The sequence below is a fragment of the Micrasema longulum genome, unplaced genomic scaffold (genome assembly GCF_059751315.1).
Source record: "Micrasema longulum isolate JH-2025_06_02 unplaced genomic scaffold, ASM5975131v1 h1tg001258l, whole genome shotgun sequence".
NCBI classification, from domain to species: Eukaryota; Metazoa; Arthropoda; class Insecta; order Trichoptera; family Brachycentridae; genus Micrasema; species Micrasema longulum.
In genome coordinates this window covers 215,092-287,180 of record NW_028278445.1, presented here as the reverse complement: position 1 = coordinate 287,180, position 72,089 = coordinate 215,092, and the positions used below count along the sequence as shown (strand labels likewise).

General features: G+C 32.9%; 1 protein-coding gene across 2 annotated transcripts; it reads right to left on the bottom strand.

Moving 5' to 3' along the window:
• Nucleotides 1-35,210: 35,210 nt before the first annotated feature.
• Nucleotides 35,211-66,803, bottom strand: LOC148276227 (tudor domain-containing protein 6-like). Of its 2 annotated transcripts, none has more exons than XM_088234552.1 (19): nt 66,532-66,803; nt 66,162-66,289; nt 64,152-64,269; nt 63,414-63,767; nt 62,070-62,193; nt 60,316-60,451; nt 59,988-60,122; nt 58,167-58,270; nt 56,031-56,149; nt 54,861-54,978; nt 51,170-51,305; nt 49,320-49,451; nt 48,007-48,110; nt 46,987-47,309; nt 45,416-45,580; nt 41,293-41,445; nt 38,692-38,894; nt 37,144-37,349; nt 35,211-35,622 (listed from the first exon to the last, which is right to left on the bottom strand). In XM_088234552.1, exons 2-19 carry the CDS (start codon nt 66,282-66,284, stop codon nt 35,394-35,396), a joined length of 2,982 nt encoding a protein of 993 aa, XP_088090678.1. In that variant the 5' UTR covers nt 66,285-66,289; nt 66,532-66,803; the 3' UTR covers nt 35,211-35,393. The 2 variants fall into 2 exon arrangements, with proteins under 2 accessions (XP_088090678.1, XP_088090679.1); XM_088234553.1 differs by lacking the exon at nt 35,211-35,622 and adding an exon at nt 36,610-36,746.
• Nucleotides 66,804-72,089: the final 5,286 nt, after the last annotated feature.

The following is a 72,089-nucleotide window of genomic DNA, read 5'->3' as shown; positions in this document are numbered from 1 at the left end:
GGTAACTGTTCCTGTGGGATGCTCATTCAGTTGGGACTGTGCTTCTTTCCGAGCGGAACGCACACGTTCTTTTGTTTTGTTCTCTCCTTACGGGGGTGGTATTCGAATCCTCTGCCTCTGACCACCCAGGGAGTCCTTCTTTATTCAAAGCCGTTCTCTCATTGTAAATATCCGTGTTTTTACTTATGTTTGTTGTGTTAGTTATGTTTGTTGTGCTACTATGGTTTTAAGAAATTGTTTTTGTATATTTGGATACGTTTATTTATGTAAATTGTTTGTGTATAAACATATTTTTTGAATAAAAAAACAGAGGCATTGGGGGGATCCTGAGGAGTGGGGACGATTTTTTTTTTGTTGTCGTCTGTCCATACATCTTCCTCCTCTTTCCTTAATCTGCATAGAATTTGTATTCCTTAGGAATATTTATAATAACTTTCCTCTATGCGCAGCTGACAGAGAGTCCCCCAAGACTCTATAACAGCTGCGGGTGGATGGTGGGCTTAAGGATCTCCCCTCAATGCAATATCTCATTGTTAATGTGCTGACGCCTGAAGCGTAAAACTGATCACCTTACCTTCGATGATCAAGTTGCACTTGTGTACCTGACCCCCCTAGCATAACGTGCCTTCGTTAAGTAAGTTCGTTCTCGATATAAGTCTAGTTTCCGCTACACGCAAACGATCACTCTGACTATTGTTAAATGTTTTTTTTTGCACCACATCAGGCAAGGCCCACTTACAGTAAAAAACTATAGCCAGAACACACAGGCTTGATAAAAATGTTTGTTCTCATCGGGAATCGAACCCGGAACCTTCCGTGAGTGAGCCATGCGTTTTAACCACGACATCATGGAGGCCGCCAACTACAGCTAACTAAACTGAAATATATATATATAAATTACCTACAATAGGTTTTATAAAAACAAATAATAATTTTAGAATACTTTATTTTAATTAATGTTTCGGGTAATCGATCCCGAGACCTAACCATTAAACTACAAGGCGATTATTATGTAAATACAAGTACATATGTATTATTCCATTATCCCCTTCAGTGGCCGTTTAGATTAGGTTGCATCCGATAATTACCAAACTGGACACTCCCCCAAACACTACCATCCCCTATAGAGGGAAAACAGAATTATCTGCATTACAAGCCTTAAGGGTGGCTCCCGAACTACCACATAAAAGGATAGATTTATCGACTTTAGGAAGCGGGCTAGTTAATATCACTTCAAAGGAATGTGTAGGGAAATAATAAGATTTTTCAAATTGTTCTTATATTGTATACATTACTATACGTACATAAAAATTATAATATTGATATAAAATTACCGTGACTCTCCAACTAATTATGTTATGTAACCTTTTTCTAAGTCAGTCAGTCAAAAAAATATTATTTTACTAGCCAAAAGCACAATAACTTATGTTTTTAATTAAAAATTAAAAAACAACGTTTCAAGAAAATATTGGTTTTGAAATAAAAATAATAAAAAACTTGAAAAATACGAATAAAATATTACAATTCAAACAAAAACATGTGTTGGCCATCTATCAGCTATCGTTAACCTCTTTTTTTCAATTCAATAAAATTAATTTATTTTAAATATAACATATTCATTACAAACATTTACTAAATACGTACATGTAATAAAAAAGAAAAAAAATACACGAAAGAGACTCATAATGTCAAAGTAGTAGGAGAATCCTGCTCCGGAAAACCCCCTCGGATACATGGAATAGATCAATATCCAGAGCTATGTTGTTCAGCATAGCGGTAGCCCTTCCAACAGGCATACCCATAGGCAGGTTGTTCCTGAATATCGGAACATGAAACACTCTATGCTGACGCTGTCTTAGGTAATTATCAGGAACATACAAACCAATTCTCATCATAATCTCAGAATTATCGATCATACTACGCAATAATCGATAAAAATGTGTAATCAAATACACATTCCTTCTAGTCTCTAAACTGTTGTAGCCAAGCATACCCTGGACAAACTCGGTCGGGTAGAGCCAAGAATAATACCCGACTCTCTCATGTAGAGATATCTCAGTAACTTCTTTTGGATTTTCTCTATCATAAGAGAGTACTTCAGTTCATGTGGCCCCCAAATCATCGAGTCACTCTCGAGTCTACTTCGCACCAAGGAGTTGTAAAGAGTTCTCAGTACGCGGGTATTTTCGAAAACCCTGGCAGTACGCAGAACAAATCCTAACATCTTGAATGCATTACCACTGATTGTCTCTATGTGTTCATGAAATGTCAGAGTACTCACAAATCTAACGTCCAGATCCTCAACGTTCGATGTTCGTATCAGATTCTGGTCATTCATTTTGTAGCGAAAAAAAGAGTTATTTGGGCCCTAGTGAAGGACGTGACCGAACACTTGGAAATATTAAATTTAAGTTTGTTTCGCCTTCCCCATTCAGATATATTAGATTAGACTCTCCGCGACCAATTTCACCCCTTTAGCTTGAGACTCTTGCAATATTTTCACGGTTCTGGCTTTTTTTGCACCACAACAGGCCAGGAGGCCCAATTACAGTGAGAGGCTTGAGAAAAATCACATTTAATCATTGTGTTATGTATATATTTTATCTGCGCAAAATAAGTATTTTTAAATATTTTTAATTATTATTATTTTAAAAAACCCGTTAGGGCTATACAGGTGTTCTTTAAACCCTGTCACATCCGAAACCACGATGATCAGTATGGGCAAGAAGACATATTAGCATATTAAAAAATATATTTAGAACCAAAAATGTTTTTAAAAATAAAATATTGAAAAAAACAAATGGTTGCGTACTTCCGCAGAGGAGAAGTGAGGGGAGCGCGGCGCAGTATCAGATTCCCCACTCCCCCTCCTCGTTTCTTCCCTACAGAAGTAACCAACCATTTGCTTTTTTTGATATTTTATTTTTTTTCATTTTATTTGTTCTAAAAAAATATTTTAATGCGCCAATATGTCTTCTTGCTCATACTGATCATCGTGGTTTCGGATGTGACAGGGTTTAATGAACACCCTGTATAATAAATATTATATGGTCTGGTCATGGTATGTCTCATCTGGTAAGGGTTCATCATGTGCTTTTTCAGGTTCATTTTTAATTTTTCTCTAGTGTAATTTTTCAAATCGTAAAGTAATGCATTGTAATGTTTAAGTTCATTGTTTAGTATTTTTGACTGTCCTATGATTGTTTTTGATTTTTTAATGTGGTAATGTTATGGTTGTCTGGTATTATATTTATGTATATCGGCATTTTTCTTTAAAGTTATGTCATCGTTTTGTATGTTTCCCTGTACGATTTTGTATACAATTTTTATCGTCTCAATTTTCGTAAGTATTTTATGTCAAATAGGTGTGTTTTATCGTGCAGTTTAGTCGTAGGGGTCAGGTAGGGTAAATTGTATGTTGGTTGAATTATTTTATTTTGTTGTCTTTGTATCCTTGTTACGTCTGTCTTGTTACCGGTTCCCTAGAAGGCGATCATGTATCTCAATTTGCTGTTCATAAGCTTTGTACATCATGATTTTTCCTTTTTTGGTATGATGTATGTAATGATGCTATTACTTTGGTGAGTCCATCTATGTATTTCGTTCATTTTAATTGTCTGTCCATGGTGAGTCCTAGGTATGTTGCGTTATGTTCTAACCATTTGTCAAGCAATCAGATCGTTACTGAAACTCCAAATCCTCCACCCGGATGCCGCAAAAACAATGAAAAATTAATACAACTTTCGGTCAAAGAGAATTGGCTTACTACACGGTTAAAGTGAACAATCTCCTTTCATTATCTATAAGAACAATTAATAAGTACTCACTATATAAAATTGCCATTAAGAAATGGATAGTGGAGGTGGGTTGCGCACGGATCGATGAGTGGATCAAGCCAAATAGGTAAAAAATGATGTGCTGTTTATGAAAATTGGTCTACAGGTTTATGTAAATTGGTTATGTTTTTTCTGATTATTTTAGTTTATATTGCCTATTATATTAATGATAATAAGGTTAATTAGATTAATTACGTTTTTATTTTATTACTACGTAAAATTTGTTGAATAACTCATTTAAGGCATGTTTTACATAGTGTAAAATGTTTCCCTCGGCACGGGACACCCCAGTGAGGGAACATTATTCTGTATAAAAAAAAAATACAAACATTGTCAAAGTATAATTAAATAAATATAATGACACTAAACTGATGGAAGTACGTCATTTGACACATAAAGGTGATTTTCACAATAACAGCCAAATTTTATCGCCAGAAAGTCTCTAGGAAGCAAGGAACATCCGCACATTTAGAAAACCATTTTGAAATTGGATAAACAATTGATGAGAACATGTGAATATTTAATATCTCATACCTACTAGTTTTTATCTTCATTATCATTCCATATCTGCTCCCTAGTCGGAGCTTGTGGCGTCCACAAAGAGCCTCCAGGCCACTTTGTCAGCTGCCAACTCCTGTGCATACTCATAAGTCAGGTTAGCGTCCCATAGTTCTGACATGAACCCCCGACGTACAGTGAGCAGTGAACGTCGAAAACCTAGAAAGAAAACATAGTGCAAGGGAAAAATGTAATAAATAATTATTTTTGCAAGGGTAAACAAACTATACGAAAATACATAGGTTTTTTATTTAAAATCTGACTGTGTATGCTTCTGTGTCAAGTCAATTCCCATAGTTTAAAAGTGAACTGTCAACGATCTGTCAGCCGTTGGCGTCCAGGACAACGAGAACCCGTTGCCTTGTAAAGTAGACAAGCGTGGTTAAGGCCCTCAGGGGGCTTCTGCAGTTGGCCAACCCAACTGTATCGCCTTCATTTCGCTTGATAACAGTTGTCACCGGATGTTGCCGCAACCTTTCTCTCATTTCTTCATTCCCAACAAACTCAAACTAGATAAGTAATAAAAATTATTTTTCGGCTAAATAATGAATCTATACAATGACTGTTTATTGTTTCGGCGTTTAGTTTGTAAAATGACATTATAAAAATTGCAAAATAAAACATAAGTTTATTTTCCGATAATACCTACATTTTGTATACAAAATAAACAAAAATAAATTATTTAACAACTGTTTTTTTATTCAGCAGAAGTTTTCCGACTTTTGTTGGATGGTCTTTCTCGGTCTTCCTCGTTTTCTGCATTCATCAACATTCACATCCTACGAGATTTGATAATAGAATATACGGAATATCTAAATTTCCAATTTAAATCATAATGAGGAATTCCACTGTTTTCTAATTTATTTATTCTCTATTCGCGTACTATTTAACTAAGCAAAAATATATTTATATTTTTTTTGTGCGTTATTTACAAAGATATGATTTTTTAAAGTTACATTTATCAAATACCGCGCCAAATGACTGTAATCAGTAAGTCACTTTTCAGTAGTGACGTCATGAAACGGTTGGCGTTCATACTTTCACTGACCTGACAAGAATCTATGGAATATTGCTTTGATTACTTCATTCAGTTGATCGTAATTTGCTCATTTCTATGTTATGGTTGTTTTTACGAACTTTTCGATTTAGAAAAACCTAGAAAGTTGACATAATCTCTGGATGAAATGTCAAATTAGACAAATTATACTCTTTTTTTCTATGGTCAAAACGTTCAAGGGCTTTAAAGCGGAAACCGAAAATACTACACGTAGATGTAAGGAGTGACGTCATTATTTACGATTTTAAAATGAATACTATTTTTTTTTTTAAATATTTATTATTGCGTGCGTTTTTGAGATATTTCATCCTACTCCAAATTTTTTTAATATTCACGTGTACACGAAAACATTTTTAAAATTTAATTCCGGGTTGGGCTGGAATTCCTCATTGTAAAAGTTTATGTTAGGCACACATGTTTACAATCAATCTGCCAATTATAGCATTTTGGACGCGGAGCTAGTTTTTGACAGACAAACCGAAAACTGAAAAGTCGATGAAATATTTGAGAGTAACGTTGGACTGTCAACTGAAATGGACTAATCATATTGAAGAAATTGTTAGCAAATTAAGATATATGTCCTATGTTTTCAAACGTTTAACTAGTTTTGTTCATCCAAACACAACAAAATATATCCTACTGTATTGTATAGGACTCGTCCCACATTATTCATTCGATGTGTATCAGTTAAATTTAAAAAATAAAATGCTTTTTTTTTCTTCAGAATACGGTTTTGAAATTTAACATACTTAAAAAAAAAAAAAAAAAACAATTTATATCATTTCGTCATTTGAATTTTAACAAAAAGGTTTCTAACTTTTTACTAAGCTCTTTATTGTACCATTTTTAATACAATTTACAAGTTTAAAGCAAATATATTATTTTCATACTTACGCACCCATACAAACGCACCCTCTCCCTCTTTCATTCCCACACGCACATGTATCCTCTCCCTCATTCATTCACGCATACACACATTCACATACACATGAATACAAACGTCACACAAATACAATTACTAAACTTCTTTTCTTATATAATATTATGTGTCATTATATTTACAGTGGATTTTTTTAATTGGCTTTAGTATTTTTAAGATTTTTCTAATTATTTTGTTTATGTAATAGCTGTAAAAATCCCAAATAAAATGAAATAAATAAAATGGTTTATCGTGCTCTTTTACAGTCCTCTCTATCTTATGGAATAATCGGATGGGGAAGAGCCTATAATAATCGAAGTAAGCGTTTAGAAACCTTACAAAAACTAATGATTAAAATTATACTTCTTAAAAATTCGACTTTTCTGTCTGACCAGTTATTTCAGGAAGTCAAACTTTTGAAGCTTCAAGAAATTTATTGACAGTAATGTCCAAAATATGTTTTTATGCGCCAACATTTATTTCCTAAAAATTTTAAAGAATCTATTCAAAAATTGAACAGTTCACTTGAAATCCCTTCTTAATCCAGACTTGGGCAAAGTCATATCATATCATATCTCCAAAAGTTTTCAGTGCACTTCATAAGGATAATATGACAGAAATTATTTAAATATGTTTCGATTTCAATTTTTGCTGAAATTATGGATAAAAAAAACTTAAAAAGAGGTTTTTAAATAGCTTCTCTTTTTAATGAATAGAATAGACTTTTATAATAATTTTCTCATTTTTATTAACAGAATTTTGAAAAACAGTAAGGGTATCGACACATAAAATAATATACTGATACACTTTCTAAAATAAAAATGGTTCAGTTTTGAGGTGCGGAAAACTGGACAGCAAAGCGTCAATTTTGTCGATTTTAGTTACGCATAATTAGTCGGAGGTGCAGTTGTCTTTTTCGTACAGTATCGGGGAGGAATTTGCGAGAGAGCGGCAGAAAAACTATGCTCAAATACCTATTCATCAAAATTCTCAGCCATCGACTATCCTCTTGACATCTTGTCTTTGTGTAATATAACAAGCTATTATGCTACGATTAATGTCGTAGTTCTGTTCATATCTAACTGTAAATGGATTTGGTTTTTTTAAACAATAATTTATTGTCACACCAGCTAATTCCTAGATCAAATCTCAACGTTATCTCCATTCCCGTTAGACGTCGCTTTTTCAATCTCGATTCAAAAATAGAATAGAACCACAAAATCCGATCCAATTTTAAAAAAAGTGTTCTAGAACAAAACAATTTGAGAGCTCCGAACAACTAATCCACCCATTAGCATTTAGATGGAGCAATTTGAGATTCGGGGGTAGCGATCTCTCTCGCACCAACCCCCCGGAAATGCGCGGGAGAGAGGGAGCAGGCCATATGGATAAAGCTGATTGTTGAAAATTATTGTTTAACGGTGATAGGGTGAAGTTATGCTGATTCCAAAAGTGGGAAATGTTTCTGTAAATGTTTATTTTGTGGCTAAATGTATTCTGTAATTATTTTCTCTTTTTTTTACGCTTATTTACATATAATCCTTGTTTCGTTTTTTTTTCAGTTCAGATCGGCGTCACATAGTGGCTAAATATAAAACAAATTTATCAAAATTATAGATATCCATAATATTAATCAATAAAATATGTATATACGAGGTGTGGCAGAAAAGCAATGAGACAGATTTTTTATTTACAAAAGTTTTTTTTTCAAACATCAATTTTATCCCCTTCAAAGTAGTTCCCTTGGGCAACTACACACTGATGGAGACGTTGTTCCTACTGTTGGTAGCAGCGCTGGAAGTCTTCAGCCGGTATGGTCTTTAGCATGTCTGTTACACTCTTTTGAATATTTTCTCAAGTCCCGAAATGACGTCCTTTGAGGACATTTTTTAGTTTAGGGAAAAGGAGTCACAGGGACTAAGGTCAGGTGAGTAGGGAGGCTGAAGAACCACAGGAATACCTTTAGAGGTCAAAAATTCTGTTTTTCGGCACCGTCTTGGCACAGATCTTTCTCATGTGCAAATGTTCAGTCAAAATTTGATGAACTGTAAAACAGTTTAAATTTAATTGTTCATTCAACATTCTAAATGTTAATCGACGGTCTGATCTCACAAGAGTGTTAACACGTTTGATGTTTTCGTCGGTTTTCGAAGTTGAAGGCCTCCCTGAACGATGTTTGTCTTCAACGTGTTCTCTGCCTTCCGAAAATGATTTGTGCCACCGAAAACCTGTGCTCGGGATAAAGAATGTTCCCCATGCCTATGGGAACAGGCCTCTGTTTTAACTTTTCAAACGTCACACTTGCCGATTCTTCAAGCTTAACACAAAATTTAATGGCACAACGCTGCCCCGATTTCCGCTGTTCCATTTTGCGTGACACACAACCAAAACACAACTTCACTAATAGCAGCCACAAAATCACGTGGTTAATGTAAGGAGTTGAAATTCGCAACTCACTGGGCTATGGAAGGTTACTGATACCCGTGCTCTATAAAGGGCAACAACGCAGTGTTGCCAGATCGCTTGCAGTGTTGCCAGTCTCATTACTTTTCTGCCACACCTCGTATGTACATTTTGCAAGATATATAGTCGCAATATTTGTATTATATATTTTCACTACTAGGATTAACGCTTTTTTTTCTTCTTGTTCCGGTTATTTATTGCATACAAAGCTTTTTTCCCTAATATGTATATATTTTACAATGGTTTTATTTTTACGGGTCGGGGTCCGTTTCATCATTATTTTTTTTATTACTAAAGTCTTCAGAAAGTTAATGTATTTTTCCGCAATGGCTTCATTATTTTATACTTCCTCTGGGTTTTCAAAAATTTGGCCGTATTTGCACATTAGTTTGCAGTTTAACCTCCCGGCGTCAAACATAGAACATTCGCGCAATATATGGAGGACGTCCTGAGAGATAAGTCCATCCCAAGGGTAGCGATCATTTTTTCTTTTTTGAATAAATGAAAATATTTACGGAAAGCACCATGACCTGAAAGCATTTGAGTTAGCTCGTAAGTCCGCCCAAAAGTATCCAATATCTCGGCATCGTTTAATTTTTTGAAAAACAATTTAGCTGTTTTGCCTGTATCACAAGTGATATCAAGATAAATATCTTTTGTTCCCAAGTATACGTAATTTATTTTTTTTACTATTTGTTTAATGTATGACATGAGAATATGGTCATAGGTAAGGAGAGTTCTCATTTGGAAGCTTTTTTCACAAATTCATCCGCTCGCTCATTTCTCACGTTACCATTGTGTACTTTAATCAATATCATTGCCTTTCTCTTTAATTCTAACTTTTTAATTTCAAAAATGATTGGATCTGTTGACTTTGGATCATTCAATCCTTGGAAGCTTGACATGCTATCACTGTGTAACACAATTTTAGATTTTTTGTCATTTTTATTGACCACTTCATGGATTCTACTATAGCCCCTAGTTTACTTTGGAAGACAGTACACTCATTTGCCAATTTTATTACTCTTTAAGCAGTTCAACTTTACTTTAAAAAATTAAAAATGCTGCTCCAACTCGTCCTTCCATTTTACTGCCATGTTTATTTAGTACAAATTGCTTGTGATGTCTGCATCAAACGTCACGTTTATTATTGATGCAGACATTATAGGATAACAATTTAGCTACAAAATAAAAATAAACTCTAATAGCAGTTTACCCTACTTTGCCCGCACACAGGGGCAAAGCGGTGAAATAGATGCAGCAGTGTTAAGTATCTTTCGGAAATCAAATACGGTGGTCATTTCTTTAATCAAATATTTTTTAATAACTAAAATAGAAAGTACACAATGTTGACTGCAATAGCAAAACTTAACCGTCATGTTACATTGCACACAAATGGGTGGCTTCATCGTCCTCGTCGACTTCTCCAGCATACGAGCAGATTTTATCCATCCTTCATTAGACTGAGACCACGGGTAGCCGAAACAAATGTGTGGCAACACTATAGACGTCACACGCACTTCGCGCGCCAGATCAGAGCGGCGCATACGAGAGAAGCTTTTTGGCTGTGTTCGGTGACACACGTTCTTTAGTCAAAAACTTGATTTAATTTTGATTGTTACGATTTCATGCTTTTTCTTAACTGCTTTATTTTGCATTTAACAAATTAGATTTCTTGCGTTATTTTTAAGTATTTCATATTATTTCATTCTCTATTATATTAAGTTTAGTTAAGTTTATATATTGTATTTTTTGTATTTATGAAAGATAATAAAACTGTTAGTATAATCTTTTACTCTATCTGTGCATTACGCATACCATGTTAGTCTGAAGATTTATCCAAAACGAGCGTGAAATAAAAAACGTTCTCACGAGACGATTTTTACGGAACGATATCAACGCGGATAAATATTCAGCACTTAATTATTTTATGAATAAAAATATCTACATTATATTTAATTTGCTGCTTTACTGTGAGCAAGCCATTTTCTTTGGGCATTCTTCCTACATTAGAATACATATTTATTTTAAGTATAATCCTCGTCGCCTTTTTTTGAAGAATTTTTATATTTTAAATTTCCCCTCCATTACATAAAAAAATAATGGAAGAACAGTAACTTATGTGTGGAATGGACATATGATTGTTTTATAGATAAGAACACTATTCTTTGTATGTATTTCATATGTTACCGATGCTAATTATATCCCTAGGTAAGGTTGCGGATCGTAAATTCTAAGGTTAGGAAATGGTAATTTATTTATTTATTTATTTAATATACGGCCAACGCCAATTACAACAGCTATATGAAGAAACATGTGTACAAGAAACTGAACAAAAAGAACATTAAACTTTGTAGCAATGACAAAAAAGGCAATAAAATAATGATATATAAATATATTTAAAAACACGATCAACATATAAGACTTCGAACTAACCTATGCCAATCTTCAGGGTGTTCTTCAAACCCTATCACACCCAAAACCACGATGATCAGTATGAGCAAGAAGACATATTGGCACATTCAAATAATATTTTAGAACGACTACAATCTTAAAAAATAAAATATAGAAAAAAAACAAATGTTTGCTTACTTCTGCAGAGGAGAAACGAGGAGGAGGGAGAAGGGAGATCTCCTCGCTAATTTTGTACATGTTTTTTTACTACAGTTGTTTTTTTATGAATTAATTTCTAAAATTAAAATACTTTATCTACTTTAACTCTTGTGTGGCTGCGTCCTATGTCGATTAGTGTGACATCGCTGTCACACTAATCGACATAGGACACAAGACATGATATATCTCTCTTATTTTCTTAAATGATAAACTCGTATTTTTTTAAATCTTCAAATTGACATTTTCTCACCGGATTTGGAAATAAAGTTGGTTTAACTATGCTGGATGTTCGTACAAAAAATATTTATCCTTGCTACGCGAAGAATGAATGTCCGCTAATTCAACAACACATCTCATCTGTATAAGAGAGAGAGCACGAATAACTCAAAACAAGGAAGGCATAGACGGTGTCCTGTGGCGGGTATTGTGTAAAACAGATTCAGTATTCAGTCATTTGATGTCAGTGATGGGGGACGCACGCGCGTAACATGAGCGGTGTATTTATGATTTCAAATTGATTTTGCCATATTAGGGCTAAAGTATATGTTTATTTGCATTAATTAAAGAAAAATAATTATTAAACAGTACGTCTCCATGGTTTTATTTTTTTGCAAATGTCCGAACTTTAGAATATTTTATCTCCTACTAGTGGTAACATGATGTTTCATCACCGCGTGCAAAGGGATTATTTACCACAGTCTTTTAAGAGTTAATATATTATAGAGAACTAGATTTCTGTGCATGTATCGAGACTGTATCTTACCTCGGTATGTTCTACCTACTTGTCATATACAGAAACAAGCCAATGGAATGACCGCAAATAATTATTCCGCGTTACTTACGTCATTAACATTTAAAATGGTTCTCATTTATATTTTAAATAGGCTTCTGTAATAAAGTGCTCACTTCAAAGCGATCATAAACTCCTATAAATCCCAATTCAAGCAAAAAATGCCTGCTTGAACATGAATTTTGCATGACTTTTGGAAATCACCAAAACGGTACGCTTAACATCGTCTGTATGTATGTACCAATCGACTACAAAGCCGGCTCCTATAACGTCTCAATACATACACTCAGAAAAGATAGTAAAACAGATGGAAAAAATATAATAACTAAATTATTTTTTTAGAGTGGTAACTTTCTGACGAATGTAATCTGTGTCTGACGTCTAGATACTCTTATTCGTTAATAGGAGAGAACCTAGCGATATTACTTCCACATCTAGGCGTTCGTTTTATATTTAAAGTGACAGTTATGTCGGAATTCAATTCGACTTACTCGACTAAACTTACTTATTTCTCTCTCATATTTTTTAAAGGCTTTTAAGAAAAACAGTTTTAACCTCAAAACAATTTAAAATTTGAATAAATCATAATTAAAGGAAAATTTTCTCGGTGGAGCGAAATTTTTGACACTCTTAATGCTTAGATAAGCGTATCGAGGGGTTCTAGACCCGTCGGTATAAAATGATGTACTTACATCAAAATTGATGGTATCGGTACTATACCTTTGTAGTCGTTCGGGAGAATTTTATCTTCAACTATGACGTCATACTGAAGCTATGTCATTGTAGAGCGTAGATATGTGTACCGTGACGTACGCTTCCCCTTGATTCATATCGATGTACCTACCCAAAACATGAAGGGGGGGGGGGGGTCGGTAGTATATCTTTATTATCACTAGAGGGAATTTGTCTTCAACTATACCGTCAAGGTGAAGGTATGAAGTCTTTATCTTCCCATCATAATCGAGGCCCAGGAGGCATTAATCTTTCAATCAGCATATATATCGTAAGATTCTAGTGCTGTAAGTGTTTTCTGCAAATTGAGAAATGCCAGTTTTGTGATCAACACTATTTTCACAAGGTGATAATTATATTTTTTTGTCAAAAATAGGCCTGGCTATTTTTAGCAGAACATAGTTACTCTGTCAGATTTAAAATTTACACTAAAAATGTGTACATATTATGTAACTAAGTAGACATTATAATAATAAATATGTACATCTCCCCTCCCCTCCTTATCCTCTCTTCAAGCATTTTTGTCTTTATCCCGCCCAATTTACAGTAACTTAATGTTCTTAAAATAAATATTTAAAAAATCTTTGATTATTGAGTACATGAAAATAACATTTTGATATGTATAAATTGTATGTATTTATTTGATATGTAATATATTTTCTTTACTAACTTTGTATACTATGTGGAAATCTGTTATTAGTTCTGAGTTTATACACTATATCTGTTTGTTTACTAAAAATATGTATGTAGAACTGTTGATTTCCCTAATAAAATAAAATAAAATAAAATAGAATCGACCTAACTGCACCCGATGCCAACAATATCTCATTTTTTTCAAAATAGGGGACTGGCTGCTTTCTGCATAACTACGTTCAATTTCAAACCTGTGATAGTCATCGAGTCGAAAACACACGTTCATGTTCCGGTTCTATAACACACACAGAACTGTATTCTTCATCTTTCAATTATTTTTTTAGTCATAACAGATCAACGCCCGCATTATGACTATTAATGACGTCATTAAACCAAGACCCTCAACCAGCCTATCACCCCATTTCGATCTTTACCGATTACTAGATGCGGTTCGGATAATATTCAAACGCACTCTGCATTCGGTCGGCGAGAGATAAAAAGAATTATCGTATTAATTGTCCTGGAGAGAGGTGACAGATTACACTCGTAATGCGCGCCAATATGTTACGATTTCGAATTTCGAATTTGGAACGAGGGTCCCGAATAAGGGGGAAAAGAGATAAAACAATGTTAGGTACATTGAATGTTTTAATTTTCAACAAAAATGTATTTACTATTCTTTTTTGTAAAACACTTTATTTTCAGTGTTTTTGTGAATTGATTTGTAGTTTCAACAGTATTGCTTTTTTGAAAAAAGAACTGGGTCCCGTGGCTAGTGTCTCGGACCAGAGGTTCTACCACTACTTGATTTCCATTTTCTGATAGTAAATCACCTCACAACTCAGCTCCGGAACATCTAAGAGAACTATGCATTCCAGATGAACTAGCTGAGAGGCGTCTTACGCTTAGATCAGCTACATCTACGGCGAGAGAAAGGGTTATTATACCTCTACGCAAACAGCGCACTAAGTTCGGTGAACGCGTATTTGCGGTCGCAGGCCCTATGGCATGGAACGCTCTCCCAGCAGAGGTGTGAGGCTGTGAGAGTGAAATGATATTTCGGAAAAAACTTAAAACCCTCTTGTTCTCTATATCATTTGAATAAATCCGTTGCATCAACAAAATATATTGTTTTAACTAAATTACAAATTTAAAAGCTTAAATTAAATTTATTTATCTATTTAATCACTTTTGAAAGCGTCCTTGAGGTATTATATTACAAAATGGCGCTATATAAGTAATCCATTATAATAAGTTACTGAAAATGGCTCTCAAAATTTAAATATTTGGGTAAATCATAAGAAAGCAAATACTTTTTTTTTTTTTTCAAAAAATAAAATACTAACATTGTGGAAACGTTAAAAATAAAAATAATGATTAGTATTACGCTCAAGGTTCAGCAGCACAATCACAGTGGCCACACTTGTCGTACACAATCGACGTGATATACATCGTAATAAACATTTGTGATTGAGCATCGGGAGCTATTGTAGTGTAAAACCACCATCAAATAAATATTTTACGTCCATCCTAAAGGGAATCGAACCTAGAACCTCAAGCACGATACTTGTCAACCACTACACCACGCGGCGGACTTATTTCCACTCGATTTCCTTTTTTGAGCAGCATCAAAAGTATTACATACATTCTGACATAGAACATGTTTACCATGCAACAGGGGCGAACCGTGCATAGAAGATAGATTATTCCAGATTATTTCTTCATACAAACAATCATACTATATTTTGAACATCTTAAATCCGGTGGCGGTTTTTTTCTCCTGGAGTAAACTTGCAGATTACAAAAATTATTTGAAGATTCTCGATTTGGAAAACATTATTTCTTAGGGGCTATTTTTCTCTGAGATGATACTTTTGACATATGACCATAATTACTATCATGCGTCATATCGCAGGACATGTGGTTCTCGACGCGGCTGTTTTTGGCATTATTCATTTCAAGAACAAATCGGCCAGTTGACATTTCAATCGTAATGGGAATACCTACTACCTACTAAATTCATTGTTCTATTTTTGATTTTATAGATGAGAGTTGTTGTATCACACTGAACCACAAAAAAAAAGATTTTTTTTTAGCATACATTAACCCAGGGTTTCCTAGGACAGCGGTGCCCGTATCTTAACGGCCGTAGTGAACGGTGGTGCGGTGGACAGCCGTCGTCACGGTGACTAGAGAGTGGTTTCCTAGGAAAACGGTGTTAATGTCGTAGGAAACCCTAACTTTTTCTTATATTATGTATGTACTACATAGGTACAAATATTTGATTTTTTATAGTTTGCCTGCAAATAAAACACCGTTCGCCACTGCCAATGCAAGACGATATTGATTTTTAGAAAGAAAAAAACACATTAGGTAAAAAAAACTATATTAATTAGGAAGTTGTTTTTTAAAAAAATATTTTCTTTTTTTAATAAACTATCAAGCTAAGAATTTTTTTTATGTAGCATAATATCAGGCCTATAATTTTTTAAAGCTTTGTAATTTTGAAATTACTTCGCTCGTGACATCACAAGTTTAGTCGGAGAATCTTGCTGATTAGTGAGTTGACTTCCCGGAAATTATAAATCTATCACAACACTCTATAGTTGGTCTATTGGAGTAGTTCATTTTTATTACTTTTTTCGTACGTAGGCGTAGCGAGAAACGCCACACAATTAAATGTTCTATTTTTACCGCGTGTAAAAAAAAACATTTTTATATCCAATTTCCCGTAGCACTGAACTTCCTTACTGTATAGGTACATGTTTTGAGTATGTTTAAATCTTTGTAACCGAATAAAAGGCACGTAAATAACAACACACACGAATAACATTATTGAGAAGAGATTATAATATTTTAGGCATTTACGGGACTGTCATTGACTGATTTGAGTGATTACTTTACGCGCTGTTACATACACCATTCTATCTATGTCACAACATTCCTATTTTTTCAACATATGGATGGATTTAAGAAATATGGATCTTCGAACATGGGCAGAAAGATTAATCTTACACAGTGCGTAAAGTGATAATTGAACATGGCCACATCAGGGCCCGTATCACAATAAGAAGTTAACATGTTTAACTTTGTAGTCAATTTTAATTAATATATTTTTTTTGGGATACCAACAGTTCTACATACATATTTATAGTAAACAAACAGATATAGTGTATAAACTTAGAACTAATAACAGATTTCCACAAAGTATACAAAGTTAGCAAAGAAAAAATATTTCATATTAAATAAATACATAAAAGTTTATACATATAAAAATTTTATTTTCATGTACTAATAATTCTTTTCAATTTTTTTTAAGAACAGAAAGTTATTGTAACTTGGGCGGGATTAGGACAAGGATGCTTGAAGAAAGGATAAGGAGGGGAAGGAAGATGTACATATTAATTATTATTATGTCTACCAAGTTACATAATGCATTTTTAGTGTAAATTTTAAATCTGACAGAGTGATGTTTGTGTAATCTATGTATAAAAAAGATTTAAGCATGTTAAAATACAGGTCACCGATGAAGTTTTCATACAAATATACACATTTTCGTACATAAATATCGAGTTTACTTTATACCGTCTCAAAATGAGATGATGAATTTAGCGTTTGTAATCGCGGCCCTGGTCACAAGCTCTGTAAATGCCTCTACTTCCGTATTTCCTTCTCAAAAATGTTTTTTTTTTTTTTTAATTTGAAAATTTATTTATAAACCCTTACGGATTATAACATTCATTTTACATAAAATAATATATACATTTTTCATTTATACTCTGTTATTCAAAATAATATTTTTTACATCTTTTGTAAAGTTTGTCTGAGTCTTTTGTTTAGTTTTGTCTGGTAGTTTATTGTATAATTTCAGTCCCTGGTTCATTAGTCTTGATTGTCCTTGTCTTGTTTTAGAAAGTTGTATATGGTATTTGTCTGATATTCTCGTATTATGTCCATGTTGACTACAATTTTTTATTAGTTTTAGTTCTTCGTCTACAATTACATTAGTGGCTAATTTATGGATAAATTTTAATGATTCTAGTTGAAAGAGTTCAGTTATATTTAATTGCTTAGTTTGTTTAAAAAGTTCTCTAGTTGCAGTTAAATAGGGAAGGTCATATACTAACTTTAATATTTTATTTTGTTGTCTTTGTAGTCTGTTTATGTCATTTTGATATCCTGCTCCCCATAATAGTTGCGTATAACATATTTTAGTTTTTACATAGGCTTCATACATTAGAATTTTTTCCGTTTTAGGAACAAAGTTTTTGATTTTTAAAAAAAGACTCGATAATGTCGCCACTTTGCTAATTAAATTGTTGATATGAATTGTCCATGTTAATTGTCTGTCTATTGTTAGTCCTAAGTATTTAACATGTTCAATTTCAGTAAGTCGTTCATTATTTATGTAAGCATCTACTTTCTACCGTTCTCCGTCTCTATTGTAATGATTGTCAAATGATTAGTAAGTGTTTTTTTAATTGATTCCAAACAAATTATTACCCAAAACATTCTATTAAAAGTTGAACATTGCGCTTAATGAACAGTCTCATTGTATTTGGGGTGGGTAGCGAGGGCGGTAGCGGGGGCCGGTGACTAACGTTGTTTATGGCCCCCGCGGGACCCTTCGCCCTCGGGGGGCGGGGACCCCAGAAACCGCCCGCGGAATGACGTGATTCCTGCTGTCGATGCAGTAATCGGCAGAGGGGCGCAGAATAGAATGAAATGAGAGATAATGCAATGTGCTCTTGAGACATAAACTCTTTTATTTCGTTCTTGAGGGACGACCAAATCAACGAAACATAAATTTTTATCGCGTTTATCTGGTCAAATGAAGTGTCGTACATATAAACAGAATAATTTATTAATGTATTACAACAGACTTAAAGAACACTGACAGGCGCCGTGGCGCAGTATGTAAGACAGCTAACTGCGAAACTAGTGTCGCGGGTTCGATTGCCGCCAGTTCCAAGAAAAAAATCCAAGAAAGATTTTTTCTTAATTGGTCTGTGTGTTGTGGTATATTTTTCATAACTTCCTTCCATATCCTATTTCCCACCTGCTGATAAGCCTTTAAAAGAAGAGGCTTAGCGGGTTATTCCCTTAAAAAAAATAAAGAAGGGAATATAGAAGTCTAGGCATTTACAAGGCTTATGACACCTGTCATTGGCTGTATTTTTTTTTCAGTAATAAAAATAAATATTTACGTTTTCCTGGTCAATTTCCGTTTTCCTTTCAATTTTGGGGCCATTTTCAACGAATTGCGAATGACAGAAAATGGAAATCAAGTTGGGGTAGAGTGGGGTTTGAACCTCGGTCCTCTGATCTGTGAGTTCGCAACAATAGCCACGGGACGACATCCCGATTATGTTTAAGTGGCCACTTTACCTACTGTGTGACATTTACCATTCTACCTATGTTTGAAAATCCATATTCCTTTCATTCTTCGAAACGGATGCGTTTATCTGTCCAAATATTTGTAGACAAGAATTGGATTCAACGCCCTTGGGAGTAATTGATAGAAAAATAAATAATATATCAACAATATTTTGAGTTTGTCAAAGTTTTTTGAATTTAGAAATTGAAAAAAATAAATAATTCAGGCATTCCTTAGTATGTAGGTGAAATAATTCAATTATATGAATCTCACCCGCATAAATAAAGGTTTCAGCTCTTTAACTTCACTAACATCAACAGATGAAAGAATTGAAGGAATATAGATGTTCAAATATGGGCAGAATGGTGAATGTTACACAGTGCCTAAAGTGGCCACTTAAACCAGCCAATGACAGGTCATAAGCCCGTGAAGACTTCTATATTAGGTTCTATAAAATGTTCTTCATCTCTGTTGTAATAATTTAATATATGTTTTGATTTATTTTACCTGTGTATATTCAAATGCAATTATTGACACAATTGTAACACCTTTATATAACCAAATGCATGTCACTAAAATGTATGACCAAATGAATGTGTCACTCCTATGTATAACCAAATGAATGAGTCACTCTTATGTATAACCAAATGAATGTGTCACTTCTATGTATAACCAAATTAATGTGTCATACCTATGTATAACCAAATGAACGTGTCTCATGTAATCACGTACAATAAAATAGACACATTACAAGCGCAAAACTATCGCATTTATTCAAAATTATCACCTAATAAATTAATTTCCTTTCGTTCTTTCCAGACGCAGGAATTTTTATTTTCAAGATACCTAATTTATGAAAACTACATCATAAGGGTTCTTGTTTATTAATTATTTTCATAATTAGATAATCTAAAATAACCTGCAATAATAATCCACCCTCCGTGGGTACGCTAAATCAGGGGTCGTCAAACTATTTTTAGAATGTGCCAGGTTTAAAAAAAAACCGGTCCATAAAGCAAACCCAAGTACGCATATTTAAGTCATATTTATATTTTGTCTTTATTTATTCGTTTTGTTAATAAGACATAATTCTATATTAAAATACATACTTTGAACCTGTTTATAAATTTAGGTAATTTTTCGCGTGGTGCAAAATTAATAACATAATAAGCTCAATTGAATTATTCCCTTCCGCGCCTAATGTTGCATAGGGAACTCTATTGACACACCATTCACATCGTATCTTGAGCAGTAGTGCATGGAGTCCCCAAAAAAATAAAAAATTTGGGGCCCTTTTCAACGATTTATAAATCTGACTAATTTTAAACCGGTGGTTCTGTGTCACGGACGCACGGATCAAAGGTCCGAAGATCGAACCCCGCTTTACCACAACTTAATTTCCATTTTCTTATTGTGAGTTATTTACAACTTGTTGAAAATGGCCGCAAAATTGAAATATTTTAGTAAATAATGAGAACGCAAATATTTCCTAAAATTAAAGGAAAATAAATTATCACTGCATATGTCCCAATCATGGAAATACGTGATTTTTAGGATAGCACATAAACCAGTATGGTTTTATTTTAGTGAATTTGTTAAAACTTTATTTTAAATATCATAAGAGAAGCAACTTCAAATATTGTATCTATTAATACAGGCATCAGCTTAAACTTAAGTGCATAAATTTAAACAAATTGTTCCAACAAAAAATAGTTTTTTCCGCAAAAAACTTAAAATAAGTCTAGCTTGCTTCACTGCCGGCAAAGAACTGTGATATGTAGGTAAGTCCGTTTATTATCACGGTGCTGATAGTATATTTAAAAAAATATTTCTTGAGACCGTAGTTTGGACTGGGAGACGATTGTTCAATTCATGGGCAATTTTCCCTAATATCATGTTGTGTTAAATAAACGATTATAACCTAAGATTGAGTGCGGGCCGGAGTTTAGCGACCCCTGCAGTAAATGATCACAGCCTACCATACATCTGGTTCGTTCCCGAATAGTCACATCTGTGAGGGATCACTTCTGCCTCCCAGTTCCTAACTCCTGACTCCTGACTGACGAAGCTTCTGATTAGGGATGAAGTCCCAGGGGATCCCACACATATTACAACGGGTAAATAAATACACATCGATCGTGTAGTTCATTTGACAGACATCTTCAAATTACAAGTTCAGATGTTATAAGATAGCGATTATTTTATTCATAATATTGGCGTACTATTTTTTTTGTGTTATTATTAAAAAAATAACTCTACATACCTACTTGTTTATATATTTTTTATCATTTATTTTATCCTGCTTGTTATGTTTAATTTTTACTATTTTCAGTATATGTGTATGTATTTATATATTATTCAATGAGGAACTTCAGCCCTACGAGAAATTGGATACAAAAATATTTTCTTGCGTGGGGTTAAAATTAGAGCATTAAATTTTAGAGCAAAGTTTCTTGAAAATGTACGAAAAAAATAATAAAAAACATTTAATTAAAAACGCACTATTTTCAATGACGTCACTGGTACATATGAATCAACCTTTTTTTATTTACTTTTTTAATTACAAAAAAAAATCCATATTATCTTTTACAGAATACTTTATTTTTTCTTTCTTATGAACTTTCTTATTTTCGAACAAAATCATTATAACTGTCCAATTTTTACTTTAGGAGCAAAAATTCTTTAACATTCTCTTGTATACCCACGAACAGGCCATGCCTTTGTGGGATTTTTTAGTTTACTATTTTTCTATTAATATGTACTTCATTGATTTGTAACTATGCTTTATTTTTTTAATACTCTGTTTTATTATCATGTTCATGGTAAAAAAACACAAAAAATTTCATTAAAAAATTTAAAAAACCTATGATATGAGAGCTTTGGAAGATTTCCGGTCTGCTTGCCGTTTCTGGGCCAATGGGAAGAACTGAATGAGAATAAGCGGAAATGAACCTATGACGTCACACGCGGAGCTATTTCAGAAATACAAAACTTTCAAAAATCGTAGCGCCGATAATACGATGTATAAAAACTGAAAAAAAAAATTGCTTAGTCTGTTAACAAATAAAAAAGTAAAATAAATCACTGAACTTCTTTATTAGATTGTTATTTTTTTATATTTAAAAAAAAATCTACAATTAAATATAAATTTGTTTTTTATTTCACCTACCTATACGCATGTTTAAAGATATACTTATCCATTCTTTCGTTTATTTGTTTTAACTTATATATATATATATTTATTGCGCTGGCTTGGACATGTAGAACGAATGGACAGCGAAAGAACGGCTAAGAATATTTACAATGCGAATGTTGATGGATGCAGAAATAGAGGTAGACCGAGAAAGACATGGCATGACCAAATACAACAAATACTTGAAGATGGACATGTCAAAAGTCGGAATAATCGGCGCGCGTGCATGAGAAGATGTATGAATGTAGAAGAAGCGAGATCTGTGTGCAAAGATAGAGTGATGTGGCGTTCTATCCTCTCTGCCTATCCTTAAGGGGAAACGGCGTGATGGTTTGTTGTTGTATATATTATGAATATGTTTATTTTTAAAATTATTACTTACTATGTTTGTACTTACCTGTATATTTTTTGTAAATGCCCCTTGGGCGTATTGTAAAATTAAATAAATAAAATAAAAATAAAAACAAATATATATATATATATTGTGACTCTTAAAATTTAAATTAATTGCAACACAGAGAGAAAACTTTTTTGAATAGGGAGTTTAGAATTCTAGGCGTTTAAAGAGCTTACGATATGTCATTTGACTGGTTTTAGTAACCACTTTACACGCTGTGTAACATTCATTCTACCTATGTTTCAAAATCAACTTTTCTTCAACTCTTTAATCTGTTGACTTACGCGAAGTAAAAGGGCTGAAAACTTTATTGGTATTTTTTTATAGATGACTACATTCCTAGAATGTCACCCCCCGGCAATTTGATAAAATCCACTTAATATCCAGAGTGTTCCGGTATCCTATTGAGGCGGAAGTAGAGCACTCCGAGCCTTAATGGATGACATCACTCTACCAGGACAGTGACTATTATGTACCGTACACTGTAAGGTAAAGTGGCATTATATACTAATATTTGACACAGGGATTATTTCCAGCAGATCATCTTCCTGTCACTGAACTCCCCTCTGATATCAATAATTAGTCAAGATCATTTATTTTATTTTATTTTCCTAAGAATAATAGAAATTGCGTTTTTATATAAACTAATATTTTTCATTGTAGAATAGCGGCGGATGTGCGAAAAACGAAACATTTCTTTTAAATTTGATCTCAAAAAGGTTTTATAAAGGCTTTTTATTCCAAGTTTTAATAAAATAAAATATACATAACTTACCCGAGTATCAAAGGACATAACTTTCAAACTTATTGAGCTGTGACATGTGTCAAAAAACGAATAAAACCGCTCTCATTTAAAATTGACGAAAATCACATGCGTCATTGTTTTACGATCATGACGACATACTAATTTATAAATATTCATTATTACAATAAACATAATACTTAACTTATGACCTGTCATTGATTGTTTTAAGTGGCCATTTTATACACTGTGTAACATATATCATTCTGCCTATATTAGAACACCTATATTGCTTCAATTCTTCCATCTGTTGATTTATTTGGGATAATTTACATAGTGCCATTTTTGTGAAAATCACCACAAGACCCTCAAGGGCGCTGTACAATAAACATCCCTAAACCTCTTGCAGCTACCGAGCGCGTGAGTGGTTAGGATTCTAGTTCCCCGTTTCGTATTGATTTTAATTTTAACAATTATCTAGGAGTTGGCTTACAACACATCTTGCAGCTACAGATCACACAGACGTTTAGAAATCTTCCCCTCATTTACACTGCACAAAAAAATACTGATAAGTATTTTAAAGGTTGTAAACGGTTGTCAAATTATTATTTACTGGACGGACATCGATCCCGCCAAAGGAATCAATCATTCCATTTATTTAAATATTATTTGTTGAGAAATTAAAAAAAAATATCTGAAATCCAAATATAGGTACATGTTTGTGAAACCAGCCAATGACAGATCATAAGCCCTGTAGAAGCCCGGACTTCTATATTTTCTTCTCTAAAACATTCTTCATCTCTGTTGTTTTTTTTTTTAAGAGTGCTTGAGTTTTTTTTATTTTCAGACCATTTCCTAAAAGTCGTAAATAACTTTTGCTGGAAAAATGGAAATCGAGTTGCAGCCGAGTGGGATTTAAACCTCGGACCTTAGGACCGTAATATGTTAAATAATTCAGTGATTAATAATAATGGTGGATTGGTGGCTGAGTATTTAAATTATCTAAGGCTTTAGTCATAATTAATTTTAACTACATTGATCAAGTTTTCCTGACTATTCTCTAGACTAGACCCATATATATGTATATTTAGGTATTAGCACCTTAATAACCAATGTTTTTTCAGGTTAACTATGTTAATTCTCAATCGAAAATTGGATCAGCAAAAAAGAATTATGGTTATAATGATATCGGTGGTGGCGCCACTTACCCCTTACCGGCGTCACATCCGGCGCGGCCATTACAGGCCATTTGGCGCCATTTCCCATTCACTTCCGGAATCACTTACCCCGCCATCTATTGTCAACAGACGTACACTCGCCGAAACGGAAATGCCCAGAAACGCTCGAAGTGCTTCTGTTTTCGACGAGTTTATTTAATATCACATAACGACACAACCCTTCAAACCCGACACTTGAGCCTTGCCTACTTTGAGCCGATGCTGCAACTTTACAAAGTGATGCCCCTAGAACTGACCCCCTAATTTATTGCCATAAAAAAATAAAAAATAAAATGCACATACTTCCAACAAAAAGTGTCCTTCCTAAACCAAGGAAATTCCTAGCTAGTTGGACTCTGAAACAAAGAACCTCATATGTACATTGTAAAAACAGATAAATAAATAAATTCATGGATATCTTGTTTTTTTTAAATCTTGATGTCTTTAATAAAAATGTAATTGAACATGTTTAAAATTAAAAATCATTACTCGTAAAAACGAGTAATGTACAAAAGTACTGAAAATTAAACATTCTTATAAATTATTATCCTTTAATTAATTTATAGGTTACCGACTAATATTCTTATAATTTTATTTTTAACACACGCATTTTCTGAAGATAAGTATTTATTTTCAATGGTAATTTTTCAAATGACTTCTCAGCGTAATAAAAATTCAAAAAAACAGTCCTGTTATCCACGCGTTTCAAACAAATTAAATAAGTAATAACGAATACAAAATGTGATTACTGATTTACTGCAGACAGTAATAATTTTCTTGCTAACGATTCAGACAAACTTTTTTCATTATTGGGGAGTGATAAAAATATTAGAATCGGAGCCTGTAACACACACACGAAGCCTTCAAGTAACGGGCGGTTTTAATATTCATAAATGATTAACGAAAAAAAAATTTTTTTAAACTTATTTCTTTTATCAAAACAAACATTTTGTAATACAATAAATAAAAACATAAAATATATTACATAATATGTTATTACTTAATGGCTTGTCGATGGAGACCCTTTTAAATAAAATATATAATTACCCTATTCATATAGATAAAGTATTCATATTAGTACGAGGGCTGCCTTTAAAGTATTTACGTAGAAAACGAAGGAATTTTTGTTCTTACAAATCGTTTTATTACTTTATATTTTATTACTTTATAATCTTCTTCCATTATCCACAAGGACAATTGGCAAGTATTTACAATATAATATAGCTATTAAGAAATGGATAGTGGAGGTGGGTTGCGCACGGATCGATGAGTGGATCAAGCCAAATAGGTAAAATGTGTGTCCTGTTTATGAAGTTTGTTCTATCGGTCTATATAAATTGGTAATGTTTTTTTTGACTAATTTAGTTTTTATTGTTAACTACGTTAATAATAATTAGGTTAATTGGATTAATTACGTTTTTTTAAAAATTATTATTTTGTTAACTTTGTTAAACAACTAATTTAAGGCGTGTTTCACATTTTGTAAAATGTTTCCCTCGGCACGGACACACCCAGTGAGGGAACATTATTCTGTTTTAAAAAAAGAATACAAACAATGTAAAAGTATAAATAAATCAATATAATATTCGCTTTAGAGTTTTATACACTTTCGCATTATGAAAATTGGTTTAAATGAGGAATTTAGGTGTTTTTTTTTTATATTTATTTATTTATAATAGACTATCAAACCAAGCCAAAAAAATATAAACAATTTATGTGTCGTATTATCAGCGCTATGCTTTTTTAAAGTTTTACTATTTTGTAATTACTCCGCCTGTGACGTCACAAGTTCTCTACGGAGCTGATTGCTAATTGGCTTTCCGTAAACCAGAAATCTATAACAACACTATCATTTGTTGATTCACAACAACTTATTTTAAGTAGATCATTTTTATGAATTTTGTCGTACATTTTCAAGAAACTTCGCGAAACAATGAAATGCTCTAATTTTTACCGCGTTTAAGAAATTTGTTTTTTAATCCTATTTCCGGTAGCGCTGAATTTCCTGATTTTTTAAAAATATTTCATAGTTCCTGGACTGACAACTAAGGCGTCAGACTGGCATCTTCGTGTAACAAAAAATATTTATGTTCACCGCAGTTGGTGTACCAATAATTGGTATTCATCCCTTTGCACCATTGGGTGCGGACAGGTAGAAGTTTATCAACTATCGTGATGAAGTAAGTTTCTATACTTCGATTGTTAATTTCCTAAATCCATAATAAGTGGGTAATAATTTCATATTGTTTCCTCGCAAATGCTATTTTGAGAAGTCACGGTGAGCGGAGGGCGGGTATACCCAAAAGGCTCGTGTTATTTGTTTTTAGAGGGAAACTTTTGTCATTACAAGACCTATTCACATGTATTACAGCAGTCAAATATTCGTCATACACCGTAACTGGTACACCTACCCTTCTGTAAAAGAGTGAAATTAATATTTCTACAATAAATTTGCAACAAAAATTCGATAAGTTTGTGGGTATTTTATGTCATAGTAAGGCACACATATAACAAATTTTTAATACAGACGCATATTTAAAAATATATATGTTAAAACGCGAAAGTACCTAAATTTTGCTATTTAGAACACTACACCCATAATTAATAAACTACAACAGTGCTACTAAAAGTGAACTGACATTTATTGATGACTACATAATATTTCAAATATTTGCCTTCTAATAACATACAAAATGATAAATCAAACCACTCATACACGCGTTTGTGTAATATTCATGTAAAAGGGGGAATTGAACAGTAATGTTGCGTCTCAAAAAACGAAATAATACGGACCAAAATGGACACCAAGTCGTTGGAACAAAAGTCATAAAAGTACTACACACGTGCGTTTCCAGGAATTATCTAGCAGCCAGTGGGCCACATGGCGACGGTATCTACCTACTGTCTACAAAAGCTTCTCTTCGGACATCTATCTCCCTTTGTTAACCATGAAGTTGAAACAGTGTTTGATTTATTTAGTTTTTTATTGCTTACTTCTTGGCATGAACACTTGACCAATTTACTACTATGCTCTATTTTTTATAATTTTTTTGATATTGTTTTAACTTTGCTGGAATTACACTCGTCCGTGCGCTTTGTAGCTGCACGATGATTGGTTATCTAGCTTTCATATATCAACTTTAAAATACCAAAATTTTGTAAATGGGGTCTAGAATTCAAATCGTCTATGCGCTTAGTAGCTGCAAGACGTGTTGTAATCTTACTCATTTTTATTATTCATACATTTTTTTTTTTAAATATCATTAATACACTAAATTTAATTGTCAATTTTTAAAATGTGTAAATAGGGGCTTAATTTCTAACTGTCTATGCGCTCTGTAGCTGCAAGACGTCCTGTAATCTAGCTCCTATCTGTTATAATTTTTTATTGATCGTAATTGAAAACGAGGAAGTAGAATCCCAACCGTCCATGCGCCCTGTAGCTGCAAGACATACTGGGATATTTATTAATTGTACAGCGCCCTTGAGGTGATTTTCGCAAAAATGGCGCTATATAAATTATCCAACCATATATACATATATATATATATATTTATATATATATATATATATATATATATATATATATATATATATATAAAACCCTAGAGTTTGTGGAGAAACGAGTATGAAAGCCTCTAATGTTAAAAATGACAATCTACAAAACATTAACAGAGATGTTCAAAGAGAATGCAGAAAATATAAAAATAAGATGCCTTGTGAAGTAGGCAAGCGTGGTTAAGGCTCTCAGGAGGCATCCGCAGCACATGGCCAAGCCAATCGTATCGCCTCCGCTTGACGACAGTTGTCACTGGAGTTCGCTGCGTCCGTTCTCTTATTACTTCGTTCCTCGCAAAATCAAACCACCGCACACCCAATATTCTTCTGAGTCACCTATTCTCAAAACTAAGAATTTTGCTGCTTTTGGCCCTAGTGCGGTGCCACGATTCGCATCCGTAGAGGAGAACAGGTGTTGTGCAGGCGTTATATAGGCGGCATTTGGTTTTCGCCGAGTAAATATCCGATCTCCAGGCAGCCTTCATACTATTGAATGTGGCGCCCGCTATTCCTAGCCGCACTCCCAGTTCTTTTTGAAAGCTGCCATTTTCCGTAACATATACTCCCAGATATTTGAAACTCTCGACCCTTTTGATGACTTGGTTTGACAGAGTCAGGGGATTTTGGGCATCGAGGCATGAAGTGTTACAGAGTACATGGGTTTTTGCAATATTGATTTTTAAACCCATGCATGCGGAGTACCTATCTTTATATATATAATTCCTCTGTACGTGTGATGTCGCCGTACTCCTCCTAAACGGCTTAACCGATTTACGTGCGGTTTTCTGAGAAATATAGATCTTTGCGTTGTGCGTGTTCGTAAATATTAAAATCTTCAATCGAATGAGTAAAAAAAAAAGTAAGGAGTATACATGTTTTATTCGTCGATCTACCAGGGTTGCATTCGAGGAGAATTCATTTGCAAAAAAAATAAAAGATGTTGTTTTTTGTGTATAAAAAAGTTTGTTTTTGAATGTTTACAAACAGCATTTGTTTTTTGTGGATCTCAATTAGATTCTTTCCTTAAATTCCTTATAATTTCTACCCATTTATTTATTTTTATTAGATTTTTGGTAACACTTTATACACCACTTTTGTACACTACTTTATTGGTGAGACGACCGGAGTTTGACGTTTGCAAAAAGAATGCCATATTAGAAAAAATATTCATTTTATGTTTTGGAATTCAACTAACCTTCACGTACCTACTAATTTAATATTTTTTTATATCAACAATTTTTAGTTTTGGAATTTAATCACAAACAAGTACCTAGATGAAAAGTATTTTTCCAAGATGATAGCAGGCAAGCCAACGTTCGGGCAGGACGTCTGTCGGGTCCGCTAGTTTAGTATATAATGATATAATTGATGACAGCAAAATTTAGATTCATAACTAGCCAATTCAAACCAAAAACATGGACAATCGAAGATAAACATGGATGTAGGCACATTTAGAGAAATTAAGAGCTTTACGGAAGTCTAGAAAAAATATTGCCAATCACTGTTTACTAAGCGGTCCAACCACAATTGATTTGATAAATATTGGTGAACGCGAACCAGTCTTACTAGAAACAGAAATATAAGCGGCTATCCATTACATTAAACCAGGAAAGGCTCTTGGTGCCCCATAAAGATCATTAAACAAATAAGAGACTACGGTGTGGATATGTTTTGAACAATATGCGGCCAGAGCTCCAGGTAGATCCATACCATAGGCATAGGTTCGAGTCTTCAAGTGCCACAAAGAACAAGACACTTGATTGAAAGGGAGTGGAGAATAATATACACGCATTAATTTACAAACGTGTAAATTCCCGCCCCTTTTCAGTGAGTGACTTAGATCCGGCACCGTTTGCAGCCATAGATATGGAAGACAGAAAAATGGCCAAAGGATTGGTGTCATTTTATTGAAAAGGCCCTACAAAAAAGCGTTCAAACTGCAGGTAACCCCGCCTCTCCCCCCAATCAATTAAGATGCACAAATGTTGAGATCCGTACATTATGCAAGGCTGAGATAAGCACTCAGGTTTGGACATGTAGAGCGAATGGACAGCGAAAGAACGGCTAAAAATATTGACGATGCAAATGTTGATGGATACAGAAATAGAGGAAGACCGATAAAGACGTGGCTTGACCAAATCCAACAAATACTTGAAGATGGACATGTTAAAAGGAATAATCGGCGCGTGATCTGTATGCAAAGATGGAGTGATGTGGCGCTCTATCCCCTCTGCCTACCCTTACGAGGAAACGGCGCGATGGTTTGTTTGTTTGATTGAATTTTTAAAAAAGCCAGGAGAAGTTGTTTTAAAGCAAGCAATGGTGGGTTTGATCGGTTTAAATGACGATCAAACTTCCATTGCCTTAAAATGATGATAAAAGGCATAAAATCAGCTAAAAAATATCTCAGAGTCCCGTGAAAAATCCCCCCGTTGATCGCGTAATTCCGCTTATTGCGGCCATGTCCAGAACAGCCCCCGCGATCAACGGGGGTGGTTACTTGTAAAAACTTTTTTCACTAATTTCTCATGGAAGCAAAATACTTCTCCATATTTTTAATGAACGATTGAAAGCATCGCTTTCAGAACAGATAGCTGAAGATCAAGAGGAATTTGTTAGACATCAGGGTACTTGAGAGCGAATCTTTATATTATGACAGGTTATCGAAAAAGCAAGAGTTGAATCTCACGGCTATGCATTTGCAAAGTATATTATGTTATGTGGACTTTTTTAAGAAGGCTTTGGACTCGGTGAAATGGAAAAACATATGGCCCGTTTCAAATGGAATGTGAGCACCTAATCGTCTTGTTTTCCTGTTAAGAAGTCTTTATGAAGATAACTCCGCTGCAGTGAGACTGGACGGCGCTGACTGAGATGCATTTGAAACTTGTGCTGGAGTTCGTCGGGGATGTATCTTGTCACCCTTAATTCAATATTTATAGTGATGAGAATAGTATTGGAGGACTGGAACAATAGCATTTCTATTCATGGAAGACGAATATAGAATTTGAGATACATTAGCATACTTCTCTCTTGCCTGGAAAATAGGAGAATTAATTTTGGCCTAGATGTCAATGTGCTTTCTTACAAATGGGACCTCAGATATAGTAGGCAAACACGCTAACCAGTAGACCACAATGCGGACTAATTGCCGCGCCGTTTTCCTTTTTCGGGACTTTTTTTTCGGTTCGTTTTCGCACGCAGATCTGCATTCTTCATCACAGACAGAACTCTTCTTGTGTGGTTAGATTATTTGTTACGCTGATGTTACAGGTAAATTTGCAATAAATATTTTAATATATATTAACGTTTTTTGAATCCGGAGAACGGTTACTTTACATTTTATTTAAAATATACGGTATGAATACTAAGCGTATAAGGCAAGAATGTTTTTTTCTCATCGTGCTCATCTGGAATGGATTACCAAAAATTATCGCCAACAGGTTTTGGACTGCGGGCCATAGTTTAGAGATTTCTGAACTGGACAAGCAAAATAAAAATTGGTAACAACTAGTGCTATCTATGTATTAAAATAGAAACAACAATAGTTACTGCCATCTATAATTTAGTAGCCAAAGCTTGTTCATTACTGCCACCCGTATTTCAATAGTAACACTACTCGTCTTCTCACAAGGACTTATCATTATTATTGAATACAGCTTTTACAAACTAATGCAAGAGTCTCCAAACTTTTTAGCCTAAGGGCCAACTGACTCCTCCACTATGCCCTTGGCCGAGCCCTAGTTAATTCATCGAACCAACATACTGTAATTTAAAGATATTAAAAAAATATATATATTTATAGTAAAGGAGGAAAAAAAAATGTTTTCACGAAAATAAATTACATTGTTTAAAAAAAACAAAAACTAAATCACTAAGCGCAGAACTATTTTTTTTTTTAATGGGGTCGCCGACTGTACTAAGCTACTATTTTTAAAACGTCTTCACAAACCAGCTTAATTTGTGAAACGGTAACTGTTATTGTTACTTTTATAAAAAAAAATGAAACACCCCATCTCTAATTTATGGTCTTTTACTCGCAAGGTTTGATCAGTGGCATAAATTAGCTCGTTTTTTCCATTGCAAAAATATATTTACAGATCCAAGTCAACTGATGAGCATTTAAAATCGCTGCAGAAATTTCCACTAATAAACTTGACCAACAACCGCAAACAATTTTAAGGGGAAAGTTACAGCTATATAAATTTACCAATCATAATTACATATAATGTTTAAAATCATTATGCAAATCACCTATGTATTTAATTATTTTTTTTAGGATAAATTTCATATCATTAAGTATAGTTCAAATTTTCCGCTTAATTATGTATTAACAAATTACAACAGGGATGGAGAAAACCTTAAATAAGGGAATATGGAAGTCGAGGCATTTACAGGGCTTATGACCTGTCATTGGCTGGTTTAAGTGGCCACTTTACACACTGTGTAACATTCACCATTTTGCCCATGTTTGAACATCCATATTTCTTCAATTGTTCCATTTGTTGATTTTAGTGAAGTTAAAGAGCTGAAACCTTTATTGTTGTGAAGAGATTCATCTCACTGAACTATTTCACATACTAGGCAAAGCCTGAAAACAACTTTTCAATTTTTAAACTTCTTCTTGGACCAGTCGGTTTCATTACAATATTTGAGTTGGACAATTATGTATGTCGCTTATTGTTTCTTGACCAATCAATGATCAATCGTAAAATAAAAACGTCTGATTATTATTTTGTATGATTTACCTACATTTTAAATATTGCAGCGTAATTCAAATAAACTGTGGCCCCTGCATTTAAGGTGCTTTAAATGCCTGAGGTTTCAGAAAAATGCCTGCCTTAGGGAAAAAGGCATTAAAAAACAAACAAATGAGCATTTGATTTGAGAAATGAATACAATACGTACGAAAAAAATTAGATGATTACTTCATTAGCTTTTTTCGGGTGACAATTTTTTTTAAGCGTTTAAAAATTTAACACAGTAAAAATTTTCACAAGAAATTTTATTTTGTCGCCAAATGGCGATAAATGCATAAATATGTGCCAAAATTAAAAGTACAAACTACAATCTTTGGTAATTTAATCATGTCACTATGCACATCCCTACTTTTAAGTAAATTGCACCATTGCCCAATGGTTCCCCCCACACTAAGATGAATTTTTAAATAATATTAATTAAATATATCCCTAGGGTTTAAATCCAGATTTGTCTGAAAACACTCAATATATTTTTGATATAACTAGGTATTTAAATAAATAAATAAACTTTATAATATCAGCATATTTATTTGCATTAAACAAAACAATAAGTTTTAAAAATCATGAAATTTTATATAAAAATTGTGTGCAATTTGTAAAAACACATAATGAGATCCCAGAGTAATAATTCGCAATCTGCATCTAGAGAAGCCCTTTCGCTCTATTGCATAGAACAAGTGTTGCAAATGTTCAGTTTTACAAACGTATAACGAACGGTTCATTGCTACGCTTACGGCGTAGGCCGTAGAGCCCGTTGTTTTTCTGTAAGCTGTAGCTAACTTCGTGATTGATAATCCTAGAATGGCTTTTGTCCGAATCGGCATCTCGATAAACGGGGTGTGAATTATTATTACTCCTACTCCTAGATGAGAATATTGCAAAACAAAATAGGAATGCATGACTAATTTATTTTACAAAATTTTATTTACATTATAAGTACCTAAAAGACAAATTATTATAGGCTATACAAAAAAAATTACGTATCTTAATTTATTCAAAGAAATATATATATGCGCGTTATGAATATTTACAGAGTAGCATATGAAATATTTAAAGTAATTTTTTCGAACATTAATATATAGTATATTGGGCAGAATATTTCAAAGTTCCTGGACTGGCACCTGAAGTGTAAGACTGATAATCTTACCTTCATGTAATAAAAATGATTGATTTACGATAAAGTGCAGAAAGGGGATGATGATGATGATGATGATGATATCAGGCAGAGCTATTTCCTTGTACATTCTCATACAAATATTCCCCCAATTAAAGTTTTTTACATTTTTCATCACCCCAGTTAAAGTTTAAAAATTTTCAGGGTCATTTGATGTGTCAAAAAAGCAAAAATTATGTCGTAATTATAATGCCGCGGCCCGCGCGCGATCGCGTGTGCCGCGCGAATGAAGAATAAAAACAGGTAAACAACTTATTAGGATATCAACTTATAGGATCCTTTATTAAGGATAAATTATATTCTTAACCTAAATTCAAGGCAGGTGCAGTGTAATTGACATTTTTGTTTAAGTGTCTTCCTTTAGGGTTAGTCTTAGTTTTCCTTTGAACAAAGACGTAATATTTACTTGTACAAATCAGGATACGCAGTTGACAAACGTTTGGAAACAATAAAGTTTTAATATCATCAAATTACGATGTTTAAAACATAACAATAGCAATATTTAAAGTTATAAAAAAGATGGTTTAAAAAGTTGTTATAAAAGTAGAAACAATTTTGCCGCAATCTATATGACAGTTGTTTTTAGTGATGCCATAGAAAAAAAGTGATAAAGTATGAAAAAAAAACCAAACCCAACATTTAGGAAAAAAAATATTGTATGTTATTTTATACAAATTCAAAAATTCTATTTTCGTTTTTTTTTATTTACACATAAAATAATTTTAAAATGCTGTTTTTAAATCAAATAAAAAACAGATAACATAATATTGTTTGAAAAAATATAAAAATATTTTTAGTGAAATCATTGAAAATAGGTAAAAAAAAAAAGCATTGACAATTTCAACTTTTATAAGTTTTTTTCCGTTCCGTTTTTCCGTTTTTACAATTTTTCTGGAAGTATATTTACACTATATTTTTTTTTTTTTTTTTAATTTATTTTTAAATTTTAAATTTATTTTTGCACCACAACAGGCCAGGAGGCCCAAATACAGTGGTGAATTACATCACAGAACACCCAGGCTTGAGAAAATACACATTTTAATTTTTGTGTTCTCACCGGGAATCGAACCCGGAACCTTTCGTGTGTGAGTCAAGCGTCTTGACCACTACACCACGGAGGCCGCCAACTTGTATATGCCATATTGTAACAAATCAATTTTATTTTTATGTAATTCCTATTTTTTCCATACATTTTTCGTTTCCTCACTTTGGTGTTTTCCTCAGTTTTACACTTTTTTTTCTTGCTTTTTTGAAAAACGTTAAAAGGGGGTTTTACGTACATCCAAGAAAATCCAAGTCCAAGAAAACCGGGCACATCTGTGGCATCTGTAATTTTTTACACGGGGTATCACATGTTATAAAACCGGTAAATTTTCATCCAGGATATAACCCCATAAATTGTGTGCCATACAAGATAGCCTCCTGCGACATGTCTGTTTGGCGCACCAAGCTGTTTAGTCTCCGAGCTTCCTCAGTAACAATTCTGTTATTGATGACTTTAGATTCCTTGTGGTCCACTAAATTCATGTTAGCCATTAGTGATCCAACATCATCACCATTCTGGTCAAACAGGATTACATATACATCGTCGATTTCTACAGACCTGGAAAAATAAAACAATTTAGGTAAATAGTCCAGTTATTAGTGAGACAACTCCAAGCATCCGAGAATCTGTTAGCGCATGTTTGAGTGATTACGCAACATTTATCGTAATGCTATTTACATAAATTATTAAATAATAAAGTAGACTCTTTTAACCTACTCTCCAAAATTAATCTTAAAGTCCCCTTTCGCGTGACAAGAAATAAGTATTTATTCCATCTGCCAGTCTGTAGCACTAACTATGCACAACACTCTTTCCTCTATCATTCTTGTTATAACTATAATGTTTTTTTTCATCTATTGATATATTTTACATACCCCTTAATTTATTTTAAAATAAATTAAGACTTATTATTTCTGGCTGCGATATGATCCCACTTACTATTTAATGATGCACACTTCTGAACACTTACTCCCACACTAATACACATAAACACACATTTACACTTACTCTCATACAAATACACATAAACACATCCTTTTGTTGTAACACAATTTAATAATATGTATGATTTTTATTTAGAAACTTTGCTGGTCTGTCTTTAAACTGTATTTTTTTAAAAATGTTATTATTTCATTGTCGACTGTTTGTTTCTTTAAAATAAATAAATATTTAAGTTATTTCGTTCACTAGAAACATAAATAAAATTATTTTCAATTATGAAGTTAACGGTAATTGTCTTGTACGGAAAAACGAGCTGAGAGATTTAGGTGTGATTATGGATGAAAAACTCTTATTTGATTACCATATTCAGGCGTCTATAAATAAAGCCTACAGAAATCTGGGCTTTATTATACGCACCACTCAACCATTCAAATCAACCGCATCCCTCAAAATCTTATATGATGCATACGTTTGCAGCCATCTTGAGTTGGCATCTGTTGTTTGGAATCCTCGATATACAATTTATATATCACAACAAGATAGAATACAGAATAGATTCCTTAAACTTCTGGATTGTAAATCTCTTACATATTTTGACTCGTATGAAGACTCTTCTTCTTTTCATAGTTTAACTTCCCTTACTAAACGTAGAAACATTTCTGATCTGTCTTTCCTCTTCAAAATTATAAACAATTTTATCGATAGTCCATATCTCTCGGAGAGTATTTCAATCAATCGTCCTGTAAAGTCAACACGACAAGTTTATTTTTTTTATAATTCATTGCCCAAAAAAAATTATGTTTAAAACTCATTTATTTATCGTAGCTGCTCCAAATTTAATTTACTTTGTATATATATCGCCGGTGATACTGCAATACCGCATAACTAGCAATAGATTTTTTCGGCAGGGGAACCGAGCGTTCTGTTAATATATTACTTACAAATTTATTCAACCAAAAATACCAATAAGGTATCAGAAAAACTATCATTATTTAGACTATCGGCTCTCAGTCCCTATAATGAATTTATGGCGGCTAAACATTTACGTAAAAAAAACAGGTATTGCTGTATCACTGAAGCTATATTCTTTAGGCATTTCCCATTTTAGAAAAATTTCAATAAATAATAATGACTTACATCACTACAGCGTGCAACTGTAGATCTACCACAAGGCTGAAAAGAGCTTTCATAGCATCTTCAGCCTTGGGAGAATTGAGAGGCAAAGAGATATTGTCGACAACAAAACGGACAGCTTGCTGGGGGATCTGCGCAAACACCAAGTCCAACCTTCCGACCTGAGAATGTTGTATGGTAGCCTGATTCCCAAAGTCTATATACAGCACCTGAAGCATTCAAATTGATTAAAAGATTAGTAAAAAGCATCAAAAATGGCCTAACCTGACCCCAAGGTACAGTATATATCATATAACTTTACGTTAGGGCTTTAGAATGACTATGATTAAATACATATATGTCGTTTGATAAAAAAATATATGGAATTTATGTACATTTTAAAAACCCTTACTTTTTCCTCGATGTTAATGTTGTCCCCGTTAATATATATACGAGGATAGGTCTAAAAGTTTGCAGAATGAAAGGTTCCCAGGGGGTGGGGGGTACTTATATACATAAATATATAAACTTATTGAAAAAGTTAAAAACCTTATATTAGAGATTGATTGATGAAATAACTTGAACAAGCTGTCCAGGTTCGAGGTCGTCTTCAATTGACTTTTTGCCATCTCTAAACAGATTAAACCATTTAAAAATCATGGTTTTCCCAGGACAAGAGTTCCCGTAAACTGCTGACATTACTTTCAAAATGAACATCATTTTGGTATGTCGAAGGTCAGTGCAAGATGGATGCTGAGAATGCCTATCCTGCTTCAAAAGCGACAGGAGTTGAGAGGTCCCGTGACTTTTTAAATCTCTGCAGAGACAATAAAAATAATGTTTTTGATCGGATTGTTGCTGTAAATGATAAAGGGGTTTGTAAAAAAAAACACAGTATGAGCCTGAATTGAAACCATATTCCCTGCAGTGACATAAAAAGGCCACACTACCCCCTAAGAAGTTAATGCTATCGCAATCGGCCGCAAAGGACATGGCTACTCTTTTTAAGGATGCAGATGGTATCCGGTAGATTGACAACAAAAAAAATGGTGTCACTAAAACCGTTACATACTACTCTAATCTACTAAAGTAGTAAAAAGAAGCTCTGAAGAAAAAAATTAGAGGAAAATTGACCAAAGGCATCTTGCTTCTCCAGGACAACGCACCCGTACATAAGAGCAATGTTGCATTGACTGCTCTTCACAAATGTAGGTTCCGAATACTAAACCACCCTGTCTGCAGGCAAAAAATTGGACCCGGCTAATTACTTATTCTCAAATTAAAAAAAAATAAAATTTACGGGTGATGAAGAAGTCAAGTCAGCAATATCAGCCTATTTTTAAGACAAATACTAAAAATATTTTTTTAAGGGTATAAATAAAGAAATTTAAAAATCTGAAAAAATTATACATGTTAAAGGATAATATACTAAAAACTAAAAATATTACCATCTTTCTATTTACCCCCTTCCCCTTTATTCTGTGCATTTTTAAACCTCCCCTCATACGATATACATACTTAATGGGATATGATTATATTTGAGCCCGGAACACCAATCTCAAGATATCTTACATCTATTTCATTGTCTCCGACTTCAATGACCCGTCCTCTGTACCAAAGTCCATCTTCGGGATAGAAGGCGGCGACCAGCTCCCCGATACCGGGAAGCTCGTCCTGAGTATCGAAAGTCTTCAGGGACTTCAAGGCCGCGGCACAATTCATCTTCTGCGACAGTTCCTTCAGTTCTTTAGGCACTCTGAGGGGATCAGCAGATTCTAAAAATAATAATTGAAAATTAGACCAGGCACAATGACAAATATATTTTATATCGTCTACCATATTTTTTATGTTTGCCCAGCACTATGTTCAAACGTTTGTAGATAAGAATTAGATTGATTGACAGATGGTAAATAACAGTGATGAATAACTCTCTTCTTCTTCTTCTTTCTGTGCCATATCAGGTCTCCCCGACGTTGGCGATCACTCTAGAGTAGGCATTCCGGTCCTGCGCCAACTGGAACAGCGCCTCAACTCCGCGCACTCCCGTCCAGTCGCGGATGTTTCTCAGCCAGGACATCAACTCTCTCCGCTGTTGAATAAAGGCCTCTTCTAAATGTCTCCATTATTTTCTATCGAGGCAATGTCATCGACCCATCTTTTCTGTGGCTTTCCAACACTCTTCTGTTTACCCATGGTCTCCACTTTATTATTCTGAGTGTCCACCTGCCATCATTTTGCTTCGCCAAGTGTCCTGCCCACTGGCATTTTAATTTTGCTGTACGATCCATAATATCTACGACTCCGGTTCGGCACCTAATTTCTTCATTTCTTATTCTGTCTCATAGACATACACCGAGCATGTCTTTCCATGGATCATTTGCGTGCATTTTAGTTTCTGGCTACTTTTCTGTGTTAAAGACACAGTTTCTAGTTCATATGTCATCAACTGGTAATATACACGATTCATAGACTTTTCTTTTTAAGCATACTGGGACTTATTTATTTCCGAAAATGTACTTTATTTACTTCTTTATTTACATTTAAGTCGAGATTGAAATGTCACTATCTAAATATTTAAATGTTATTTTATCCTTCTTCTTTCCTTCCCATCCCCTCTCCTCTCTTCATAGTGTAGTGTTCATTTTTTTAAATATATATATATTTATTTTTGTTAATCTTTTTTTTTAATGTTTGTATAAAATTGTAAGATTCAATATGTCCATGTATTTATAATTTTCTCAAACTGAACGGTTTGGGTAGGTAGGAAGAAATTGCCTTAAGGCAATATATACTTTTTTATATACTTATTTTTGCACCACAACAGGCCAGGAGGCCCAATTACAGTGGTGAATTACATCATAGAACACCCAGGCTTGAGAAAAATCACATTTTAATTTTTGTGTTCTCACCGGGAATCAAACCCGGAACCTTCCGTGCGTGAGTCAAGCGTCTTGACCACTACACCACGGAGGTCGCCATAATATGCCCGCCCTTATGTGTATATATATTGTATATGTATATAAAGTGTCAAATAAATAAATACTTTAGCTTGTTGAAAGCAGCCCAACATAGCCCGATTCTTCTTGTTAACTCCGCTGTCTGGTTATCTTTACCAAGTTTGACTTTGTGTCCTAGGTATATGTATTCATCAACCACTTTGATTTTATTATTGTTAATGAGAATGTCTTTCCTCATTGGACGCATAAATCTTAGATTTATTAACCTTTTTTTCACTAAGCATCCAAAAATTACACATGATCCGAACGGGGAATCAAACGACCCCAGCGCCTACTTGTATATAGCGTCACGAGAATAAAAAGTTGGAAGTGTTTATGATCGTGCAATAATTTATTTATGTTTTCACGTTCACATATTTTACTTATTCTTGTATTTTATTCATTTTTGTTAGTTTGCTGAATGCTAGAGTACATAAAGTGAAATCGAGCCTTGTATTATTTATGTCCTTTTTTTGTTTTAATATTAAACGATCTGAAAATTCAAAAACAAAAACAGGAAAATTCTTATTTCTATTATTTTCACGATTACCAAAAATAGAGGGCAAATAGCTGTAATAATAATTGAGTTATCGAATTAAAATCTCGGTCCTTCTTCGGTCCGGCTAGGTTAGTATTCATTTCCAAACCAATCCTTTTTGAAGCCTCGTGTTATTCCATAATCATTACGGGGATTACGACCTAATAAAACACTGACATAATTAGTCCACATGTAACATTTTCACTAGAAACTTGAAGCCTCTAATGTATAAGACAAAACCTTGAAATTGCCGGAATCAATGAGACAGATGTTGGAAAAAGTAGAGAGAAATTTTCGTAAACGGCAACAAAAATGGACATCCAATTTAATTTTTCATCATCGAAAATTGTCATTACTCGAATAGTGTACTTTTTCATGCATAAAACACAGTTTTAGGCATGTTATATTCTTAATGACGGCGGTCAGTGCTAAATAAGCTCCTGACACCACTCCAATCTGTATATCTATTGTGACAGAGGAATGTTATAAAATTTCTATGTAGGTTTACTAAAAAATATTTTTTAACGCGAAATTGGCAGAGTACTGTTTTTTTGTTTAAATTCCCACCTTCCACGCCGGACCCTGTAAATATAAATGTTATTAATCTCCTTAATAAGATATTTTTTATTATTTTCTTACCGGTCGACTCTCCGTTGGGTAGTATATGTCCAAAGAAAGAACAATAAGATTTCACAATGGTCATCCCAACGCGAACACATGAATCCGGAACAGGTAAAACCATTTGCTGAGTTGTGTTAACTATTACAGGAATCTTCTTTATTGTCCAACCATCTGAAAAAATTTATAAACTGAAGTTATAAAAACGAATGTACAAACAAGGTACGCAGAGAGGATAGAACGCCATATCACTCTATCTTGGCATACAGACCTCGCTTCCTCTACATTCATTTATCTTCTCACGCACGCATGCCGATTATTCCTACTTTTGACATGTCCATGAAAGAGAAAAAAGTCCATATTTAACCAAATAATATTTTCCTTCCGTTGAAGCATGCTCAGGGGCATAAAATAAAAAACATTTTAATCAATTTCCTTTAGAAATAAAAAGTATTGAATGTATAAAAGTATTCAACAACAAAAACAATAAATCATAACGCCGTTTCCCCGTAGGGGTAGGTAGAGAGGATAGAACGCCATAACACTATCTTGGCATACAGACCTCGCTTCCTCTACATTCATACATCTTCTCATGCACGCACGCCGGTTATTCCTACTTTAGACATGTCCATCTTCAAGTATCTGATGGACTTGATCGTGCCATGTCTTTCTCGGTCTTCCTCGTTTTCTGCATCCATCAACATTCGCATCGTAGATCCTTTTAGCCATTCTTTCGCTGTCCATTCGCTCTACATGTCCAAACCAATGCAGCACCTCTTTCTTGATTCTGTCGATAATGCATGTCTCAGCCTTACACACTTCACGGATCTCGACATTCGTGCACCCATCATACATCGTTTTACCACACATTCGCCTGAGGGATCGCATATCGACAGCATTCAGCCTACTTTCATCATCATTTTTCCGATTCCATACTTCGCTTCCATATATTAGAGTTGGCACTAGAACTCCATTGTGAACTGCTAGTTTAGCCTCCTGCAATAAACATTTGTTTGCCAAAGTAGATTTCAGTGCACCGTTCACGCTGTTCCCGGAACTCACCCTCCTTTCAATATCTTTCTCGGTCTTTTTATCTCTAGTAAACATACTTCCCAGGTACACAAATTCTTCTACTTGATTCAGAATATCTCCATTCACACTGATCTCACATTTAGTTATATTTTCATCCCTTTCAAAAACCATTACTTTTGATTATCAACATTCATAAGCAAATCGCTTTTCTTGCATACATCTTAGACTTTTGTTACCAAGAATTGCAGGTCTTCTTTGCTGCTAGCAAGAAGCACGGCATCATCCGCATACAGAAGACAGTTAACAGTTATATCACTCATTTTTGCTCCCATTCTTAAATCTTTCAGTTCTTTCATACAGTTATCGATATTTAAAACAAAATATTTAATACTAAAGTGATCACCTAACAAGCGTAATAATCTAACTCGTAATAATAACCAAAATTTTCCACATAATATTATTCAACGTAAAATACAGTAATGTGTTCCACGCCGAAAAATTAGTAAAAGAGAACCTTTATTTAAGCAAAATTACACGATGGTTCTTTACTTAAGGGAGTGCGGATACTATCCGTGGTTGCACCCGTCTGACTTCATACTGGGAATGCTTGGCTACAATAGGTTGGAGGAAAAACTAAATGCACACTTGCTTATGTATTTTTTCCGATTAATCCGTGGTATTACGACCAACATAGGTGTAATGGAGAGTATTTTTCTTTATGTTCCCGATGACTACCTTAGACATAGGTAGCTTAAGCTGTTTTATCTTCCTGCTTGCAGAACTTGCTTGTAGGAAGAGCAATGTCTTTACTCAACCGTACCACTTCGGATATTGACATCTTTCATATTAGTGAAAAAAGTTCAGAGAGGATAGCATCCTTTATAATAGAGATACAGTAAAACCCCTTGTTTTACGTTCTTCAAGGGACCAACAAAAAAGTGTAAAACTGAGGAAAATGCTAAAGTGATAAAATGAAAAATGTTTGGAAAAAATCAAATTACATGAAAATATAAGTATTGTAGACTATACTAAATATACAGCAGAAGAATTGTAAAAACTGTCATCATTGGGGATTATGAATATTTACCTATGATTTAATTAAAAATCTTTTATATTTTTTCAATCAATACCTATGTGTTGTTTTTTATTGAAATTTTGAAAAAACTTATTTTAATTTAACCTTAAAAACACAAAAAAAAATTGAATTAGCATAAAATGCACACAATGATTTTTTCCCTAAACATTAGGAAATTTTATTAATATGGTATCACGTTTTTTAGTATGGCACCACAAAATTTGAACTGTCATCTACATTGCAGTAAAATTGTTTCACACATTTATAATAACTGTTAAAACTATCTTCTTTTCGCATTATGTTTATAACTTCAGACAATATTTCTATTGCCACATTTTTAAACTTTTCGCATCCTAATGTATTCTTCCCAAACATGCGTCAACTGCACGTCACAATTTAGTAAAATGACAAAATTAGACACTTAAACAAAATGGTCAATTACACTGCACCTACTTTGAATTTAGTTTGAGATAATAATTTACACATTTTTTTATTTACTTAAATTTTATTCTCCGTTCACGCAGCGGAGCGCGGCTCGTTGTCTTTTGACAGATCAAAGAGTTTGAAAAAAATTCTACGTAAAACCGGGGTGGGGTTATGAACACTTAAAAAACGTTAATTGGGGGGAATATTTTAATGAAAATTGTATGGAAAAAATGGGACCTAAACATTTCGGCGTAAAAAGAGGGAAAACATAAAATTAAGGAATGTAAAAACGAGGTTTTACTGTAGTTATTTTGTTTGATGGGCAATTCTAATTTTAGAAAACAAATAAACTAGTTTAGTCTTAAACAAAGTGTTTTTTATTTAATATGTAATTAATAATATCTCACAATACATTTAATGCTAAAATGATAATTAATGTAGCTGATTTTTCAACAAGAATTAGGTACTATGCCAACAGTAGAAATTATGTAATCAACAATATATTCGTATCCAAAAAAATCCAGATTTAACTCTCTGGGGATATGCCTAGACTCTTGTATTGTGTATTAGTTCCTTGATAAATATAGATATTATAAAACAACTGATAATAAAATAGTGTGGGAAGTTGCCAATAATTGCTTATGTGAATAATTCATCCCTATTTGACATTCTTATTCTTATTCTTAGAGGTGGGGGTCAGTGCTGTGCAAGCTCCTGACGTCACTGCGGCTTGAGAAGATCTATTGCGACGGGTCCCCGTGAACAGTTCTCGCCCTCCAAGCCCGGGTCTATAAAGAGCCCGGCTACTGTGTAGAAGGCGAGAGTTTACATTTTGCTAAATCTCCCCCTCCAAGCCCAGATCCGTAAAGTATCGGGCTATTAGGTAGGGGGCGATCTCTTTAACATCCTCGGGTTTAACCAGTGGTCCCTCGAGGATGAGGCTCCTTTTATGATGTAAAGCATCACATTCACATGGAATCTGTATAGGTGTTTCCTCATCTGCACTGCAGAATCTACATCTAGAAGTTTTTTGGAAAGGTTCATTCCGGAACCTATTGTGCATACATGATTAAGCAGAATTCAATTTTTTTGAACTTTTGTATTTATGAATAGTTGTTTTAGCTTGTGTATGTAGATAAAATTTCAAGTTCTTCATTGTGAAATCGAGATTAGCGTACAGTTTGTTTACATTTATAGATTATTATTATTATTCGTTTTAGGCAGGCAGCCTTTGCTGATGCGCCTATATCTCATGTACTGCTTTTTGTCTGCATTCTTCTTCCTTCAAAAAAGCATTCTAACAGTTTTTAACTGGTTGACCGAAATGCAGACAGTAATCTAAGGTTAATTTTTATTTAGTGCTGCAATGTTCTTGTACTGTGGTGTCATGTAAATTTTCTACTAAGTTCTTCAGTGTTAAGTTGAGATTAGCCTATAGTTCGTTTGTTTACATTTGTAGATCATGCAGACAGTATAGTTTAAGGTTAATTTTAGATAGTGCTGTGGTGTTCTTGTTATATCACGTTAGTTACATTTGTTTTCGAGATGTGTGTATGCTTGATGTACCACAGAAACGTAGCCAGGCAAGCTCTTTATGTAAATTGAACTCACTCTTGTTCAACAGCACGTGTTTCTTCTTGCAATTGGAGCCCTTAAAGCAAGCGGTGGCTGGCGGCCCTTTGTAATGTTCACACACCTCAGCTTCGTCATTGGCGTAGAAGCCTTGTGCCGCTATGCAAAGGTTTACATTCTCCTCTTCGGCTCCCATGGGCTGATCTGGACAAAGAAACAATAATAACCATCAATTTGTATTTAAAATGTGCTTTTAAATTGAAAAATAATATAAAACACACTTTCTTCTATCCACAAATTATGATTTTAAAACACGAAGAAAATAAATATACAATAAAACCGAGGCCAGATAAAATCGCGTAAAAAGGCACGCTACTTTTGTAAAGCCGGCCTTCCGAGCACGGAAACGGGGAGCGCTTTAACGCGCTTACGGCACTTAACCAGTTAATATCATTTTCAACTAATATTTTGTATACTGGCTGATTATGGCGTTTTATAAATTTTCGTAGCCTAACCAGTCAGTTAAATGGTTAATACCCGATTTCAGCCGATTAAACAGATGTTTGACATCTTTTTGAAGCACAATTTTATGACTTTCTATATTTTTTATTTATTTGGGCCAGAATTACAAGCCAGAACACCCAGGCTTGAAAAAAATAACATTTAATTTTTCTTTTCTCACCGGCAATTGAACCCGGAACCTTCCATATCGTTCAGTTTCTGGCACAAGTTGGCAACTACATTTTACTAGTTATGAGATATTTCACTTTTAAAGTTAAAAGCTCATTCCAAATCAACAATTCGAATAAAACTGCAAGTCGAACATTATAAAATATTATTTCTTGTATTTATAAAATATGAAATATTTTCATTTACTTTTTCAACAAAGATTACATGATGTCATTTATGAAGTTTTCACATTTTTCCAAAATTTGTATCAGAAACCTGACGATATGTAAGTCAAGTGTCTTAACCCACTACACCACAGAGTAAATAATGTCAATGATATATTTTTATTTATTAGACATTTTGTGTGTACTTCATTTTATTTTTTTTACATTTACATTTACATTTTTTTTTTTTTTGCACCACAACAGGCCAGGAGGCCTAATTACAGTGGTGAATTACATCACAGAGCACCCAGGCTTGAGAAAAATCACATTTTAATTTTTGTGTTCTCACCGGGAATCGAACCCGGAACCTTCCGTGTGAGAGTCAAGCGTCTTGACCACTACACCACGGAGGCCGCCAGGCCTTCTTCTTCTTCTTCTTCAGCCTTATTCTCTCTACTGCTGAATGGCGGCCTCTTCCAAACGTCTCCATTCCTTCCTATCACCCGCTTTCATCATCCATGTTTTACCGGCAATAGAGGCAATGTCGTCGACCAATCTTTTCTGTGGCCTTCCGACACTTCTTTTGTTTGCTCGGTGTCTCCATGGTCTCCACTTTATTATTCTGGGTGTCCACCTGCTTACTTGTGTACTTACTATATAATATTATGTATATAATAAATATACACATATTTCTATTTAGCAATGGCAAAACAAGAGTATAAAGTTGACAACAAATAATTAATATTTCTAATAATATTTTTAAAAAAACGTACTTACTTAACAAATCGTAATCAACGTCATCGGATGGCTGTACACTATCTCTTGTAACAGATGCCCGTGGTGTAACTGTCATGTTAGATATATGTGAACCACTGACATTGTTAGCGTCGCCCCCACTGGGATACAGTAAAATATTTTGGGTTTCTTCTCCGGATTCCAGCTCTTGAGTGGAATCGATTGGTTCTTCTTTAACAGCTGGAACGTGTTTTTCCAAACACAGAGATTGATTCGAAGATTGCCTTGCATGATCCTTGATTACTAGTTGCAAATTTATAGTGACAGAGTCCACGCGAAGAATTACACCGTTCGATCCACCATTTCTAAAAACAAATTGAGATTTCAAAATACTAATGGGTTTGACAAGACTTGAAAGAAATACAAACTAAAATGAGTATAAATGCCACAGCTTTTAATAAAGGTGTGGTATTTTATATTGGAGTTTATGATATTTTTTTAAAAGTAATATTTGCATATTTTAATTTAAAAACATGTGTACCAGTCTATTTTTCCTAGATTAATACACATTATTATTATTATTAATGATAATAATACACTAGCAGCTATTAAGCTGATGCGTGTATATCAAGTGTACAAGTGTACGTGGTTGTTAAACATTATAAATTGATGTGTGCATCTAGGTGGTTTTTAAACACATTAACTGAACTAGCACCAATCACTTTCTCGGGAAGGCCATTCCATTTCTCCACGACTCGGTTTGTCAGGAAGTTCTTCCTGGGGTTGGATGAGAAGGAGGTAGTGTTAAGTTTCAATGAATGACGGTTTCATGTTTATAGTTAATTTATCAATTTTTGGCTACTTTGGACGTGTAGTTTTTGACGGACAAACTAGTAAGACGCATTTTTGTGTGATTGGAAAATTTTCGCAAGCTACAAAGTTAACAAGATTCATAGCGAGACATGTTCGGATGTTTATTGTACAGCGCCGTCAAGCTGATTTTCACAAAAATGGCACTATATAAATTATCAAGAATAAAACAATAGATAGTCTTGAACTTACATTTCATCAACACATATTTCACATTTCTTCAGCAAAGTTTTTCTTTTCATGAACTTTATCGCTTTATTTGACCAAATGTTGGTTTTTTCATCCGCAGGACAAATCTAGATGGACAAAAAAACAAATGAATATTACAGTTAAAAAAATGCATGAAGTTGCGCAAATCATAATGTCGTCAGGTTTCTGGTACAAGTTGGTAATTTGACTAGTTGTGAGATTACAAAATATTTTTATTGTCTTTTTAAACAAAGATTATTTTATGCTATTTATGAAGACATCTCACCCTACGAAAATTTGTAGTTATCAACTTGTGCCAGAAACCCGAAGATATATAATATATTTTTTAATTATTGTATAAATTGTTATTATAAATACATATTTTATTTGTTAGAAAGCCATGTTCCATATCTCTAAAAAGAAGTGGAGATGTATGCAGTGCTTTGATGCTTTTTATGTCAATTTTTAATTTATTGTATCAAGCATGGATTAGAAAGATTTCACAAAAAGGACAGTTGTTTTGTATTTATCTGGAATCCACTCATTAAAATCGTTTTCTTTTTTTTCAAATAAATATCACAAATACAGGGTGTATGGGTTTACCATACATTCTGTATACATTGGCGTTATTGGACGAATATTTTATTTAAAAAAATATTATCATTTAATTAAAATTTTCTCCTTTTTCTACTTTCCCTTTAAAATGTTCTCCATCTCTGTTGTAATATAAAATGTCAATTAATTAACTCCCTATAGGGTAGAAGTTTTTGTCTACAAACATTACTCCGCGGTGGAAGTTGGATATCATTACAGAAATTCTGACTTTTTTTACAGCTGCCCTGAACACGGACTGAGTGCTGCAATGGAACCAGTATCGCAAGTTCTTCAGCCAAGAGATGCGCCTTCTTCCTGCTCTGCATCTTCCTTCAATCCTTCCTTGCAGAATGACTTGCAAAATGTTATATTTTTCGACTCTCATCACATGCCCTGAGTACTCAAGTTTTCTTCAGTAATATCATAGTTTCGGACTCCGTCCACCCGGGAGATTTTTAATATCACATTTCAACTGATTCAATATTTTTTAAGTGGCTTGGAAGTGTCCACTTTTCGACGCCGCAAAAAAGTACTAAGAAGACATAACATTGTTCATTGCGAATTTTGAAATAATTATACTCTATTTGCAATAATTAAAATTTTCACTTGGTTGAAGTGGCATCACACATATTTTTTTTTACCATGGTATTCAAATATATATGTAACTTTACATTAAAGTGAGTTAATTAGTTGCATATTTTTTTTACTGAAAAGGGACTTACCAAATAAAGATGACATAAGTAAGCACACGGAGGATCTAAAAACTGCACATCCAGAGGACGTAAACTTGAAACTAAAACACAGCTCTTCATTCCTTTGTCCAAAAAGAAAACATTCAACTCGTCTTTAGCTTCCTGTAAAATGTTTAAAAATGTACAATGTATTTTAGTTCAAAGCTTTGCCATAATTTCACACAAACAACTAATAAAATAAAATTTATAAAAAAAAATCTTGTTTATTATGCATCAAACATATTATGGAAAATGATAATAAAGAATAAACATTTATATGTACATCGGTAACATTTTATTGGTTTTCAATAAATATTTTTAAACGCCATATTATGAAAGAGGAAATTCAGTGATTTATGAAAAAAAAAAAAATGTTAGTAGACTATCAAACTAAGCCAACTTTTTATTTATTTCAATTTTATGAATCCGTACTATCATCACTACAATTTTTTTGAGTTTCGAAATTTTTTGATTACTCACTAGTTCTCTGATCTGAGTTGTCCTAATCGGTGGGTTGGTTTCTCAAAAATTGTAAATCTATCACAATACTCTAAATACTGTAAATCTATCATTAGTTGATTTAGTAGAACTTGTGACGCCATTAAAATTAGTTCATTTTTATTAATTTTTTCATACATTTTAGAGAAACTTCGCCATACAATGAAATGCTCCAATTTTTACCATGTAAGAAAAAAATTATTATATGCAATTTCCCGTAACATTGAACTTCCTCATTGAGACGAGATCTTGACTTTTCATGTAAGTATATCAAGATTTAAACATTTACTAAATTAGTTTCCTTATTAGTTGGGTTTTTTAAAAACTTAAAATTAATTCAACAAAGTAAGACCTGATTTAGGGTACTATTTGCAAACCCGGCAAAATCCATCTTTCTCTATTTTGAGCAAATCGCAATAAACTGATACAATACTTAACTTTAACTTTTTTTTAAAACTTAATTTTTTTATTATAATCAGTAAATATTTTACATGTAAGCAGTGGTGACATAAGCATGATTATGTCAAGAAACAGTAGTGAAATAATTAATTTAAATTATACATTCCAACTTTACAACACTCAAGTAGAGGTTGCCATGTTTGCAACGGACCCGACAATTTAAAAGTCAAGTTATTACAAATAAAGCCGTATTTTTAACTAGCAATGTTATGATTATTGTAAAAAATTGTATTCTGAATAAGTTTCAATTAATATCTCACTTTTTTCAGATTTAGGATTTTGCCGGGTTTGCAAGTAGTACCCTCATTTGTAATAACACACACGAGACCTATGTACAGTATATTTGGCCACAAAGAGTGAGTATTCTAAAAATATAAACTTATGCATATGTTTTTTAAATAAAAAATTAATATTTGCTTTCTTATCCAAATTCATGGCTATTTTTACATATGATGTAAAGTACAAAGTATTTAAAAATAGGAATTATTGTAGTAGACCTGGGTTTGAGCCTCAGACCTTTGGTCCTTGATCTCTTAATAACCCAAAACTGAACTGATTTAAAAAAGCATTAGAATTTTTGTTCCGGTGACAGCACGTTTTACTTTCTTCAAAAATAGTTATAGTACTTGTATACCATACGTCCGAAGACAGCAGGTAAAACTAGGCACTTTGGATGGTCCTAGCTCTTATAAAAGACCATTTATAAAAAAAAAAACAAAAGTTAGGGACACGCCGATGGTGGATATCTATGTGTGAAAAAAAAACATTGCTCTAGTGCTTTTATCCAGGGAGAAAATACAGGAATACGGTTGTATGAAGTAAAGTCAGACTGCGCATCCTCTTGGTACTAAATATTTTAAGGATGTATAAGATTTTTTACTTACATTTGACTTATCAACAACCATAACACGTGACCAATCATTATTGTGTAGGCACGCGTAATACAGCTGTGTACATTCATGAGAATTTGCATATGTTTGTTCATTTCTGTTATAGAATGTGGCTAATCTCTTTTTCAAGCTGCAAAGAATGAATAAACAGTTTTTTTAAAAGTACTCCAAAATCTGTTAGATGTTTCTCGCACCTTTATAGATTACATATTTAAAGTAAAAAAATACATCCACGCTGGAAAGGAAAAGGTTACCAAGCGACATGTAGCAACTTTACAGAAGAGCCGATCAAAGTTTTTTTTTTTATTAATAAAGGATCTCATATTTAAAAATTTTATTTCAATTATGTAGGAATCACGCCAAAATAATACGTATTCATGAGATTTTGATATTGATTTAAAAAAAACAAATAGCTTTAATTGGCTCGTCTCTAAAGTTGCTTCGAGTCGCTTGGTAACTTTTTCCTTTCCAGCGTCGACATATTTTTCAATAAATATTTCTGTGGCTTGGATCTAAAATAGCCAATGTGTTAAATCACAATTTAACAGGATAGTAATATAGCATGAATGATGTTATCATTAAGAGTTTGAAACAAATATGTCATTTTTTACCGAGTATATAAAGTAGAGGGGTTGCTACTTAAGTTTTAAGATATGGCAACACCAGTGTGAATATGTCAAATCTGACATCGTCATTGTAAAGTTTGCCATTTTTAATGGTAAACGTACTCAGAACGTTTTGTCATATGAGTGATATTTCTGTTGTTTACAGATACTTGAAAAATTAATTTTGTTAAAAAAATGGAACTAAATCGTGAACATTTTCGTGCGATGATTTTGTATGACTTTCGATGTGACCAACGATTTTGATGTAAACCAACAGTGTGCCGATCAACTCGCTGCGGCTTTTGGTGATGAAGCACCATTTTGAGCCACCGTGTTTCGCTAGTTTTCTGAATTCAATCGTAGTCGCACTTCGTTTCTGAATTTCTGCTCTACAAGATATTGCGTTTGCTTTAATATTACATATATTATGTTATTTGATTTTGAAGCCTTTGAAATGGAAAATCAAGTGAAGTGAGCATTTTTGACACCTTCTTCTGTTCGTGTTCGATCGAGAGAATAAAGGAGAAATGCATTAATGACTAATTTGCTGTAATTTTTTTTTGTTGTGTCCTCCTTATTCTCTTAACACCCAATATATAAAACTAATATGTTTTAAGTGTGTAAAAATTTAAAATAATTATTAAATTAATTAATTATATAATATAATATTAGATTACATAGAGACATGAGGACGATACTGAAATGTGGCAGATATACAAAGATTCAACATAATGTTGACATTTAAAGCAAAAGATTTATTTTAATACATTAGTATTAATATTCAAAATCAAAAGAAAATTATTATTTATATCACTACAGAGATGGGTAGAATTTTTGTTTCAAGATTATGGATATTCGAGCGTTTACAGGGCTTATGACCTGTCATAGGTTGGGTTCAAGTGGCCACTTTTATGTAGAATTCTACAACATTCCCCATTCCGCTTATTAGCGAATATCCATATCGGTGACATTTTTGGTTTTAGTATATATGTCATGAAACAGGGAAAGCTTTCGCTAGCGCGTTTGGAGCGCCATCTATGTATTTGATATTGAGGTTAAGTATTAAAGCAAATTACTTTATTTATGTAGCTAAGACTCTATCCGAGTTAAATTAATTACTAGTAATCGCTTGCAGATGGCTCTGCAATTTTATTTACTTAATTTAAAATTCTACCCATCTCTGTAGTGATATAAATAATAATATACCTACTCTCCCTTGGGATAAAAAACCCAGAATTGTGTGTGTATAAATATGTAAATATATATACATACCAAAAATAATATTGTGCAAAAGAAAATTGTTGCCCGAATACATGTTCAACGTAATAATGAAATTCATCGCTATCCTACGAGGAAAGGTGAATGTTTCAGACTCCCAAAAATAAAAATCAAGGCAACTTAGAACAATCTGTACCATAAAGGACTTGAGATGTTTAATGAGCTGCCGAAAGAGATTAGGGATGCTGGGCATATCGCATCGTTTCGTGGGATGACGGTGGTTTTTGTTAAAAACAAACATTCATATAGGTAACTAGAGTGTCATTAGAAAACGTCTGAATTAAATAAAAATGTATTTTTGTATATAATAATATAATACTAGTTGTTAAAATTTATATTTTGTACAGCTATCTAAATAAACTACATTACATTACAGAATTAAATAAAACAAATTGATAAATTTTCATTTTAGAAATAGGAGATTTGCGATATAGTCGAACTTGGTTATAACGATCACGGAAATAGCGAGATCTCGGATATAATGTTGAAACATCAGATGACATTCTAGTTTGTGGCTTTTTACAAACATTTATTCACTTTTATAATGAGCTCTTTCTCAGACATACGGAACAAATTAATGTCAACAGTTTCTTCAATTATTTAAAAACATCATTTTTGAAATAAGAACCTAAGTAATAAAATCCAAATAGGGGACTAACTTTCTGCCAATGCCGCTGGCCGTTGGTATCGGTTTACGTTTATGATACTATGTAAGTGTCTAAGTACCTAATTGATGTTTTTGCCGACGGCATTGACAAAGTATCACACATATGGGTTAAATTGCGTGTAAAATCCAAGCTTTGTGAACTAAGTAAGCACAGGCTCGGCACCTCATTACAATTTACTACTTCTTTTGTAGTTTATAAATGATATCCTAGTTTCGGGGGTTTTGACAATGTTTTTTCTTAATGTTCTATGGTCAATGCATAATGAACATTACAAGTGGATGATGTCAAATAAGTTAAAGCCTTACCATTGAATTGTAAACATGACTACTAACAGAATTGTTTCAATTTGCAAAAAAGTGGAAATTATTTGTAAAATGGAACATGGCGCGAAATGTGTTGAAGTGTGTAAAAAGTTTTCTTTATCCGTCTCACATTGTCAACATTGTGAACGAATAAATACGAATGTTAATTTATCTGAATTTGAAATTTAGAAGCTGGTATTTTTGTAAGCAATTTTTATAATTTTCAATGGTGACAATGGCAATTGGATTTAAAAAACCTTTCTTTGGTATAACGAGTAATGCTTATAATGAGCAAATTCAGTCAGTCCCGTCTTCCTCGTAATAACCAAGTTCGACAGTAGTTTGAATGGAGTTACATAATTTATTTATTTATACATGGCATTTCTGCCATTTATGTTATGTATTATTGAAAGTGTTTATTGAATAAGAATACAATATGAGGTATTAATACATACATATATACATATAAACAAAAATTTACATATATATTCTCAGAGGTTTTAGATATAATGATTTCCAATAAAATAACTAATTATATTACACAAATCCTAACTATTTTAACCTGATCTATTGATGTTGATTTCCTGTTTTTAGCAAGAGTATATAGGTAAATGAAATATTTTCGAATATGAGGATTCATTGCCAGTGTTTTGTACTCTATTAATAAGTGAATTATATTGAACTACAGTTTAAGAATTTTGACAATAAAATAGAGTACATGTTTTGCTCAACCTAGGCAGTTCACAGAAGGAATTCAACTTCAATAAATAAGGGGTATCGAACATTGGTTTTGTTATAAAATATACTATGCAGATATGAAATAAAAGCAGACCTTTCGCCATCTTTGTCCATAGTTACATAGAAAGTAGATGGAGTTTCTATATGACTCACAATACATTCTAGAGACTTCTTTTTCAATAGTGCGGGAGGTGGAGGAATATACAGTTGCACTAAAAACAATTACAAATAAGTATTTCTTTGCTATTTTTATTTTACTATGCATAGTTACAAAATAATCATCCAATAAAATCATGTTAAAACATCTTTAAATACTCAACAGATGCTATAAAAAGATACTCAAACTATTTAAAATTGTGTATAATAAAGATAATATTTTTTTAAACAAAAAATTCACAAAATTAATTTAATTTGAGTATTATTAAAATCACTAATTCTTTAATTGTATAAAACATTTAACAATGAAAAAGGAAAATTATGCAGTCCAAATTAATAAATGACTACTCTTTGTCCAGGCTGATGAAGTATACAGTCCTGTGCCTGAAATAGAACCAGAATCCTGGATGAGTGTTTTCAACTCGGTAACTGCTCTCGGATAAAAATCCTGGATAAGAAAATCTAGTGGAGATATGTTTGCCTCGTTGTGAAGTGGTTGGCGCGTTCGCCTACTATTCTTGAGGACCTAGATTTAATCTACTGGCAGGGTGGGCATGAAATATTGATTTTAAAGGTTCTTCAAACTACAATATTTCATTGTTCCTGGAGCGAAAGACTGATCACCTTCTTTACACATAACAGATGATCGAAAAAATTATTTAAAAAATGGTCGAACGCTCCATTCGGTTTACTAATGCAGTGCCCTATGTACCACTGGGTGCAAAAAAGGGGAATGATGAATCTTTCATGAGTTTTTCTGTTAATAATAATTAAATATAAGATAATTTCTTTTAAAAAAATAATTTATTTCTTTTAACGTCTTATTTCTAAATGTGAAAATGTAGAAGAACTAGACACCATTTTGAATAATTCATACGGTAAGAATTTTGACAAAAACAAAAGAATGCTATGTGAAATATAAACAATACATTAGAGAGTTGTTTAAAAGTATTGCCCGTGCAAATATATCATTTATAGGGCTAACAATTTTTTTAAATCAGAAGTCCACATTTAGTCGAGAACAAATAGCATGTGGAAACACAAGAACACATTTTTAAAATTTAAGTATTAGACACAAATAAATAATGGAATTATGGGTTTAAATTACCGTTTTCGATTGCTGGTCTGCAGATTGATGTTTTCTCACAGGCGAAATCATTGGAAATCAACAATGTATTGATTAAATTACCATTTATAGTTAGTAAGATGCCATAGGACATGTTGACTCTGGAATATTACAATTATGAAAAATGTTTATATGACGTGTATAGAAGACAAAATGTCCATTTTGTGCAATTATTGATAAACAACAAAAATGCTTAAATTAAAAACAACTTTTTAAAAACTATACCAGTCTGCTGAGGTTGCGAGAGCGATGAAACCGGTTGTTGATCTAACTGAATAGATTGGTATCACCCTATCATTTAATTAAAAAAGGTACTTTCACCACAAAATCATTATTCTTTTATAAATAAGAAGTTTTGAAAATACAAGCTTATTTAAATCGAAATTGACTGATTTTTGTAATTAAATACACTAGTATAAATATTTTGGTAAATGATTTTATTTATTTATTTATTTATTTATTTATTTATTTACGGACAAAGTCCATTATAAACATTACAATTAAAAGAAATTTTTACAAAGGAATAAAAAAATATAAGGAACAGAAATAAGCAGCAAAGACAGATGATAGATTTTTTAGATTAAGTAAAAAGCATAGGCTAACTATACAGATTCTTTAGCTGATTTGTAAAGAAAGACATCCTTACACCATAATAATCAAGATCTTGATGATCGTTCACCCGCCTGATCATTCTGGGCAAAGGCGACTGTGCACCATAATTGGTCCTGTAGTGACCGAGGAAAAGCATTTCATTATTTCTTAGTCTACGGGTGGGAACGTTAAAAAGAATCTTTTGCAAAATTTCAGGGGCATCAATGAGACAGTTCATAATTTTATACATGCAGATTATATCTGCAATGCATCTGCGTTTTTCAAGACTTGATATGCTTAAAAACCTCTCCATATCAGAATATGAATAGTCTCCTCTTTCCAATCCCATCTTCCATGCAATTTTTCTTATAAAACGATGTTGAACTGATTCAAGGCGCTTGATATGAACAGCATAATGAGGGGACCAGATTACAGATGCATATTCAAGAATAGGGCGAACTAAAGAGCAATAAAGTGTTTTAAGTGTAAGCATACTTTGGAAATCAGACGTAGTTCTATTAATAAAGCCTAAAATTTTTAAGGATCTGTTTACTATATTATCAAAGTGTTCCAGAAAAGTTAGTTTATTATCTAGGATCACTCCAAGATCTCTTATAGAGGTGACAATCGAAAGAACTTGGCCATTTTATATAAATATAACAAAAAAGTGTGTGATATAAATAACTGATAAAAAAAACTCCCTCTCTAAACACGAGTACCTTGCTCTATTAGAGAGATCGAAACGTTACATATAAAATTATATGTATTTATACAGAAAAAAAAATTGTTAAGCTACAAATATTTTTTTAAGAAAATAAATATTTGAGTTCAAGATTTGTTGCAACCGAGAGGGAAAACATTTTTGAGAAGATAATATGGCAGTCTAGGCATTTACAGGGCTTACGAATTGTCCTTGGCTGGTTTAAGTGGCCACTTTACACACTGTGTAATATTCACAGTCTACAAACATCTGGACATACTCAAAACATATTTGAGTTCATATTATTTACCCAAATATCTAAATTTTTAAACCATTTTCTAAAAGTCGTAAATAACTTGTACTAGAAAATAGAAATAGAGTTGTGGTAGAATAGGATATGAACCTCGGACCTTAAACAGACCGCAAACCAGTTCATAAGTGGTTAATAAACTTGAATGTTTTAATTTAAAAAAAATTACAACACCCTGTCAATTAATAATTTTATTTATTTATTTTTTATTAATTAACATTCGCAGGCATGTTTTTCTTATAGGATCCACTCACATGGACACATATCATAACATTATTTTCAGAACCATTTTCAGAAGGTGACTAATACAGTTTTTTGTATTAAAGCGGTCTGGCTGTTTTAGCAGAACATAGAATTGACCTTACTGCACCCGATAACACCAATATCTCATATTTTCAAAATTTCGGACTGGCTGCTAGCGGCTTTCTGCATAACTACGTTCAGTTGTATGATAAAATATGTTAACCTAAAACAATTTATGTTTCGACTATTTTTCTATTGAAAGAATCAGACTTACATTTCAGCTATGTACATATTTCCAGTCAGTTCTAGAGTTTTATTATTCATGTATTTCACAGCATATTTTGTCCATTTTCCATTATTTGTCGCAAGAGGTTCAACCTAGAAATAATTTTACCGATTAGATTAAATAACATGACAAATTATTGTTTTTTAGAAAGGTGTTTATTCACTGCAATATTTCACTGGCCCTGGACGGCACCTCAAGTGTAAGACTGATTACTATCATCTTCTTCATGTAACAGGCGGTCGAGATACGCTTCGTTTGGCAAACCGGTACAGTAAAACCTCGTTTTTATGTTCCTCGATTTTACGTTTTCCCGCTTTTCACAATGAAATATTTAGGTCCCATTTTTTTCCATACATTCTCATTCAAATAGTCCCCCAATTAACGTTTATTACGTTTTTCATAACCCCAGTTTCACGTCGAAATTTTTTCATAACTCATGCAATCTATCAAAAGTTGAGCTGCACACCACCGCATGAATGGAGAATAAAATCGAGGCAAATAAAAAAATGTGTAAATTATTGTCTCAAACTAAATTCAAAGCAGGTGCAGTGTAATTGACTATTTTGTGTGTCTAATTTTGACATTTTACTATCTAGTGGCATGCAGTTGACGCATGTTTAGGAAGAATAAAGTCTTCACATCAATAAATTAGAATGCAGAAATATAAATATTATTTGATGTTATAAACATAATGTGAGAAGGAGATAGTTTAAACAGTTATGATAAAAATGTGAAACAGTTTTGCCGCGATGACAGTTGAAATTTTGTGGTGCCATACTAAAAAAGTGATACCATATAAATAAAATTTCCCAATATTTGGGGAAAAAATCGTTGTATGCATTTAATGCAAATAATTTTTATTTTCGTGTTTTTAAGGTTAAGTACCTAGATAAAATTATTTATACATGTATTTTTTTAAATTCAATAAAAAAGAACACATTGTAGTATTGTTTAAAAAAATACAATTTTTTAAAATTATATCATTGGTAAATATGAATAATCCCCAATTATGATAGTTCTTACAATTTTTCTGCAGTTTCATAAAGTCAACTCATTTACCACAAGGGCTTAATTCATTCAGTATTATCTATATTTCGTAATTACATATTCAAACATTTGTTATGGCTAAGTAAGATTCTCAAATTTGTAATAAACTCCATGTAATATGTAAGTGAATCTTTTACTTCAAATACACGCAACCTATACAACAAAACTCCCGGTTAGATTAATTTAATCTAATCGATCATTATACGATAAAAATCCATTATACTAGCAAGGTGTTCATTCAATCTGCAGTGCCCTGGGCGGGCCTCTAGTAATAACCCTTACTTGATTTCGGCTGAGCTTTATTAGGTCGAAAGCAAACCTTTGCGAGCATCCCTTTATCAGTTTCTTCCCATGGTGCTAACCAGATACTTTTTTGCCAGAGTATTATGCCCTGCTTTCGGGCCCATGACCTAAGTTCATTACGAGGGGCACATTTGGGCAACCCACAGTAGGGCTCAGGGTCTCTTGGGGCTGTCTCGGCTCCCAGCCTTGCCAATCCATCAGCTGCCTAATTACCGTCGATCTTAGAATATCCAGGTACCCAAATCAATGTTATGCCGTTACATTCACAGACACAATTAAGCGCCTGTAGGCATTCTAAGGTAAATTTAGAATTGTTATCCGGAAAGTACGTTCAGTTTGTATTTCTTGCAATTGCAGCGCTGGGATTGCAGTTTTGCGCATGCATGGTCCCCACCTTGACCTACTGAGAAGGAGTTGACACCATTACGAGTTAGCTGGGTGAAAAAAAATTGAACAAACATTGTAGAGATGACAGAGGAATGCCATCGGAGGCAGGACACCAAATTCTTCAGCAAGTGGTGTCAAATCATGAAATCGCGCTTTGATTTGTTTGCCCAAATCTATTAAGAAGACTTCAATATGCTCCTGATCATCCTGCAAAGAAAACAAATTGATAAATTTCAACATAAATAAAGACATCTCAACAAAAATCTTCAGACCAGAATATACAAATAAATTTTCTTAAGATTGATACATAATTCAACAAAGACGGACAACTAATTTGAAAAGGGAATTAAAGGCTTTATAACTAGGGTTTTTTTCTAAGTTCTTTCTCTATTATACTTACACTCAAAATATTCACTAATTTAGCACGCTTATATTTGGCTTCGTGGAGGCACGCATAATATGTGTATTTGATCAATTCCATTTTTTTCACATACTGGAATCCTTGGAAGTAATAAGAGTTTATTTTTGTCAGCATTCTGAAAATATTAATTAAAATTATTTTATTTAAAAAGGTTTACCTACCATGCAAGAGGTCTCGGGTTCGATTTCAGACATAGTTGACATGAAATATTTATTTAAAAGAGTGTTTTACACTAGAATATTTAGTAGTCCTTGGACTAATAGCTGAAGTGGAAAACTGATCATCTTACATTGGTGTAATAAAAAATGATCAAGATACGCTGCAATTGGTGTACCAATGCAGTGCCCTATGAAACCATGAGTTATCAGATAAATTTTTATGCATGAACGAAAACTCCACACAACTAAATGCTCTAATTTTAAAGATTTTCATAATTGATATAAAAATTTAATAAAGAATAAAAATTTAATCACGGTGTAAAACATTGTTATATAATATTCATCAGCATAAGTTAATTTGGTTTTTCTTTTATATTTCTTTTATTTTTCTTTTCTTTTCTTTTCTTTTCATGGTCATGTCATACCATATATATGTGCTATAAACTTTTTAATAATTAAAAAAGGAATGGCCCACGCTCAGACGCTGTAGTCTTTGTGGGCATTTTTTCCAATTCATGTTATAGCTTAATTTTAAGATGTATTTTTCTAAATTGTATTTTTATAATTATATTCCTATGTAAATAATGTATGGAAAAATAAAAAAATAAATAGTAATAATTTCCTTTTACTATACCTAATGGTGCACAGGGCACTACAAAAGTACTAATCGCAGCATATCTCGATCATCTATTATGCAAGATGATCAATCTTATGTTTCAAAGACTGTATTGAAAGCCCTGCCCCATCCACTAACTCGGATCCAGTTTACAGGCCTTGTGGCCTCTTTTCAGATCCACACATTGCATAAACAAATTTTAAGATTAACAAATGATCACCTTTTTAAAAATTTATTTCAATATTCTTTGTTTATAAAGAAAATGTATTATTTAAAATTTATATTTTGCCCCTATTGACGCCAGTGCATCTCAGTTAACATAGACAATTTGTCTGTATTCATCAATCTAATTTTCCTAATTTTGACAGTGATATGGTATCACTTTTTATTTATTTTTGTATTTATTTTGTTTATTTATTTATTCATATAAAGATACATATTACAAAAAAAGAATAATGTATCCCTAACTGTACGAGGCCAAGAGCCCTGTGTTGAGTTGGGATACAAAATAATAGAAAGTGGAAGCATGCATATTATTAAAGAATACTACAAATAAAATTATTACATAAACATAAATTTCAATAAACATCTGGACAACACACTAGATAACCCTATATATAAATCTATGCAATGTCTCGCAGCAGTCTCCTGCAATGGTCTCTTCCCTAATACAAAATCCAAACTTGTACACTTCTCCTGAAAATGGCTTTCATTTTGGAGAACTTAATATGTTCATTAAGGACATTGAACACTTTTGGGACCACAAAAGATAAATTTCTTTGAGCGAAAGCTGTACGTGATTTTGGTATTAAATTATTCAAATTACAGGAAACCCTCGTACGAGCATTCTGCTGGGATCTTTATAAAAAAAAATGTCTAATATCCAGTATCCAGTATCCATTAGCTGATTAGTAAACCTTAGTGGTTCTAAAATTAATTTGTGTTATTCATTAACTTACAGTTCGTTGTCCTCGTCATTTATAAGAGTGATGTAAAACCTCGAAGGACTTTCTATGTGAGTTACTTTACAGTCCAGCTCCTTTAAAGATCTTGTTATGTGTTGCGGTGGGATATTAAATTGTACTGAAAATAAAAAAATTATTCATGTATCATATATGTATTATACAGCTTAAGCTGATGATAGCTCATTCAAATTTATTAGGGCTGTACCAATAATAATATCGTATAAGACTTGAATCCATTATTTTTTTATTAGTATGCTACGTAAAATATTTTTTATACAAAATTAATTTAATTGGTTTATTTTATTCAAAAGCACAAATTAAGATAAATAATATGCTGACCGATTTTAGAACACAACTGTTCACTTGACATGACATTTAAAAAATATATATTTTTAAATCTTACATTTCAAGTATGTATCTAATATATCTGTTAACATGTGTTTAGTGTTCCTCTTTCAGAGTGCAGATTCTCGGAAAAGGAACAATCGGGCCGAAGAGCATTCTGATCATTAAACATCTCAAGACACATAATTCCTTTCTTGATTTTGTCAATAATGCTAATCTCAGCCTTAAAAAATCTAGTTCAGTGCCAAAAATCAGCGTTTATTATAGTTAAAAATATAAAATATTATGGTATGTTTGCAAAACAGTGAAAAGGGTACATACAATTAAGTGAAATACAATTATGTAAAATAAATTATAAGCAAACATATTAGATACTATCCTCACTAGGTATAGTAATTACGACACATTTGCCTGAGAGATCCCTAGTAAACATACTTTCCAGATACTAAAATTCCTCTATCTGTTTCAGGATTCACAGTGATCTCACATTAGATTTACCGACATCGTAGACCTTTGCTACCAAGAATTGCGGGTCCTCTTTGTTGCTAGCAAGAAGCTGGGCATCATTAGCAAACAAAAGACAATTGACAGTTAAATCACCCATTTTCAAAACTTTCAATTCTTTAATACGGTTATTGATGTATATGTTGATCAGCCATAGAGGCTCATTTAGGAATGTCAAACCACAATGTGATGATCCATTTACCCTAATACATGCTGTGCTGTCCTTATACAGAGACACTATAGTCCATATCAGATTGCCATTCACTCCATACTCTGATAACTCCTTCCATATTGTATCTCTGTTAACTACTCTACATTATTATATTTTAAGAAATTAACTACCTTTGCTAGGTTTAGTGGACACATCAATACTAGGTTGTACATCAGACAAACTTTGAAGCTTTTCATCAAATTGTAGATCAGGCAAATTATTAGATTTAACGGATACATCAGGCAAACTAATGGATTTAATATATTCATTGAACAAACCTTGCATCTCTTTGTTAAAAAGTTGCTCCTCTTTATTAAATTCTGTTAGGGAAGTTTCAAGAGGTTCACTTTTTACAATGGTATCAGGCAAATCTTCCAAGTTAGACTCCTCCCTTAAAGTGGAATTCACACTTGACTTTTTGTCACCGATGCTAAGTTCTGAAAAATTTCCACTTAAGTTTTCAGTTCGCTTAGTGATGGTTGAATCTAAATATTCTAATATGTCACTTTTTTTATCTGGGAATTCACTGCTTATTTTTTCTGAGTTGGAATCTCGGTCATTGAGACAGGAATAAAGAGAATCATTATCACTCTCGCTGCAGTCCTTATTTTTGAGCTTATCCTTCTCAGCAACTAGAAATTAAAAATTACAATTGTAGATTAATAAAACTAAGGTACATCTACCATACTGTAAATTAAGATATGAAAACATGGTAGGATTTAGTAGTGAAATTAATAAAATCAATTTTGTCTTTTGTAAATTTATAGTTATAACATTAAAATTGTAAAAGTCCACCTTAAATGTTTAATTTATTTTTAACTTAATTTCCGATTTGTGAAAACTATTGAATAAATGAAAATAAAATCACTTCCTCTATTTAAAAAAAAACATGTTTGATATTTTACAAACCCCTATTTTAAACATTTTATAATTCATACTTATCGTGTGCATATAATGTTGATAGATTAGTATTAAGAACATATAAGATGACACAGTATAAAAAATGTAATACTTACGAAAACATTCCACAGAATTATTAAATTCCATAAGAATAAAAACTCCGTCATTAATATTCCTCATCTCCTGAATTAATTTATTGGACTTGATTATCTTTGAAAAATTTTTATCTAGTAGCTAGAAAAAAACAATAGATAATTAACAAATGTAGATCATTGTTCTTACAAGAAAAATATTTATTTATATTAATTAAAAATCAATTGTTATAAACTGAAACATCTAATTACATGATGACTTCAATAAATTAATACACTGTTTTGTCATTTTGAGTTACATGTAGACTGTGTTTAGGATATAGGCTTCAAAGCACAATTTCGGCTTAAGTTGTTTTATTAGTTTTAATGTGCTTTATCTAATTACATGGGCCTTGGCACATTATGACAAAAGATTGCGCAAATAAATGTTAGCGGTTGAAATACTTCTGCTAGAATATGTATACAATCTGGAAAAATTGTTCATTCCGTAATTGCTGTTTGAAGCCTTTGTCCAGAACACAGTTGATATGTAAATGGAATATAATTATTACACTACATCGTATGTAATTTAAAATATTGGCAAGGTTTTAACCTAAGACATATTAATATGGCCAAAACCTACAAGTAAAAAGTATAAAATACACAATAAGAATAAATTAAAATGTACAAGGTGCCCCCTCCCAAAAGAAAGTTTCTTTTTGATATAGCGATATAAATAAAAGAGAGATGTCCATTGAAAAAACATTATTTATTTATTTACTATAGCCAATTCGTACAAAATGTATAACATAGTTGAAAGATATGCATAGTAGAAAGGGAAAGCATAGTCAATAGATATGGTTAAACATAAAAAAGGTAAAGTACAGCAAATAAAAATATAAGATTTGTGATAAAACAATGAAACATTGTGATATTAATTGAATTGTGCCCACATAGAAGGGCATAAACCATACAAACCATGTTATTAAAATGTAAAATCGTATATATAGCAACAAAAACCATTGGCAATCGTCACTTGTGAAATAAGTATTGTTCCATAAAAAAAAAAAAACAAGACTTAATAGAGCTTTGACTTAAAACTTTTGTTGAATTACTCTAAAAAAAAAACAAAAGCACATACACCGTTCTACGTGGGCACAGTCCAATTATCAAAATACACATTTTAGGAAATTACTAGAATTAAGGCCATAGTTTGTTCTATGCTGATCGATGAGAGGTACTTCATTGTTTCTTAACCTACGAGTCGGAATATGGAATTTACATGTCCCAGTAATGATGGAACATCGAATATACCATTTAGTATGCCGAACATATGGAATCAATATTAGTTTTACGTTTTTGTAGACTAGAAATATTCAACATTGACTCTATATCAGCATAAGAATAATTACCGGTATATAATAATTAATAATTAAGAGTAATTAAGTGATGTTGGACTGATTCAATGTGATTTATGCGATTCACATAGAATCTAAATGTGATCCGTCACTCTGACGGCACTAATCTCGGCGGTATTCTCTGTAATGTCTGCCATTTTTGTTGGATATTTTTTTCTATTGCAACAGAGAACCCGGTGACTGATGTAAATTTTTGAGTTTGGATATCCCCACAAGGAAAGTCTATAGGGGTCAAATCAGGACTGCGAGGAGGCCAATTTGTCACCTCTTCTGCAGATTAATTTGTTTGGGAAAATTTCACAAACTCATGGCAGACATATTAGAAGTGTGTGACGTTGCTCCGTCCTGCTGGAACCATGATCCTTAATTATAACCAGTAAAGTTTTGTAGTTCAGGTACCAACAAATTGTTACACAGTGAGCCAATGAAATAAAAATATATATTTCCGGACACTTGTACTATACATAATGAAAACTAGAGTTAAAATAAAAAATGGCAAGAACTTATAGAAAAAGATTAAAGCCTGTGTTGTTTAACCATCTTTGCTTACTTCTAAGTGTGGGAAAACGCTGTGGTGGTGGTAGCTTAGTTTACTTAGTAAATAGCGATTAACGCTTATTTTCAATATATTTCTTACCTTATTAGAAAGAAGGTCCAAGGCGTTATGAGCTTCAGAGCATTCCCGTTGAAATAAATCGACCAGTGTCCGAAAATTTGAGGGCCACCTTTCAGCGTTTCCAAATTTTGACGAAGTCTCCATTTTACCTTAAAAAAACAATTATTTAAGAAAACACGTTTTAGATCAAATTTAAAACCACAAATGAAATTATTGTCAACATGAAAACAATCAACTGTCACGTGATAAATTTTCAAATATTTCATAACTGTCACCGACTTTATCCTTTATTTATCCTATAATTAACACAATTTATGAATATTTTGTGATACTAAACACAAATACAAGTTTATATTGTATTACTATTATATCGATATTAATTGATACTTACAGGATTATTGCGGTGAATATGGGAATCACACACCCGAGTAGAATATGCAGAATAAATCAAATACAAGACAAAATAATAATCGCGATATTTTAATCAGCCTTACACGCTTGGTTACTTGAGCAATTTTAAACAATAAACACTACTGCATGAAAATTAAACTGAAAACTCGTGCAGGCAAACCAGACCGAAAGACCGAAGGACCAAGTCCAGACAAACATCACGACAACCGAAACAATTGAAATAAACAAGGAAAAATGTCGAAAAGTGACGGTTCGGGTCGGTAATGCAGATCACAGTTTTGATAAAGGAAATGTGAAAAAGTGAACATCTATTTTACCGACGAGAGAAAATTATATGTTTTTAATCGAGGTAGTTCTTTATAATTTACAAAGATGGCATGCAAAGTCTAAAACGGATTTAAAAATAACGCTTTTTAAAGAAAAACGTGTTTTATCATTTATTATTTAAAACTCTTTTGGTTTCAAATCTGGGCTGACAGTTTGGTAACTGATCACTTAAACCAGCCGATGACAGGCTATATGCCCTCTAACTGCCAGGGGTGCTAACAGTCTTTCTCGTGTATTTTGTATGTAAATACACGAGATAATACGGCCACGAGAGCGATTGGAACACCAGCCCAGATTTCCTCAATCCTTTATCTCACCTGAGATTGAGATATCATCTATTAAGGATTTTTTTCTTCATCTCTGTTGAGATACTACTGATATTAAAAAAATAATTGAAGAAATGTACAGTGGGTTCGAACGTTTAATAAGCCTATGTTAATGTGTTAGTGCCCGTCGGTAAATATACTATTTTTACTTGTGTGCACATTTGAATGATTTATATAAAAAGCTTTTGAGAATATACGATGCCAGACAATTTTAATGAATAGGTATCTGAACAATTATTTTCTGTCACTTTCTCGCAAATGCCTCCCGATACTGGATGAAAAACACAATAGTACATCGGACTAATTTTGCCTGACTGAAACTGAAATCGATGTTTTGCTGTCCCGTTTTCCGCACCCCAAAACTGAACCTATTTGATTATTTTTTTTAAGAAAATGTATCAGAATGAAAATTTCTGTGTCGGAACCTTTTCCGTTTTTCAAAAAATAATTTATCATATTTGTATACCGTACATCCGAAGACGGCAGGTAAAACAGGATGCTTTTTTGGGTTCTTAGATAGTCCTATCTCCCATAAGAAACAATTTGTCAAAAAAGCAAATCGATAAAGACACGTCAATGGTAAATATCTATAGTGATTAAGACATTTGACTCACGCACTGGAGGTTCCTAATTTGATTCCCAGTGAGAAGACGATAAATAGTAATGTGATTTTTCTCAAGCGTTCTGGCGTTCTGTAATTCACTGCTGTAATTATTGGGCCTCCTGGCCTGTTGTGGTGCAAAAAATAAACAATAACATTTACATATTTATGAAAGCTAGATTACCAATCGTCTTGCAGGTACAAAGCTCACGGACGTGTAGAATTCTAGCAACTTATTTATTTATTTATTTGTCAACGGACATTGTCCATGTATACAATTTATAGGGTTTGAATATAACAATAAAAGAATAGTTTAAAACATGAAAAAAAAGAAAAGCAGCATTGACAAACATAAGGGACATCAAGACAAGATCTGGACTATTTATTTAGTGCTCGTTTAAATCGTTGTAAACTTAAACCAAAAAAGTCCAGATCTTGTATTGAATTAACAATACGACAAAGACGGGTCATTGGAGAATTAAGGCCATAGTTTGTTCTATGCTGATCGATGAACAGTACTTCATTGTTTCTCAATCTACGAGTCGGAATATTGAATTTTACTTGTCCCAGTAATGATGGAACATCGATTATACCATTTAGTATGCCGAACATATATATGGAGTCATTATTAGTTCTGCGTTTTTGTAGACTAGAAATATTTAACATTGACTCTATTTCAGCATAAGAATAATTATATCTCTCTAGTCCAAGCATCTACGCTATTTTTCGAAGCAAGCGATGTTGGACTGATTCAGTGTGATTTATGCGATTGACATAGAATGAAGACCAGACCACGGAGGCATGAAAATGATATCAATAAATTTACAAAAATAAACATTGAGCATGGTAAATTTGTCAATGTATAATGTATACAATATTCCATCTATTCTCAGAGACAATCAACGTGATTATTTAGAGCACTCCGCAAGTTTTGTTCACCTGTAAGCAATTTACGTGAAAAAAGACCCAAATAAACCATTTTCGTTATGTTTCGCGATGTACTCGTATATTGCCAAACGATAGTTCATTAACAGCCAAAAATTAAATAAATTGTGCAACCGACTTTATGTAACATCAATTTATACAAAATTCTAGATAATATTTTAGATTGTCCCTCGTTGTTACAAATGATAAATCTTTATGCCTCAACCAGAAACACAAGAAACCATAAAATGTTTTATTGTACTACCAGTCGGACAGTGTCCAGATTCAACACTCCTCTAAATCGAATGCAAAACCTTGTTAATGAATTTGCAGAATATCTCGATATCTGGAACATGTCGCTTCCTAAGAATAAGGAGACGATGGTTGCAATATTTCTGGATAATATTTTATATCTTGTACACCCTTACTTTGATATGTTAGGTATATGTGCGCGTATGTATGTTTGCATTTGTGTGTGTATATATGCGTATATATGTGTATATATATGAATGTAAATATACATGTATGTATGTGTATGTGTTTATATATATATGTATATTTTTCTATTTGTTTTTAGTTTTTTTTGCAACAAATTTTATTTGATTTTTAATATGTATTTTCTTTAATTTTAAGATAGAATAAATAAAATAATTAGTTTGAGACCCCTGAAGCATTATATATACAAGTAGTCATACGTGCTACCTAAATGGGTTCATGCTCATTCGGTTGTACATAGGAAGTAAGTACTACTGACTTTGCAACAATAACCGATGAACCGGAGATTCAGTATGTTTGTATAATATACTCATATAAATGTCTATTTATTTTTATTTTTGCTGAATTTTTGTGCCTAACAATGTGTGCATATGTAAGATTTACAATCTTAAAATGCAGATGTTTTTTACTACTTTTCTTCTATACTTCACTCTTTTACTGTAAATCTTTTATTCTTTTTTTTACTATACATTACTTTTACTGAGTTTAACCATAACAATTAACTATGTTTTCTAAAGAAAAAAATATTAATTATTATTATATAACTTTGTATTTAACTTTAATTTTGTACAAATTGGCTACGCCCGTTAGTTATAATAATAAATAAATAATAAATCATATCTATAATGTATGATGGTTTGACTTTGTGAGGAATCAAGTAATAAGATAACGTACACAGCAAACTCCGGTGACAACTGATATCAAGCGTAGGCGATATGGTTGGCTGGGCCATATACTGCGGATGTCTCCTGAGAGGTGATCAGGTTCTCGACGTCCTGGACGTCCTCTGCTAACTGTTCGTCGGCAGTTATGTCAGAACTTCGGAACGAGAACCTGACTCGGGAGGACGCACAAAAGCTGGCAGCCGATACAGATGCATGGAGGCTCTTTGTGGACACCATTTGCTCCAACTAGGGAGCGGACATGGAATGATGATGTTAGAACGTTGTCGTTAATAATTCAATTAGGAAATCAATTACATTAATTCGATCTTTAATTGGAACAAATGCTCCTAATAATAATACATATTAGCAAGTATATTTTGATGAATAAAGAGTTCTCGATAGTGACTAGGGCGGGCGAAAAATCTTTCAGGGCAGGCAGAACCTGTCCTCGCGTACCCCTGGCTACGGCCTTGAGAACTGTGTATTATTTATCATATAATTTATCAGAAACAACGTAATTTTTATTATAATTTGGATTCCTGAAATGTGATAACTTTCTATTATTTATCGAATCAAAATAAAACGTGCAAATCCTAAGCACAAAAATGTTTCGATCCTACGGACTTGACATTTTCCCAAACAAAATTCTAAGAATCACTAACATTTTAGGCGTAGTATTGTAGCAATAACTTTAATTTTGTTTTTGTTAAAAACACTTTTTATTTTCCTAAAAAGTGATTACTCGGAATTCTATTTATTTATATGTATTGAATAACCTACAAATCTAGGTACATTATTTACCATACATCCGCACCCGGTGATCCATAGGGCACTGCATTGGAACACCAAATTCAGCGAACATCGATCATCTTTTACATTAAGGTAAATTAATCAGTCTTACGCTTCAGGTACTAATCCAGGATCAATGAAATATTGCAGTTAAAACAATCGTTAAAAGCAATATGTTTCTGTACATAGAGGTATCGTTATCCATAGTCCCTTTTTGTTGGTTGTTTTTACATATGTTATTTTATTTTTATTTTTAAATACGCATTATGTAACTTGTTTTCAGCCGATATTATCGTGTTTTGGCACAAGGAAAAAATACAATTACAACCATAGTACCTATTTTTGTTGCCGGATATTAGATGTTTTTTTGCGCATACATTACCGAGACTAAATCGGTTTTTTAATTAGGAGAAAAACTAAATATGGTCAGTAATTATGTATACACATAGGTAGGTACTAAAACATACATATCATTTTATTCGTTGTATTTTTTATAGGAAGATTTACTGAATATATGGTAAATTATAAAAATTACAAAAACACAACAACTATTACAATATCCTGATCCGTTTGAATTGAGTGCCTACTTCTTTTTGCTAGGAATAAATGGATAATTTCGTTTTTATATAAAGATTTACATGAAAATATACCTCAGTATAAAATAAATCTTACTTAATGAAAGTCGCATCTGTTTGTTCCTTGGAAATTAATAAAAATAACTACCCACATTTACGTAAATAGACAGTAAACAAGACAAAGAAACTAAATAAAAATACGTGTATTAACAAATTTATTTAGAAAGAATGTCTTAAGATCGTGAATAATTTCACATACAAATGCTAAAAGGATAAACTTAAAGCCAAATTACGAGTTCTTTCACCGAAATAAACATGTTTTTACTATTACAAGCGCGTCAAAGAAGATACTTTTCATTTTATCCGGCGCTTTTCCTACTTACAACCACATTTATTATTATTATGGCGTCATTTGGTTCCAGAATGAGATGCATATTTCGTGTTTCGTTCGATGTGGTGTCTCGGTACTGAGACAGCGTCCAAATATTTGGCACACTAATCCGCATACGTCGTTAATTTAGCAGCCAATAATTATTAAAAATATTGTTTGTATTTTAATAAATCGGCACGTGTATCATTTCCTAGTTCTAATTTACAGATAGACATGTATCTACTGCATATGATGGCAGCATTTCAAGGATTTTAAAACAGAATAGGAAATTTATTAAAAATCTTAGCAGAGTTCCAAACAAGAAATACTGTAAGTACTCACTTAAGGGTACGAAATAGGCAAACGATGTTTGATTACTATTAATAAATACTGATATATTTATTTATTTATGCTTTATTAAGTTAGTTCATAACATCTTAAGAACTATGTAAACTTTTAATAGTAT

Coding starts and splice junctions, on each gene's coding strand:
- LOC148276227 (XM_088234552.1), bottom strand. CDS start 66,284: ATGGAGACTTCGTCAAAATTTGGAAACGCTGAAAGGTGGCCCTCAAAT. Junction 37,350..38,691: donor TCGGAGACAATGAAATAGAT/GTAAGATATCTT, acceptor TGAATGCTTCAG/GTGCTGTATATAGACTTTGG. Junction 35,623..37,143: donor CAGTTGCACGCTGTAGTGAT/GTAAGTCATTAT, acceptor TTATTTTTCCAG/GTCTGTAGAAATCGACGATG.